The sequence below is a fragment of the Hibiscus syriacus genome, unplaced genomic scaffold (assembly GCF_006381635.1).
Source record: "Hibiscus syriacus cultivar Baekdansim isolate YM2019G1 unplaced genomic scaffold, ASM638163v2 tig00111783_pilon, whole genome shotgun sequence".
In the NCBI taxonomy this organism is placed as follows: domain Eukaryota; kingdom Viridiplantae; phylum Streptophyta; class Magnoliopsida; order Malvales; family Malvaceae; genus Hibiscus; species Hibiscus syriacus.
The window spans coordinates 375882-447970 of record NW_024063178.1 but is presented as its reverse complement, the minus strand read 5'-3'; the positions used below and the strand labels follow the sequence as shown (position 1 = coordinate 447970).

Genomic DNA, 72089 nt, shown 5'->3' with positions numbered 1-72089 from the left:
GTAGCACAAACTGCCAGAGTATGGGATTTCGATAAATTATGTAGTTGAAACAGTTGAAAGCAAAGGATTAAATCTGAACCCAGTGAGGCTTATATTTTGACTTATAAATAAAGTGTCAAAGTGAGTGCAGTTTTTTTATTTAGTTATTTTGATTGAGGACGACTTGTGATAAGCCAACCTTGTATTATTTAAAATATGTTTTTTTATTTTAAATACGAATTATTTCCATAGTGTTTATATAAAGTTCTATGAATAATTTAGGGTATAAACTGCCCAAGTTTATGATTTTATGATGATGAATTTTAAATGATTCCAAATAATGAAATGATGATTATTAAAGGAATAAGATATGATATGAAAGACCATTGTATGTTGCATTGAGAGTTATATGTACAATTGGCATGCCATCAGGTGGAGTGATTATGATTATGTTTTGGTACATTTGTGTAAATTATGTATAGCACCATGGGTGCAAATGATATGATTGCATTTGGAGTACATAGTCTGATTTTCATGAAAGCAGTGAAGTGCTTATTGAGCACAATCATCTGACTCACGTATCTTGCGTTCTCTTACATATACACTGGGCTATAAATGTAAATGTGAAAGTTATGACAAGTATATGAAAGAAAAGAATATGAAAATTAAATTAAAGTTCTGAAATATGTTTGAATGAAAAGAATATGAATTGTTTATGATATTTGATGTTACATGATTTTTTATAAAACAATGAGATGATGATTTTCAAGTTTTCAAGGGGAAAACTACTTTAATAACTCGGTTTGAAAGTTTTAATGTTTCAATTTAAATTACAATTTTATTTTATAATACTTTATGAAATTTATGTTATATATCACTTTAGCTATGTTATTGTCTCACTAAGTTTTACTTAGCACGTGATGATTTTCATGTGTAGGTTCAAATAAAGAAAGGAACGTGAAGTGAGGAGCCTCTTGAGCATCATTTTAGAAAATCATACCTAATATCAGTATCAGTAATATATCTTATTTTTGACTTATTAGTGGAATGTATATTATATATATACATTGCTTTATCGGATTTGTTTTCAAATGGTCGACAATAGTAAACTAGGACCATTTCATTTTGGTTAGTCTTGTTATGTCCGTGTGTATGAATTAATATTTTATATATAATTATGGGAGAACTAGTTTTCCTAATTAAGAAATGTTTATACAGTTTTATATAATTTATGAAACATCACGTGACTGCCTAATTGTTGCCTAAAATTTTATTCATTTCAAACGTTCAAATATTATTTTATGATTATACACAATTAATGAAATTTTTTTTAACATTGATAAATAAATGTTTTAAAATAAAACAAATTTTAAGCGTTTATGATCAATGAGTGTCTATAATGTTGATGTGACATATTTAACTCGTATTTCGAGACGTATACAGGTTATGGGTGTTACATCCTAATAATTTCTTGAAATTTTTGGAAACTTAATACTCCAAAGGATTAACAATACACTACCTTGCTGCTTGAATCTCGAAATTGAGCTCCTTTAGCTAGAGATCACTCATGTCCATTGTTTGGATGAAAACCCCAATTTATCTCTTACAAACATGGAACCCAAAGCTTAATATATTACTATGATGTTATTGAGGGAATTAAGAACGAATTTGAAGCATGAAAATGGGTTAGAAATATTACCTTTATGCTATAGAACCTGAGGAGGATGAGGAAGAAGATAGAATGAGAAAGGAGGAAGAAATTGAAAGGAATGAAAAGATGAAGAGAACAAAAGTCTTCATCTTTTAAAAATGGGTTAATTACTATGATGGTCTCTCCTCATCTTTTTACTCTATAAAAATTCCATATTCATGGCTAATTGGGCCCAATACCAACCCAATTAAGCTTAACGACTTGAATTATAAATTCTGTGTGGTCCACTTACCTCTCGAGTAGACCTGAAACTACTAGCCTGAAATTTGGGTTGTTACAAAATAAATACACTATTTGAAATAAATTGAGGCATGTTGCTACACAATTTCCTTAAGATAGATTTTTGGTCACTCATTGGTGCTCGATGTCGTTGGTCGTTACAACTGTAGAGATCACAAATTATACCTTTGTCGGCGCCTATCACCGAAAATAATATGAGAATAAAAGAATTTTGAGTTGTGTTTAACCTAGAAGGTTTGCACAATATTTATAGTAGTTTCAAATTGGAGATTTATTAGAAATTGTTATCCGATTAATATTCAAATTTAAAGAGATAATAAACAATATTCAAAAAGATATAATTATCTCGTTAATATTCAAATTTATAGAGGAATTAAATATTTCTTTTAATTCGAAATATTTAAAAGATGATATGAATTTAATTTAATTATTAAATTCATCATTGAATTCATGTAATTTTTTCCAATAGATTTCAGCCAAAAGGGACAAAATAAAGGAAAAACAACTAATAAATTGCTTTATAAGAAATGTAGTGTTTGGGTGAATTGATGTGAAATGATGAAAGGTAATTACAACTGATAAATTTCCAAGAATTAAAATGAAAGAAAAAAACAAATCAAATAAGAAGGGTTACAAACAAGGGAGTTCACGGAAAAATGGAGGGGGAAATGGAGGAAATCAAGCCTTCGTAAAATTGTTTTATAGATTTTCAGATTTTGATCCATTTACATTTCAGTCACTAAACTTGATAATTTGCAAAAATTACAATTTTCTAACTTCTATATTCAATTAAACCTTTTAAAAATATATATTTAACATTCAAAAAATATATTTTAGTATATAAAATATTTTCCATATTTAATTTTCAAAAGTTTTTTTTATCGAAAATCATGAAAATCACCCGATTATTGACTAGATTCTACTGACCTGAATTTTGGGATATTATTGAATAGCTATTTTAATGTTGATAATACCCTAAAAGAGTAGAACATATTATCATTCAAATTGAACTAAGTGACAATTGTGGGTTAGTTTAGTGTGGAGACAAAGGGATTTTTTGGAGAATACGGCGGTATTGGGCCTATCCATAATTTATTTTAGAGAATACGACATTCTTTGTAGTGTACCCTGAACTCATCACCTTGATGAGTTCCCTCGATATTTTTTTAATTAATCCCCACGTAGTGGGCCCAACGTCGACCATTATTTTATTAGCATTATAATGACTTGTCACGCTGAGGTGACGACTCCATTAAAATATATTTTTAAAAATAAATATAAAGGAAATTTATAAATTTTAATAAGAAAAGATTTAGTGCGAACTCGTCACGCCGACGTGACGAGTTCGTTCAAATTTAAAAATATTAGTTGTTGGTCAACGGGCAACAATGGTCACTTTGGAACTTGTCACCTTGGCCGGCCATTTTGAATTTCTAGTCGTTGAGGGTAAGGCTATAAATATGGGTTTGGAGTTTTGGTTTTTCACAAAACCAGGAATACAAAAAAAAATTGAAAAAAATCATATGTTGTGCAAAAATCCAAAAAATGGCAACCTGAGAATATATGTTGCGCCTGGATAACACACATGTATCATCGATCCAACGCGGGCTAGAGGATGATGAATAGAGTATTTGTAGTCGGGGATGACAACCAGGTGTTAGAATATGCCCAAAGACACATCATATGATGATCGTAATGATACATTTTATTTACCGATTTTATTCAATAAAGGCATTGCCACTATTATTTTTAGTTATTTATTTGTGTTTAATATAAATTAAAAGATAATAAAGACCATATAATAAAATTATTATTATTATTAAAAAATCTCTATTCAAGTATTATCATGGTCATGGACAAAAATAATACGCTTAATACTAGCCTATTATTGATTGATGACAACGAGTTGTCATTCACATAGAGATGTCAGAACTGATACATGATTATATTGTTAAAGAAAAATGTATTGGATTGACCCTCCATGAGCATATGTCTTGGATTATTATGTGACGGTCATAACACTACTCATGGTGATGACTATATGTATGATCCTCAGACTTGAGATCAATGATATCCTAAAATATATTGTTGTATGTTTTGATACAGTTAAACATGCTTCGTAACTTATTGCACTATAAATACTGTTATTGAATATATCTCGATATATGTAGTGGGATATGTATGATTAAGATAGGATTTGTCCTTCCTATATAATAGGAAATATATCACAAGCCACTTGATTGAATGAGACTAGAAATACATGGCCATGCTTGAATAAGTTGTTATGAGATATCACAAATTATTCGTTAATTATAGTCTACTCTATATATCAAGAAACAATAGATGGGCTATACAAGTGTCGCTATTCCAAGACTTGTGCCTATTCTAGATATAAAGGACAAAAGGATGTAATACATAAAAGAGTTAATCATGAAGATGATATGTCGAATCATAATTTCTTGTAACTTAGGTGACAATGATATATTGATAGATGTCACTCATTGTATGTAATATTAGAATTGTTCTAATAATTACTACAAAATTTACAAGAACCTACAGGGTCACACCCTAGGATTGAAATGAGAAGATGTATAATTTGTTGTACGATACTAAAATATATCTAGAGTTAATATATGTATATTTGATATACATATGATTTTAATCATCCCAAATATTGTAAGTAAAAATTAAAAGAATTTAATTCCGATTACAACTCTTTTAACGGATATTTAATTCGGAATAATTAAATAAGAGTTTAAATTAACGTTAAAGAGTGTAATTCAAATATAAGTCTTTAATGGATATTTAATTTGAATTAATTAAATAAGAATTTAATTAATTAGGAATAACCAAAAATTCCTAATATGTTAGGGTAACTCGGATATACGAAGTAGTGTAAGGTCTAGCATCCGTTTTTAATCTCCTCAGCCGTTTTATCAAAATTATTTTTGGGAAAATTAAATTTTGCTCTCAATCGAGTGAACTGATTAGAGGCTGAGACGTATTTTCGTGGAGGCTTATGATTCGAACCGTTCGTGATCACCATTAGTTGTTGTTGTCTTCGTTGTCTTTCAAAGAACCCATTGTAAGTATTCGCATCATTTCCTCCCGATTTGGGTTTTTCGTACTTGGTTCGCGGGTGAGACCGTCAAGATTTTTTTATGTTATGCCATGGGGTGCATCGACGGTCCCAACAGTGGTATAGATGGACTTGTACATCCAGATTCAGGTTAAAATTCTTGGTTGATGCAATATGTATGAGATGCATGTTTTGATTTTAATGTTTTCGATGATTATTTGATATTTTTCTGAAATCAGTGGTCGATTAATGTTACGATTAATATGTTAATTTGTTAATATTTTTTTACAATATATAAGTTGCTGCAAAGATTTTACGAAATCCATATGTCAATCGTTTACATGATTATCAGTGGGTATGCGATAGCAGATCGCGTTTGGTAGTGGAAAAATGGTTGTTCCGATGCAAAAAAACTTTCAGGATTAAAAATCCCAAAAACATGATATGTTGATAAGTGTTATCAAATCGTGAGGTTTTTCTATAGAAATGGATGTGTTGTTATCAAATCGTATGTAAAACGAGTTTCTTTTAAATTGCAATCCTATGAAAATTCAAAAGGAGCATAAGAACGGACTGAGTTAAAGGCAAGAAGATAGCTAGAGAGCATTCTTATGTTTTAGGGTTTTAGTTCTCCCATTGGCTTGGGATGGGCCAAATAAGTTATTGTTTTTGGGCTATAACAATTGCATATTATTTATTGCTTATATCTGTTATGATTGTAATGCAAAAAATGATAAAATAAGAATAAATATTGATGATATCAATAAGGGCCTAATATTAAAATGAACAATGATGAGATATTTACGCAAATCCCTCTTTATAATCTAAGTTAACTTAATCATTCAATATTTACCCTCGTTAGGGCCTCAATCGATATTGTGTGACCTTTGTCAAAGTATTGGCAGATAAATCTATCTTTTTTAAATGCGAAGAATAAGAAATTGATATTAATCAGTTGAGATATTGGTAATAACTTAGCTAGGTTATTCTAATAAGATTAAAAACCTAGAGGTTAAGTATTTGGATAAGTCATAAGATGATTTGAACAAGAGTTATTCACCAAAATGAGGAGTAACATGAGATGTAACTTGTAAAGTGTTACTTACCTAAATAATCATTATCCTAAAAGAAAATCCAAAGCAGATTTAGGAAATTAATGAATTATGGATCCTCACCCACTAGAAAAATTTGTGTTGAATTTTTCCAAAATTAAAATGAGATGGTTTTTAATTTTGAATAAAATAGTGGGAGTAATTTGTAAATAAAGACCTATTTATAAATTTTAATTCAGTAAATTTACTTACTTTAATATTTTTATTGTTATAGATTTAATAGGAAACAATACTTTTTCACTGCGATCATTCCTTGAGAAGGAGAAGCTTAATGGCATAAACTTTCTTGACTGGTTTTGTAATTTGAGAATTGTTCTCAAACAAGAAAGGAAGGAATATGTCATTGAAGAACTTGTTCCTCATGAAATGGCATCTAATGTTTCTAGAGCTGACAAATACAAATTTAAAAAACATATGGATGATATGTTAGACGTTGGATGTCTTATGCTCACCAAAATGTTTCCTGAGCTTCAGAAGAAACATAAAGACATGGTCGCATATGAGATGATTCAAAATATCAAGGAAATATATAAAGGGCAAGCACGTCAAGAGAGGTATGATACCTCTAAAGCTTTATTTCAATGAAACATGACAGAGGGATCTCTTGTAGGAGCTCATGTCATCAGGATGATAGGCTACATCCAAACGTTGGAAAAGTTGGGATTTCCTCTCAAAGATGAATTGGCTATCGATTTTATCTTGCAATCGTTTCCAGATAGCTTTAGCCAATTTGTCCTTAATTTCAACATGAATGAAATTAACAAGAATTTTCCATAATTACTTGGCATGATACAAACTATTGAAAGTAACATGAAAAAGGTTGGACCTAAGCCCATTATGATGGTCTAAAAGGACAAAGGAAATGGAAAGAAAAAGGTAACGGTAAAATCTAAGGGTAATGGTAAGGCTAAGCCAAAAGAAAAAGATGCATTGAAACCCAAATGGGAAGTTAGCAAGGAAGGAAAATGTTTTCATTGCAATAAGAACGAACAATGGAAGAGAAACTACCATGTTTACCTTGACAAGGTCAAGAAGGCAAAAGCAAATGGAACGTTTGTTTCAGGTATTTATGTTATTGATGTTAATTTTTCAACATCTACTTCTTGGGTATTAGATACCTATTATGGTTCTCATATTTGTACTTTTGTGCAGGGACTGCAAAAGAGAAGAAATATGGCTAAAGGAGACGTAGACCTATGAGAGGGAAATGGAGCAAGAGTTGTTACATTAGCTATAAGGAAATATGTTTCATATTTGCCTAGTAGACTTGATTTAAATTTTGAGGATTGTTATTTTGTGCCTAGTTTAACTAAGAATATTATTTCTATTTATTATTTGGACAAGATTGGTTTTAAGATTATTATTAAGAATAACTGTTGTTTTTTTATCTCGACAATGTTTTTTATGGTTTGACACAATTGGTTAATGGTCTTTTTATTTTGGATCAAGAAAACAACATTTATAACATAAATACTAAAAGATCAAAAACATATGACTCGAATCAAACTTATCTTTGGCATAGTCGTTTAGGCCATATAAGTGAGAAACACATATCAAAAATCCATAAAGATGGATTCTTAGATTCATTTGTTTTCAAATAACATGAAGTATGTGAATCTAGGTTATTACGAAAAATGACTAAAGCTCCTTTTAATAGTAAAGGTGAGAGAGCAAGTGATTTATTCGGGCTAATACATAGCGATGTATGTGAACCGATAAATACACAAGCCAGAGATGGATTCTATTACATCATTACTTTCACCGAAGACTTTAGTCGGTTTGGGTATATTTATCTTATGCTCTATAAATCTGAATCCCTTGAAAAGTTTAAGGAATTTAAAAATGAAGTACATAATCAACTAGGCAAGATTATTAAGGCACTTCGATCAGATCGAGGTGGAGAATGCTTAAGCATAGAGTTTGATGAACTCCTAAAAGAATATGGAATTGTCTCACAACTTACGTCACCTGGTACACCACAGTGGAATAGAGTTTTATAGAGGAGGAATCGAACATTGCTAGGCATGGTTCGATCAATGATGAGTCATAGTGAACTTCTAACTTTTTTTTGGGACATGCACTTGAAATAGCCTTTTTCACACTAAATCATGTTCCATCAAAATCGATTCAACGACACCATATGAGATATGGACTGGAAGCATCCTAGTATGACTTTTATGAAGATTTAGGGTTGTGAAGCTTATGTCAAACATCATATGTCTACCTTGAGCCTAAATCTCATAAGTTTATATTTGTTGGATATCCTAAAGAAAATAAGGGATATTACTTTCTCCAACTCTAACGAGAGCAAAGTTTTTGTTGCTTGAACAGGAGTGTTTCTCGAAAGTGAATTTCTCTCAAAGAAATGGAAGGGTAGAAATATTAAAGTTGGAGAAGTTCAAGAACAACAGATTAATGAACATGAAGTTGAGCATGTTTCACAAGTTGTTGAGGATAATTCAATAGATTTAGAAACATAACCATTGCGTAGATCCACAATAAACGTCGTGCACCTGAGAGATTTGGATTTCTCGTTACGACATATGGAGATGTTCTTCTTATAGATCAAGATGAGCCCAAGACTAATCAAGAGGCAGTGTCTAGCCCAGGCTCTGAGAAATGGCTTGAAGCCTTGAGATCTGAGATGGATTCCATGTCAATAAACCAAGTATGGACTTTGCTTGAACCACCTGAAGGGGTTAAACCTATAGGGTGTAAATGGGTTTTCAAGAAGAAAACCAACATAGATGGTAATGTACAAACATACAAGGGGCGATTAGTCGCTAAAGGTTTTCGACAAGTTCATGGTGTAAACTATGACGAAGCATTCTCCCCTATAGCTATCTTTACTTCTATCTGGATCTTACTCGCAATAGCTGCATTCCATGATTATGAAATTTGGAAAATGGACGTCAAAACGGCTTTCCTTAATGTAAAACTCAAAGACGATGTGTATATAACACAACCAGAAGGTTTTGTCGCTCCAGGAAATGCTGGAAAGGTCTGTAAGCTACAGAGGTCTATTTATGGACTAAAGTAAGCTTCTCGAAGCTGGAAACTTCGTTTCAATGATGCAATCAAAGAATTTGGTTTTATCATAAATGAAGATGAGCCTTGTGTTTATAAGAAGGCTAGTAGCAACATTGTTTCTTTCCTAATCTTGTATGTAGACGAGATATTTATCATAGGAAATGATATACCTACTTTACAGTCTGTTAAGACTTGATTATGTAGTTGTTTTCTATGAAATATTTGGGTGAGGCAACGTATATCTAAGGAGCTAAGATCTATAGAGATAGATCAAGATGACTTCTAGGTCTGAGTCAAAGAACATATATAGACAAAGTGTTGAAGAGGTTTAATATGGAAGAATCCAATAAAGAATTTTTGCCTATGAGACTGGTGTTTCTCTTTCAAAGGAAATGTGCACTTCAACTCCACAAGAAAGAGAACAGTTGAATAAGATTCCATATGCCTCGATCATTGGTTCTATCATGTATGCCATGATATGTACTCGACTAGATGTATCATATACTTTAAGCATGCCGAGTCGGTATCAGGCAAACCCTGGTGAAAATCACTGAGTTGCAGTTAAAAATATCCTTAAGTAGTTAAGAAGAACTAAGGATACATTTCTTGTCTATGGAGGTGAGGAAGAGCTTAGTTTAAAAGTTTATACTGATGCCAGCTTCCAAATTGACAAGGATGACTCACGATCGCATTCGGTTTTTGTGTTTTGTCTTAATGGAGGTGTTGTGAGCTAGAAAAGTTCAAAGCAAGACACAACAATTGATTCTACAATAGAGGCTGAATACATTGCAGCTAGTGAATCAACAAAAGAGATTGTTTGGATCAAGAAGTTCATATTCGATCTAGGGGTTGTTCCTAGCATGTCAGATGTTGTAGAACATCGTTGTGACAATAATGGAGCCATTTGACAAACAAAGGAGTCCAGATCTCAAACGGCCCAAACATATTCTTAAGCTCTTTCATCTCATTCGAGAGATCATAGATCGAGGATATGTTGAGATATGTAGAGTACACACAGATGACAACATTTATGATCCTTTGACGAAGCCTCTTACACAGCAGAGGCATGATCGTCACACTAAGTCACTCAGTATTATATATGTGAGTGATTGGTCTTAATTCTAGTGGAGATTGTTAGAGTATGCCCAAAGATCAATCAAATGATTGTTGTAATGATATTTTATTTACTGATTTTATTGAATAAAGGCATTGCCACTATTATTTTCAGTTATATATATGTGTTTAACATAAACTGAAATACAATAAAGTCAATATAATAACATTATTATTATTAAAATATCCCTAGTCAAGTTTTATTATGGCCATGGACAATAATAATACGCTTAAGACTAGCATGTTATTGATTGATGACAACGAGTTGTCATTGATATAGAGACGTCAGAATTGATACAAGATTATACTGTTAGAGAACAATGTATTAGATTGACCCACCATGAGCATATGTCTTGGGTTATTATGTGACAGTTATAACACTGCTCATGGTGATGACTATATGTATGATCCTCAGACTTGAGATCAATCTTATCTGATAGGGAAGCGGTGGCGGATTAATGAACGTTGTACTTATTGAAGAATCAAACCTATAAAGCTCTAGACTTGATGAAGAACAAAGGGGGATAAATAGTAGAAGCTGGCTCCCTTATGAAGGTGAACGGTAAAGATGATGATGGTGAGGATGAATTTATGGAAAATAGATGGATAAGTGTCCTATCGAACCATCCTAGTCGCAACAAAAAGGCAAACTCGATAATATGGTTCTAAGTGTCCTATCGAACCCTCCTAGTCACAATGAAAAGGCAAACTCCTCCTAGTCGTGATGAAAAGGCAAATTGGAGTGTGAATATTAATCTCCCTCACAAGAACTTGAAAAAACTCCAAGAGAACAAGCTTCGAAGGCACAAGGTAATTAGCACTTGCAAAAACGAACTCTCGTTGTATTATTAATAAAAGAAATTTATTTTTCAAAGTTGAATGAAGCCTCCTTTTTATAGGAGTTGAGTTCTATAGGTCCTAAATAACTAATGAATAAAATAATAACAAACTAAACATGTCTTAACTATAATTCCTAATAAAATAATAATAACTAAAAATAATGTTTTAATGCAACCTTAATTCCTAAAAAATAATAAATCTAATCCTAAAAGATAATGAATCATCCTATATTAAATTATATTACAAATAATCAATATAAATATTGAAAATTTGTAATATTTACAAAATCACATATTAATCTCGTATAGAACTTTATGTATTCGATGTCTGCACTAAAGTTAACATATCTAGAGTTCTCGATGTCGTATTGATGCGATTCAAGAACCTTTCGAAAGATAAGAGATAGAAGGTTGTATCTATAGAAGACATGTTAACGAAATAAGATCAGGATCCCATTAAAAAAGTTGTTGTAAGTCTATTGTTGTTCTGGTCTTCTTTTCCAAGGCTTGGACGAGTGGATCATTTGGAAGACTTATTACTTCTTCCTTTGATGTGAGACTTGTGATGCATGTATCATCCTCCCTTTTTTCAAAAAGATTCGACCTCAAATCGGAAACATTAAAGGTAGCAACATTAGAATCGTTTAATGATTCATTCACATTATGCTTGCCGAATAGATATGCTTTGAATCTTCGAGACTTTGTTCTTCTACTAGGATCGAGTAGAAATATTAGTCCAAATAAGCATCTATTATGGAATCTGGTGCATGTATCATTCCCCCACTCCTCTAAAGGATTCATCCTCGAATATGAAAATTCAAGAGAAAGATGTTAGAGTATGCCCAAAGACCAATCATCTGATGATTGTAATAATAATTGTATTTACCGATTTTATTGAATAAAGGCATTGCCACTATTACTTTCTGTTATATATGTCTGTGTTTAACATAAACTGAAAGATAATAAAGTCCATATAATAACATTATTAAAAGATCCATAGTCAAGTATTATTATGGGCATGGACAATAATAATACGCTTAAGACTAACGTGTTATTTATTGATGACAAGGAGTTGTCATTGACATAGAGATGTCAGAATTGATACATGATTATATTGTTAGAGAACAATGTATTATATTGACCCATCATGAGCATATGTCTTGAATTGTTATGTAACGGTCATAACATTCCTCATGGTGATGACTATATGTATGATCCTAATACTTGAGATCAATGTCATCCCAGCATATATTGTTGTATGTTTTGATACAGTTCAACATGCCCCATAACTGGTTGCACTATAAAGACTGTTATTGAATATATCTCGATATATGTAGTGGGGTGTATATGGTTAAGATAGGATTTGTCCTTTCTACATAATAGGAAATATATCACAGGCCACTTGATTAAGTGAGACTAGAAACGCATGGCCATGCTCGAATAAGTTCATATGTGATATCATAAATTATTCATTAATTATAGTCTACTCTAGATATAAAGAAACAATAGATGGGCTATACAAGTGTGACTATTCCAAGACTTGTGCCTATTCTAGATATAAAGGACAAAAGGATGTAATACATAAAAGAGTTAATCACGAAGATGATATGTTGAATCATAATTTCTTGTAACTTAGGTTACAATGATATATTGCTAGATGTCAATCATTGTATGTAATATTATAATTGTTTTAATAATTACTACTAACGTTACAAGAACCTACAGGGTCACACCCTAAGATTGAAATGAGCAAAATTGTATAATTTTTTGTATGTTACTAAAATATATCTAGAGTTAAGATATGTATATTTGATATACCTATGATTTTAATTATCCCGAATATAATAAGTAAGCATCAAAAGAATGTAATTTAGATTACAACTCTTTTAATTGGTATATATAATTCAGAATAATTAAATAAGTTTTTAAAATAAACATTAAAGATTATAATTCAGATTATAAGTCTTTAATGTATATTTAATTGAATTAATTAAATAATATTTTATTTATTAATTCGAAATAACTTTAAAAACCCTAAGATGTTAGGGTAATGGATATAAAAAGGTGTGGTAGGTCTAGCATCCATTTTTAACACACAAAAACTTTCAGCCGTTTTTTCTCAAAATAATTTTGGGGAAACAAATATTGCTCTCAATCGGGTGAACTGAGTAGAGGCCAAGACGTGATTTCGTGGAGGCTTTCGATTCGAATCGATCTATACCACCACTATTCACTATTGTTCTTGTTGTTTTTCAAGGAATCCGCTGTAAGTATTCGTATCCCTTTCTCCCGAGGTTTTACGTACTTGGATCGCTGGTGAGACCATCGAGTTTTTTTTTGTTGCGCCGTGGGGTGCGCCGATGTCCCAACAGTGGTATCAAAGCCACTTGTACAATCCGAATTCGGGTTAAATTCTTGGATGATGCAATATGTATGAGATGCATGTTCTAGTTTTATGGATTTCGATAAATATGTTGATATCATTGTTCAAATCGATAACCGCAACAATTAATATGTTAATTTGTTAATATGTTTTTCAATCGATTTGTTGCTGCAATGATTTTACGAAATCCATATGTCAATCGTTTACATGATAATCCGTGGGAGTGCGATAGCATATCGCGTTTGGCAGTGGAACAAAGGTTGTTCCGATGCAGAAAACCTTCGGAATTGAAAATATCAAAAGCATGATTATGTTGATAAATGTTATCAAATCATGAGGTTTTTCTATAGAAGTATAAGTACTATTTTTTTTAAAAAAAAAATCCACCAGTCGCCCCTTGACCCCTCATCAGTAGTACAAATTGAAGGACCATATTAAATTTTTTTAAACAGAGGCGTAAGAACGTGTATATATGTATGCGAGTCGTGCCTTTCTATATCTCTATTGTATTTCTCTTCTCATCTTACTCTCTCGTATGTAAAACGAGTTTCTTTTAAAATTGTAAACCTATGAAGATTCACAAGGAGCAGAAGAATGTCGAGAAGATATCTAGAGAGCAGTCTTAGGCTTTAGGGTTCTTGGTTCTTCCATTAGCTTGGGTGGGCCACCTTAGTCATTGTTTTGGGCTATAACCATTGCATCTTATTTATTATTATATTTGTTATGTATGCAATGCATCAAATGATAAAATAAGAATGAATATTGATGAGATCAATAAGGGCCTAATATTAAAATGATAATGATGAGATAATTACGCAAATCCCTATTTATAATCTAAGTTAACTTAATCGTCCAATATTTACCCTCATTAAGGCTTCGATCGATATTGTGTGAGCTTTGCCAAAGCATTGGCACATAAATCTATCTTGGCTAAACACGAAGAATAAGCAAGTGATATTCACCAGTTGAAATATTGGTAATAACTTAGCTAGGTTATTCTAATAGGATTAGAAACCTAGAGGTTAAATATTTGGATAAGTCATGAGATAACTTGAACAAAAGTTGTTCACCAAAATGAGGAGTTACATGAGATGTAACTAGTAAAGTGTTACTTACCTAAATAATCACTATCCTAAAAGAAAAGCCAAAGATGATTTAGGAAATTGATGTATTATATATCCTCGCCCACTAGAAAAATTTTCGTTGAATTTTTCTGAAATTAAAACAGAGAGGGTTTTTAATTTTAAATAAAGTGTGGGAGTAATTTATAAATAAAGTCCTATTTATAAATTTTAATTCGGTAAAACTACTTCTTGAGAAGGATAAACTTAATGGCATAAACTTCCTTAACTGTTTTTGTAATTTGAGAATTGTTCTTAAACAAGAAAGAAAGAAATATGTCATTGAGGAACATGTTCCTTATGAACCAGAAGCTAATGCTTCAAGAGCTTACTAAAACAAATTCAAGAAACATATGGATGATATGTTAGATATTGGATGTCTAATGCTTGCCACCATGACTCCTGAGCTTCAGAAGTAACATGAGGACATAGTTGCATATGAGATGATTCAAAATCTCAAAGAAATATATGAAGGGCAAGCACGTCAAGAGAGATATGAGACCTCTAAAGCTCTATTTCAATGCAAAATGGCAGAGGGAACTCCTTTAGGAGCTCATATCATCAATATGATGGGCTACATCAAAACGTTGGAAAAGATGGGATTTCCTCTCAAATATGAATTGGCTATAGATGTTATCCTGCAATCATTTCCATGTAGCTTCAGCCAATTTGTCCTTAATTTCAACATGAATGAAATTAACAAGACTTTACCACAGTTACTTGGCATATTACAAACTGTTAAAAGTAACATGAACAAGGATGGACCTAAGCCCATTATGATGGTCCACAAGGACAAAGGAAAGGGAAAGAAAAAGGTAGTGGAAAAGTCTAAGGGAAATGGTAAAACCAAACCAAAAGGGAAAAATGCATTGAAACCCAAAGGGGGAGTTAGTAAGGAAGGAAAATGTTTCCATTGCGATAAGACCGGACACTGGAAGAGAAACTGGCATGTTTACCTTGAAGAGGTCAAGAAGGCAAAAGAAAACGAAACGTTTGTTTCATGTATTTATGTTATTGATGTTAATTTATCAACATCTACTTTTTGGGTATTAGATACCGGTTGTGGTTCTCCTATTTGTATTTCTGTACAGGGACTGCAAAAGAGAAGGAATCTGGCTAAAGGAAAAGTGGACCTACGAGTGGGAAATGGAGCAAGAGTTTATGCATTAGCTATATGGACATATGTTTTATCTTTGCCTAGTGGACTTGATTTAAATTTAGAGGATTGTTATTATGTGCCTAGTTTGACTAAGAACATTATTTCTATTTCTTGTTTGGACAAGATTGGTTTAGAGATTATTATTAAGAATAATTGTTGTTCTTTTTATCTCGATAGTATTTTTTATGATTCGGCACAATTGGTTAATGGTCTCTATATTTTGGATCAAGAAAACACCATTTATAACATAAATACTAAGAGATCAAAAACAAATGACTCGAATCAAACTTATCTTTGGCATTGTTGTTTAGGCCATATAAGTGAGAAATGCATATCAAAACTCCAAAGATGGATTCTTAGATTCATTTATTTTCAAACAATATGATGTATGCGAATCTTGCTTGTTGGGAAAAAATGACTAAAGCTCCTTTTAATAGTAAAGGTGAGCGAGCAAGTGATTTATTGGGGTTAATACATGTTGATGTATGTGGACCAATGAATACACAAGCCAGAGGTGGATTCCACTACTTCATTACTTTCACCGATGACTTCAGTCGGTATGGGTATATTTATCTTATGCGCCATAAGCTAAAGCCCTTGAAAAGTTTAAGGAATTTAAAAATGAAGTACAAAATCAACTAGGCAAGAGTATTAAGGCACTTCGATCAGATCGAGGTAGAGAATACTTAAGAATAGAGTTTGATGACCTCCTAAAAGAATGTGGGGTTGTCTCGCAGCTTACACCACCTGGTATACTACAGTAGAATGGAGTTTCTGAAAGAAGTAATCGAACATTTTTAGACATGGTTCGATTGATGATGAGTCATAGTAATCTTTAGACTTCTTTTTGGGGACATACACTTGAAACAACCATTTTCAGAGTAAACTGTGTTCCATCTAAATTGGTTCAAAAGACACCATATGAGATATGTACTGGGAAATATCCCAGTATGCCTTTTATTAAGATTTAAGGTTGTGAAGCTTATGTAAAACATCAGATGTCTACAAATCTCAAACCTAAATCTCATAAGTGTATATTTTTTGAATATCCTAAAGAAACTAAGGGATACTACTTCTTCAAACCTAACGAGAACAAAGTGTTTGTTGCTCGAATAAGAGTTTTTCTCGAAAGAGAATTTCTCTCAAAGAAAGGGAAGGGTAGAAATATTGAACTTGGAGAAGTTCAAGAATAATAGATAAATGAACCTGAAGTTGAGCATGTTTAACAAGTTGTTGAGGATCATTCAATAGATTTAGAAACATAACCATTACGTAGATCCATAATAGAACGTCGTGCAGTGAGAGATTTGGATTTCTCGTTACGACATATGGAGATATTCTTCTTATAGATCAAGATGAGCCCAGACTCTGAGAAATGGCTTGAAGCCTTGAGATCTGAGATGGACTCCATGTCAGTAAACCAAGTATGGACTTTGGTTGAACCACCTGAAGGGGTCAAACCTATAGGGTGTAAATGGGTTTTCAAGAAGAAAACCGACATAGATGGTAATGTACAAACATACAAGGGGCGATTAGTCGCTAAAGGTTTTCGACAAGTTCATGGTGTAAACTATGACGAAACATTCTCCCCTATAGCTATCTTTAATTCCATCTGGATCTTGCTCGCAATAGCTGCATTCCATGATTATGAAATATGGTTAATGGACGTCAAAACCGCTTTCCTTAATGTAAAACTCAAAGACAATGTGTATATGACACAACCATAAGGTTTTGTCGCTCCAGGAAATGCTGGAAAGGTCTGTAAGCTACAAAGGTCTATTTATGGACTAAAGAAAGCTTCTCGAAGCTGAAATCTTCGTTTCAATGATGCAATCAAAGAATTTGGTTTTATCAGAAATGAAGATGAGCCTTGTGTTTATAACAAGGCTAGTGGCAACATTGTTTCTTTCCTAATCTTGTATGTAGATGAGATATTTATCATAGGAAATGATATACCTACTTTACAGTCTGTTAAGACTTGATTATGTAGTTGTTTTCTATGAAATATTTGGGTGAGGCAGCGTATATCTAAGGAGCTAAGATCTATAGACATAGATCAAGATGACTTCTAGGTCTGAGTCAAAGAACATATATAGACAAAGTGCTGAAGAGGTTTAATATGAAAGAATCCAATAAAGAATTTTTGCCTCTGAGACATGGCGTTTCTCTTTCAAAGGAAATGTGTACTTCAACTCCACAAGAAAGAGAACAGGTGAATAAGATTCCATATGCCTCGACTATTGGTTCTATCATATATGTCGTGATATTTACTCAACCAGGTGTATCATATACTTTAACCAAGACGAGTCGGTATCAGGCAAACCCTGGTGAAAATCACTAAGTTACAGTTAAAAATATCCTTAAGTACTTAAGAAGAACTAAGGATACATTTCATGTCTATGGAGGTGAGGAAGAGCATAGTTTAAAAGTTTATACTGATGCGAGTTTCCAAATTGACAAGGATAACTCACGATCACAATCGGGTTTTGTGTTTTGTCTTAATGGATGTGTTGTGAGCTAGAAAAGTTCAAAGCAAGACATAGCAACTGATTCTGCAATAGAGGTTGAATACATTGCAGCTAGGGAATCAACAAAAGAGATTGTTTGGCTTAAGAAGTTCATATTAAAACTAGGGGTTGTTCCCAGCATGTCAGATATGTAGAACATCGTTGTGACAATTATGGAGCCATTAGACAAACAAAAAAGCCCAGATCTCATCAACGGCCCAAACATATTCTTAGGCTCTTTAATCTCATTTGAGAGATCATAGATCGAGTATATGTTGAAATATGTAGAGTACACACGGATGACAACATTGATGATCCTTTGACGAAGCCTCTTACACAGTAGAGGCATGATCGTCACACTAAGTCACTTGGTATTAGATATGTGAGTGATTGGTCTTAATTCTAGTGGAGATTGTTGGAGTATGCCCAAAGATCAATCAAATGATAATTGTAATGATACATTTTAGTTATCGATTTTATTGAATAAAGGCATTGCCACTATTATTTTCAGTTATATATATGTGTTTAACATAAACTGAAAGACAATAAAGTCAATATAATAACATTATTATTATTAAAATATCCCTAGTCGAGTATTATTATGGCCATGGACAATAATAATACGCTTAAGATTAGTATGTTATTGATTGATGACAATGAGTTGTCATTGATATAGAGACCTCAGAATTGATACAAGATTATATTGTTAGAGAACAATGTATTAGATTGACCCACCATGAGCATATGTCTTGGGTTATTATGTGACAGTTATAACACTGCTCATGGTGATGACTATATGTATGATCCTCATACTTGAGATCAATCCTATCTAATAGGGAAACGGTGGTGGATTAATGAATGTTGTACTTGTTGAAGAATCAAACCTATAAAGCTCTAGACTTGATGAAGAACAAAGGGGGATAAATAGTAGAAGCTGGCTCCCTTATGAAGGTGAACGGTAAATATGATGATGGTGAGGATGAATTTATGGAAAATAGATGGATAAGTGTCCTATCAAACCATCCTAGTCGTAACAAAAAGGCAAACTCAATAATATGGTTCTAAGTGTCCTATCGAACCTGTTCCTGATGAACCTGCAGCTAATGCTTCAAGAGCTGAAAAAGAAAAATTCAAGAAACATATGGATGATATGTTAGATGTTGGATGTCTAATGCTTGTCACCATGACTCCTGAGCTTCATAAGTAACATGAGGACATGGTTGCATATGAGATGATTCAAAATCTCAAAGAAATATATTAAGGGCAAGCACATCAAGAGAGATATGAGACCTCTAAAGCTCTATTTCAATGCAAAATGGAAGAGGGAACTCTTGTAGGAGCTCATATCATCAAGATGATGGGCTACATCCAAACGTTGGAAAAGTTGGGATTTCCTCTCAAAGATGAATTGGCTATAGATGTTATCATGCAATTGTTGCCATGTAGCTTTAGCCAATTTGTCCTTAATTTCAACATGAATAAAATTAACAAGACTTTGCCACAGTTACTTGGCATATTACAAACTGTTGAAAGTAACATGAGCAAGGTTAGACCTAAGCCCATTCTGATGGTCCACAAGGACAAAGGAAAGGGAAAAAAAAGGTAGTGGAAAAGTCTAAGGGAAATGGTAAGACCAAACCTAAAGGGAAAAATGCATTGAAACCCAAAGGGGGAATTAGCAAGGAAGGAAAATATTTCCATTGCGATAAGACCAGACACTGGAAGAGAAATTGCCCCGTTTACCTTGAAGAGGTTAAGAAGGCAAAAGCAAACGGAACGTTTATTTTAGGTTTTTATGTTATTGATGTTAATTTATCAACATCTACTTTTTGGGTATTAGATACCGGTGGTGCTTCTCCTATTTGTACTTTTGTATAGGGACTGCAAAAGAGAAGGAATCTGGCTAAAGGAGAAGTGGACCTACGAGTGGGAAATGGAGCCAGAGTTTCTGCATTAGCTATAGGGACATATGTTTTATCTTTGCCTAGTGGACTTGATTTAAATTTAGAGGATTGTTATTATGGCCTAGTTTGACTAAGAACATTATTTATATTTCTTGTTTGGACAAGATTGGTTTAGAGATTATTATTAAGAATAATTGTTGTTCTTTTTATCTCGATAGTGTTTTTTATGGTTCGACACAATTGGTTAATGGTATCTATATTTTGGATCAAGAAAACCCATTTATAACATAAATACTAAGAGATCAAAAACAAATGACTCGAATCAAACTTAACTTTGGCATTGTTGTTTAGGCCATATAAGTGAGAAACGTATATCAAAACTCCATAAAGATGGATTCTTAGATTTATTTATTTTCGAACAATATGATGTATGTGAATCTTGCTTGTTGGGAAAATATGACTAAAGCTCCTTTTAAAAGTAAAGGTGAGCGAGCAAGTTATTTATTGGGGTTAATACATAGTGATGTATGTGGACCAATGAATACACAAGCCAGAGGTGGATTCCACTACTTCATTACTTTCACCGATGACTTCAGTCGGTATGGGTATATTTATCTTATGCGCCATAAATCTAAAGCCCTTGAAAAGTTTAAGGAATTTAAAAATGAAGTACAAAATCAACTAGGCAAGAGTATTAAGGCACTTTGATCAGATCAAGGTGGAGAATACTTAAGCATAGAGTTTGATGAACTCCTAAAAGAATGTGGGGTTATCTCACAGCTTACACCACCTGGTATACCACAGTGGAATGGAGTTTCTGAAAGAAGTAATCGAACACTGTTAGACATGGTTCGATCGATGATGATTCATAGTGATATTTAGACTTCTTTTTGGGGAAATGCACTTAAAATAACCGCTTTCACATTAAACCATGTTCCATCTAAATCTGTTCAAAAGACACCATACGAGATATGGACTGGGAAACATCCTAGTATGTCTTTTATGACGATTTGGGATTGTGAAGCTTATGTAAAACATCAGATGTCTACAAAGCTCGAACCTAAATCTCATAAGTGTATATTTGTTGGATATCCTAAAGAAACTAAAGGATACTATTTCATCAACCCTAACGAGAACAAAGTGTTTGTTGCTCGAACAGGAGTTTTTATCGAAAGAGAATTTCTCTCAAAGAAAGGGAAAGCTAGAAATATCGAACTTGGAGAAGTTCAAGAACAATAGATAAATGAACCTGAAGTTGAGCATGTTTCACAAGTTGTTGAGGATCATTCAATAGATTTAGAAACATAAACATTGCGTAGATCCACAATAGAACGTCTTGCACCTGAGAGATTTGAATTTCTCGTTACGACATATGGAGATATTCTTCTAATAGATCAAGATGAGCCCAGGACTTATCAAGAGGCAGTGTCTAGCCCAGACTCTGAGAAATGGCTTGAAGCCTTGAGATCTGAGATGGATTCCATGTCAGTAAACCAAGTATGGACTTTGGTTGAACCACCTGAAGGGGTCAAACCTATAGGGTGTAAATGGGTTTTCAAGAAGAAAACTGACATGATGGTAATGTACAAACATACAAGGGGCGATTAGTCGCTAAAGGTTTTCGACAAGTTTATGGTGTAAACTATGATGAAACATTCTCCCCTATAGCTATCTTTAATTCCATCTGGATCTTGCTCGCAATAGCTACATTCCATGATTGTGAAATCTGGAAAATGGACGTCAAAACCACTTTCCTTAGTGGAAAACCTGAAGGGGATGTGTATATGACATAACCAGAAGGTTTTGTTATTCTAGGAATTGATGGAAAGGTTTGTAAGCTACTGAGGTCTATTTATGGACTAAAGCAGCTTCTCGAGGCTGGAATCTTTATTTCAATGATGCAATCAAAGAGTTTGATTTTATCAGAAATGAAGATGAGCCTTATGTTTATAAGAAGGCTAGTGGTAGCATTGTTTCTTTCCTATCTTGTATATAGATGACATACTCATAGTAGGAAATGATATACCTACTTTACAGTCTGTTAAGACTTGGTTAAGTAGTTGTTTTTCTATGAAAGATTTGGGTGAGGTAGCGTATATCTTAGGAGTAAGATCTATAGAGATAGAGCAAGACGACTTCTAGGTCTAAGTCAAAGTACATATATAGATAAAGTGCTGAAAAGGTTCAGTATGGAAGAATCCAAGAAAGGATTTTTGCCTATGAGACATGGCATTTCTCTTTTGAAATAAATGTGTCCTTCAACTCCACAAGAAAGAGAATAGATGAATAAGATCCCATATACTTCGGCTATTGGTTCTATCATGTATGCCATGATATGTACTCGACCAGATGTATCGTATTCTTTAAGCATGACGAGTCGATATCAAGCAAACCCTGGTGAAAATCATTGGGTTGCGGTTAAAAATATCCTTAAGTACTTGAGAAGAACTAAGGATAAATTTCTTGTCTATAGAGGGGAGAAGAGCTTGTATAAATGGTTATACTGATGCCAGCTTCCAAACTGACAAGGATAACTCACGATCACAATCGAGTTTTGTGTTTTGTCTTAATGGTTGTGCTGTGAGCTGGAAAAGTTCAAAGCAAGACACAGTAGTTGATTCTACAACAGAGGCTGAACATATTGCAACCAGTGAAGCAGCAAAAGAGGTTGTTCGGATCAAGAAGTTCATAATGGAATTAGGGGTTATTCCCAGCATATCAGATGCTTTAGAACTCCATTATGACAATAATGGAGCCATTGCACAAGCAAAGGAACCTAGATCTCATCAATAATCCAAACATATTCTTAGGTGTTTTCATCTAATTCGAGAGATCATAGATCGAGGGGATGTGGAAATATGCAGAGTACACACGGGTGACAACATTATTGATCCCTTAACGAAGCCTCTTACACAGTAGAGGCATGATCGTCACACTGATTCACTCGGTATTAGATATGTAAGTGATTGGTCTTAGTGCTAGTGGGAGATTGTTAGAGTATGCCCAAAGACCAATCATATGATGATTGTAATAATACTTTTATTTACCGATTTTATTGAATAAAGGCATTGCCACTATTATTTTCAGTTATATAAGTATGTGTTTAACATAAACTGAAAGATAATAAAGTCAATATAATAAAATTATTAAAAGATCCATAGTCAAGTATTATTATGGGCATGGAAAATAATAATACGCTTAAGACTAACACGTTATTGATTGATTACAAGGAGTTGTCATTGACATGGAGATGTCAGAATTGATACATGATTATATTGGAAAAGAACAATGTATTGGATTGACCCATCATGAGCATATGTCTTGGATTATTATGTAATGGTCATAACATTGCTCATGGTGATGACTATATGTATGATCCTCATACTTGAGATCAATGTCATCCCAACATATATTATTGTATGTTTTGATACAGTTAAACATGCCTCGTAACCGGTTGCACTAAAAGTCTATTATTGAATATATCTCGATATATGTAGTGGGTGTATATGGTTAAGATAGGATTTGTCCTTCCTACATAATAGGAAATATATCACAGGCCACTTGATTGAGTGAGACTATAAATGCATGGCCATGCTCGAATAAGTTTATATGTGATATCATAAATTATTCGTTAATTATAGTCTACTCTAGATATCAAGAAACAGTAGATGGGCTATACAAGTGTGACTATTCTAAGAATTGTGCCTATTCTAGATATAAAGGACAAAAGGATGTAATACATAAAAGAGTTAATCACGAAGATGATATGTCGAATCATAATTTCTTGTAACTTAGGTTACAATGATATATTGCTAGATGTCAATCATTGTATGTAATATTAGAATTGTTCTAATATTAGACTCGTGTGTGGCGAGAATGAGTGTTGAAAAACCATGTCAACTGGTTTGTGAAAGTAATCCCTTAAGTCTCCTAAGTGTGGTTTATGAATTAAGAATTCTCTAGAGGAGATTTATGGACTGCAGAACCTTCATGGTAGTGCATCGTGTATTGTATTTTGCTTTCTTAGTCTTTTATGAACTTAAAGGAGTTGTGTTTAGTATGGATGACAACTTCAAGAGTCTTACCTTGTAAAAAGGAGAATAAGTATGTTACAATATCATTAAAATGAGTAATAAAATACTTACTTTTGGACTATCGTAAATCGTGACACTTCATTGATATGGCAAATTGATTAGGGCTTTCAAGTGGTAATCCGTCACGAGGGTCACCTAGCACTATTTGACAACTCTTGGTGATGGAATATGGTGTTGGCCAGTCCCGTGTTGCTTTCACTTTTTCATCATTTACTTGGATTCCCTGTGCATGAACTATAAAGCCTATGGAGTTGTTCAAATCATGTTTCGTCGTTAAGATGGCGTCACGACTAAGGCTTTCCTGAATGTAGCATTTTTGTAACAAATCTAACTCTTTGGTTTCTTCGAGATCGTATGTTTGACGAGGTATGATGAACCTTGAATTAGATTGGTTTGATGTTATTTTCCTCTTTTCGGTGGTAATCCGTCAGGTGGATCACCTAACATTTCTCAAAAAACCTGTAAAAGAAATGAAATCACACTAGGTAAATCCTTAATAATGTTAGAAATTGAAGTGATTCCCTAAAGCGAACAAGTATGCAAGATTGTTTGTAAAGAAGGTTCTCTCTCAATTCTTTTGTACTCACACATGGATTTTGAGTCACTCTTTTCTCCTCACAATTAGGTTTACTCACCTCCCATGGGTCATTATTCTTTTGGCTTTTGTAACTAGTGACCTCTTTTACTTTTGCCTCTTTCTCAGCTTTTTTTTTTTTTTTTTTGCTTTCCCTACCTTCTCACAAATTCTCATTTCATATTTAGGGGCTGGAGGTGTGTCATTCTTGTCAGGTTTGTCATCTCTCGTCATTTTTATAGAATATGGAGTACAATATGAGGAAGAATTTGAATGATTATTTTGGTAAGAGGACGAAATACCTTGGTAATGTTCTCTGAATCGGAATCTCCTTCGGATTTGTGCTTCGATTATTATTGCCTTCTTTAGTGTATCTTCAAGGTTTTCATAACAATGGAGGTCAAGAAGATCAATGGTGTTTGAGTTGAAGCCGATGACAAATCTTGACACGGTATCCTTTTCTTTTTCGGTTATATTAGCCCTATTGAGTAAGGACTGCATCTCCTTGTAGTAGTCTTCAACTGAACTTCTACATTGTCGAAGTCGGTGTAGTCGTAGTTTAATTTCTCGTGTATAATGTCTTGGTATGAATCACTTTTTCATGGTTTGTTTGAGGTCGGTCCAAGAAGTGATTGCTTGAATTTGGAAGTTCACGATCTTTTTTCTTGTTTGTATCCACCAAGTATGAGCATATCCTTTGAATTCCATGGAGATGAGGGGACCTTGATCAGCTTGAAGGCAGTCATGGTATGCGAACATGAGATCAATTTTTCCTTCCCAATCGATGTACTTGTCTAGATTATTGTCTCTTTTGAAAGACGAGATCGTGAACTTTGGTTTTGCAAAGAGTTTAGGTGCTTGGAAACGTGTTTGTGCTCGCCTGGGTACCAAAAGTTCAGCATTATTTGGTTTTAGATTCTGGTTTGGTAGATCCAGTTATGGTTCTTATCGTTCTCTCACGGTATTGTTAATTTCATCAAATCTTGTTTCAAATTAAGTAATGAGTCGTGCAAGTGCAACTAAGATAGTCGTAAGTGTCTTGTTGTTATTGTTTCCCATCTTGAAATCATAACACTCAGAAGAAAATTTTAAAGTAAAATAAAAATAAAAGAAAGAAAATTCAACAAAGCAAAAATAAAACCTCACAAGTAACTCCAAGAAGTAACACGGAGAGAGGCACATAAGCTGATCTTGTATTCTTTAAAACTCACTTTACCAAGTAGTCTTCCACAGTTCGTTTCGGAGTTTGATTACTAGCAAAGGCGATAAGAAAAACTTAAAAGCTCTAAGAGGCCAAACAAGGGTTAGACTCCAAGAGAACGAGAATGCAAATAAGGAAGAAGTTTGCAAACTCTTTAGTCCTACTAACACAAGGAAGATAATGTGTTAGATAATGTAAAAGAACAATAAAAAGGAAAAATAAAGAATCTAAAGCACTAAGAGTCAAGGAAAAAAAAGAAGCAAACCAGAAACCTAGACAACTCTAGGTCAACTTGAGCAACGTTTTTGAGGGGGTTAGCAGTGTCCAAAAATTTTGGAAAAATCTTGAATGTTGTTCGATGTGTTTAGAAACCACCTGTAAATGTTTAGAACAAAATACTTTTAGTAGTATCCAGTAGACTCTGTTGAACAGTGAGTCCTCAAATTGTCTGTTTTTCATTATCACTTTGTTTGAAAGTGTTATCGGTCTCCAAAATTTCTGATTTTTTTAATGATCTGAAATATATGTAGTTTCAATCTGGAAATTTTCACCACGAAATCCCCCTATATAATTTTCAAGAAATTCGACAAGATTCTAGACTGAATCTGCCGATAAAACTTGAACTATTTATTTGAAGGCTATAATGAACTCCAATTGGGGTAAATTTTGGACTGGATATTACTCTTAGGATGAATATGAGATATAGAGAAAATCAACCCTAAATTTCTTTATTCGCAATTTTTGAATTTTTGTATTTTTTGGTTTTTTTTATTTTTCCTTCTTTTTTTAATGAAAAACAGCAAACTAACAAGAAGAATTTAAATCTAAATTAAAATTAAATAAAAAGAACATGAAATGATGAATCTTTTGTGAACTAGCTCTGTTGAGGTACCTTGACAGTTTTGTGTGCAAGAACAAGCAAGATTGCTTGCTTCTTTCCAAGAATCGGCCCAAATCTGATACCGATTGATAGGGAAGCGGTGGCAGATTAATGAATGTTGCTCTTGTTGAAGAATCAAACCTATAAAGCTCTAGACTCGATGAAGAACAAAGGGGGATGAACAGTATAAGGTGGCTCCCTTATGAAGGTGAACGGTAAAGATGATGATGGTGAGGATGAATTTGTGGAAAATAGATGGATAAGTGTCCTATCAAACCCTCCTAGTCGCAATGGAAAGGAAAACTTAATAATATGGATCTAACCAACCCTCTTAGTCGCGATGAAAATGCAAATTGGGTGTGAAGATTAATCTTCCTCACAAGAACTTGAAAGTACTCCATGAGAAGAAGCTTCGAAGGCACAAGGCAATCAGCACTTGCAAAATCGAACTCTTGTTGTATTATTAATCAAAGAAATTTGTTTTTCAAAGTTGAATGAAGCCTCCTTTATATAGGGGCTGAGTTTTATAGGTCCTAAATAACTAATGAATAAAATAATAACAAACTAAACATGTCTTAACTCTAATTCCTAATAAAATAATAATAACTAAAAAAAATTAACACAACCTTAATTACTAATAAAATAATAAATCTAATCCTAAAAGATAATGCATCATCCTATATTAAATTATATTACAAATAATCAATATAAATATTGAAAATTCGTAATATTTACAAAATCACGTATTAGTCTTGTATAGAAATTTTTGCATGTGTTTTCTTCACTAAAATGAATGTATATTGAGTTCCCGATATTGGATTGATACAATTCAAGAACTGTTGGAAAGATAAGAGATAGAAGGTTGTATCTACAGAAGACATGTTGACCAAATAAGATCAGGATCCTATTCAAAAATTAATCGCAAGTCTATTGTTGCTCTAGTCTTCTTTTCCAAGGCTTGGAGGAGTGGATCATTTGGAAGAGTTATTACTTCTTCCTTTGATGTGAGCCTTGTGATGCATGTATCATCCTCCCTTTCTTCAAAAAGATTCGACCTCGAATCTAAAACATTAAAGGGAGCAACATTGGAATCGTTTAATGATTCATTCACATTGTGCTTACCGATTAGATATGCTTTGAATCTTCGAGACTTTGTTCTTCTAATAGGATCGAGTAGAAACATTAGTCCAAAGAAGCATGTATTATGGACTTTGGTGCATGTATCACTATCCCAACATATATTGTTGTAAGTTTTGATATAGTTAAACTTGCTCTGCAACTAATTGCACTATAAAGATTGTTATTGAATGATCTTGATATATGTAGTGGGATGTGTATGATTAAGATATATTTGTCCTTCTTACATAATAGGAAATATATCACAAACCAGTTGATTGAGTGAGACTAGAAATGCATGGCCATGCTCAAATAAGTTGATATGAGATATCAAAAAATATTTGTTAATTATGTTCTACTCTAGATATCAAGAAACAATAGATGGGCTATACAAGTGTGACTATTCCAAGATTTGTGCCTATTCTAGATATAAAGGACAAAAGGATGTAATACATAAAAGAGTTAATCATGAAGATGATATGTCGAATCATAATTTCTTGTAACTCAGGTGACAATAATATATTGCTATATGTCACTCATTGTATATAATATTAGAATTGTTCTAATAATTTCTACTAGCGTTACAAGAACCTACAGGGTCACACCCTATGATTAAAATGAGCAAAGATGTACAATTTGTTGTACATTACTAAAATATATCTAGAGTTAATATATGTATATTTGATATACATATGATTTTAATTATCCCGAATATAGTAAGTAAACATTAAAAGAATGTAATTATGATTACAACTTTTTTAATGGATATTTAATTCGAAATAATTAAATAAAAGTTTAAATAAACGTTAAAGAGTGTAATTTGAATATAAGTCTTTAATGGATATTTAATTTGAATTAATTAAATAAGAATTTAATTAATTTGAAATAACCAATAATCTCTAATATATTAGGGTAACTCGGATATTTAAAGTGGTGTAAGGTCTAGCAGCCTTTTTTAATCTTTTTATCCATTTTCTCAAAATTGTTTTGGGAAAAGTAAATTTTGCTCTCAATCGGGTGAACTCAGTAGAGGTCAAGATGTATTTTCCAAGAGGCTTACGGTTCGAACATTTCGTGATCACCATTAGCCGCTGCTGTCTTTGATGTTTTTCAAGGAACCCATTGTAAGTATTCGCATCATTTCCTCCTGATTTCATTTTTTTGCACTTGGATCGATGGTGAAACCGTTGAGTTATGTTTCTGCTGCGTCATAGGGTGCGCCGATGGTCCCAACACCAGAGAGCCACATCGGCGGATGATGACATATCTATATCAATTCGGTCTATTTCCATCCATATTTTTACGTGGATTCAAGTTGTACTCGGTGTTGATCAAGGCTCTAATTGAATGTTGCAGCCTGAGATGCACACGTTTCATTTCCCGAGTGAAGCGATGATTACTTTGGAAGACGTTGCTTACCAACTCCATGTTCTGGTGAACAGAGCCTCCGTGGAGAGCCAGAATATTTACGACCCCGCGACATTGGTTTACCAAGTTTTGGGAAAAATGGCCACTATCCAACGTCATCAGGGACTATTATGTAATGATAACATGTTGGAGTCTGAATTCCAAGTCACGAACGAGTCTATCGAGACAGAGGTTGTTTTCGCTTCATGAGAATTTCTTCTCCAAGTGATCGAAGGGATATTATTACCGGAAAAATTCGATAATTTGACGTACACACAGTATCTGCAATATTTGGAAAACTTCGACGTGTGTCGTAATACCAATTGGGTCGAAAAGTCAATGTAGCAGGCTGTCTGATAGTGTTATAGTCATGGGCTGAGTATCGCTTCCCATTTTTTACACCAATTACATCAGCCCCGGTCAAGTTTTCGTTGGCTGTAAAGTACTTGTTTAATGTCATTTATTTAAACTTTTTTCAATTCATAAATTTAATTTTTATTTGTTTATAATATTTTTATTTTTAAATATTTTAAATGGCATCATAAAATCTCTGAGACGAAGTTGGCGGTACCACTACACGAGATATATGGATGACGATCGACATTACCGGCTGTATGACATACAATACTTTTTATTATTTTTTTGAAATTTTTTAACTTTATATATGCTAACTTTGATACTTAATATTTATAGTTTTCTTGACTTCCGTATGTCGACGAGGGGATCAATCAGTTATTGTCGGGGGAATATTTTAGGGGTCCCACTTATAGTGTGTCGTGATTTCGTTATTACATTATGCGATAATTGAATGTCACGCAGCTGACAGAGTGATGCGACAGTTTGCATCGCACCAGCCAATTCCTCCGCTTATGGTTGTTGAAATGGACGCGCTTCATACAATCGACATGCGTGGGAAACATACCGAAAATTGGCCAATGAGGCATGCTTTCTACATCTAGCAATGGAATCGATCCCCTGCATCAGGACATCACACCGCGGGACCTCGATTTCGACTATTCTCCATATCTTCGAAATTACGAAGCAAATGGGAAACCATATTTGATCACAACGGAAGAGAGGGGATAATGGAAAAATCATCAGGCCACATGCGCCATGTCCAAGTCGAAGTCCAAGAAGAAAACATCGTCGTCTTTTACTTCTGCTTCAGCATCTGATGCTGAAGAGTACTATTAAACATCCCAGGCTAGTTTCGGTTTCTATCCTCCATTTCATGCTTCAGTCGAGACTCAACCGAATTGGATTAGAGGTTCATGTGATGCACTGCAATACACTCAAGGATCTTCCATAGTACATGCAGTTGTGGGTGAGTGAGACCATATCATATATGATCACCAAAGCCAAGTCGAAGCAGTTACGGCGATGATGGCATTAAATGTCATAAATCCATCACGGTATTTTGAAGGTGGGTCACAGAGTATGTTAAGTACACCTCCTCAGCAAGACGACGGCGACGATGACCAAGGCCTACGACCTTGACATACTCGACGAGCCTCGCGACATTATTATTTGACAACTCCTCAGCATCGCCAAGAACTTAGAAGACAGAGATAAATTTTCTTTATAATTTTTATGTAAAAATTTATTTATTGCAATTATTTATTTACTTTGTATTTTGTAAAATAATAAATTTATTTTTCTTTAATTTAATTTTTTTTTAAATTTTACCCGACCGAACTCGTCACCTCGAGGTGACGAGTTCCAAGTGACCGTTGTTGTCCATATGCCCGTTGACCAACGGCTAGAAAAATGGCTAGCATTTTTAATTTGAATGGGCTAGTCACGTTAACGTGACGAGTTCGCCTTAATTTCTTTTCTTTTTTAAATTTATAAATTTCATTTTTTTTTAATTTTTTTAAAAAAAGTTAATGGACTCGTCACCTCGACGTGATGAGTCATTATAATCCAAATAAAATAATAGTCACGTGGGGTCCACTACACAAGGACCAATTAAAAATAATATCCGAGCAAACTCGTCACCACAAGGTGACGAGTTCGAGGAGCACTGTAGAGAATGTCGTATTCTCCAAAATAAATTTTGAGTTGGCCCAGTACCTCAAATAATTTATCCGCTTGGGGTATTGGGCCAAAAATAAACCGAGACAGAGTTCTGGGCTTCAGGCCCAATGAGTGACCTTAGTGGCGTAAGGGTATCAGATATAGGCCTTAGTGTCATTGTCGTGATGACATACTTATTTGGACATCTGATATATTATACTTATACGGCCTTAGTTGTATGACCTTAAAGGATATTCTAAAGTCCTATATAAATTTATACTCGTTGCTAGATGATGTTGATAGCGAATATATTGGCATATACACCTACTGCATTTAGATGGCTTGATGTTGATCAATCATGGCTAGGCACGTTATATTATTATTCATATACTTGCATTTATTTTATAATATCTCGTAGGCTTATGTTCATTATACTAATGAAATGAATATCGCATTAGCGTTACGCTATTGAGCTTGTGAAGCTCAGCATTTGAATTTTTTTTTCACAAGTTAATTGATTTAGTGGTTCAAGGAGCACCGTCATAATAGGATTTTCAATAACTATTCCATGGTACAGTTCTAAGTCTTGTAGTGGGTATTAGTATCTATAAAACTTTTACTAAACTCAGTCTGTAAAATCTTAAATTATTTTGGGATGTATTTTGTAAATTATATTGTTCGATCTTTGGATTTGTAGCGTTGTTTTAAATGCCTTAAAACTTGATGAATTTCTAAATTATTATGAAGGATTTAATTTAATATATATATATATAATAATGATCATTCTAATGATCCAATATGGCATCTTGGGTACATACATATTTAAGGTTGTTACAAGATTATAAAAAAAACTTTCTAAAACTCTTCAAAACATCTTCCATTATCTAATTATTTTAAGCATTGATCTACAATTTACTATCATCACGTATTTAGATATAGGGGTGTAAACGAGCCGAGTCGAGCTCGAGTATTGTCGAGCTCGACTCGAACTCGAAAACTTTAAATGTAAACTCGACTCGACTCTAAAACTCGCAAGCTTAAATTTTTTTAAGCTCGATTCGAACTCGAAATAATATTGAAACTTAACTCGAACTCGAAAAAGCTCGAAAAAGCTTGAACTCAAAAAAATTCAAGAGCTCGATTGAAGCTAGTTTTTAAGCTCGATTCAAGCTCGTTTTTTAGCTCGATTCAAGATCGAAGGGTTTTATTTTAATTTGTTGAAACCCATCCCCTTTTATACACTCCACTTTACCCCTTATTCCCCAAGAACCACCAATGTGGGATATAACTCACATGACCAACTCAAGGATCCTGGACTTCTTCTCACACCATCCCGAAAGCTTGCACATGTTCACCTTCCTATTCGACGACATAGGCATTCCCCAGGATTACAGGCACATGGATGGATCTGGTGTTCATACCTATACACTCATCAACAAGGTTGGGAAGGCACACTGTGAAATTCCACTGGAAACCAACTTGTGGTGTCAAAAACCTGTTGGAGGATGAGGCCGTGAGAGTTGGAGGAGCTAATCACAGTCATGCCTCACAATATCTCTTTAACTCCATTGCAGGTGGGAGCTATCCAGAATGGAAGTTGTTCATTCAGATAATGGATCCTGTTGATGAGGATAGGTTCGATTTTGACCCACTTGATGTGACCAAGACCTGGCCAGAGGATATCTTCCCTTTGCAGCCGGTGGGGCGAATGGTTTTGAACAAAAACATTGATAACTTATTTGCTGAGAACGAGCAGTTAGCCTTCTATCCTTCTATCATTTTCCCTGGGATTTATTACTCGAATGATAAGTTGCTCCAAACTAGAATCTTCTCCTACTCCGACACTCAGAGGCACCGCCTTGGACCTAATTATCTGCAGCTTCATATTAATTTTTTGGTAAATTAAGTTATAGTCCCCCAAACTTGAGCACCCTTCTATAAATCCCTAATTTAATTATTGATTTGTATGTTGAATTTTACGTTTATTTAAATTTAGTCATTAGTATAATATGTATATGCATGTTTAATAAATTTATAGTTTGGTATGTTATATTTTAATTTTTGTATTTCAATCACATTTGTTTAAATTTTCTTATTTGTTTTAAATGTTCAGGTGTCATTTATGTTATTTTCCATATTATTTTAGCTTAAACCGAATATGATAAATTGCATATAAGACCCTATAGTTTATGCGCATTTTGTATTTAAGTCATTGGTTTAATTCTAATTTTGTATATTTATTTTAATCCCTGTTTAGTATTGTTTTCTTTAATTAGTTGTGTATATTTATTGGCATGTTGATATGTTTATATATAAGTATGTGAATGATTTATTTAGGAGTCACATAACATCATTTTGCATAATTTGTATGTTACCTTCATGTGCATAACCCTAAACCCTAAATCCTAAACTATAAACCTTAAATCATATCACATAAACTCTAAACCTTAAACCTTAAACTCTAAACTCTAACCCATAACACATAAACACTAAACCCTAATATCTAAACCTTAAATCCTATCACATAAACTCTAAACCCTAAATCTTAAATCTTAAATCATATCAAATAAACCCTAAACTCTAAACCTTAACACATAATTAGAAGGAATGAGATGACTTAGTGAAAGGAGATAGAGTATACTTGTTTTGATATTTTTTAAAATTATTAATATTTTTTAAAATTATTAATATTTAAATTGAATCATTTTTTTATTATATTATATTTATTATCAAATAAAAAATTAGTTATGAGGTAACTACAATATAGTATCTTTATATTAAATGCTCAAACCCTTGATATTTATAATATTTGAACTCGAAACTTCAAAATATAACAACAATTTAAAATTTTAGTTATTACAAATATTATCATTAGAAATATATTAAATATTTGTCATTAGATAAATAATTTTTTTATTAATTTAAAATAAATATAAAAAATTATTCAAAAATATGTTTTAACCATTTTCAATTCAAGAATATTTATTCATCAATAATGTATTTTAATATTTTTAATAATGTAATTTTAAAAAATCTAAAATTATAATATAATATTTTTTTCGAGCTGTTCACGAGTTTTTCGAGTCGAGTATCGAGTAGCTCGTTTCGGCTCGTTAAGAACTCGAGTCGAGTTCGAGCTCGAGTCGAGTCCATTCGATCCGAGTATTTATCAATCCGAGTATTTATCGAGCTAAGATCGAGACGATCTCGAGTAGCTCGCGATCTATCTCGTCTCATTTATAGCCCTATTTAGATATGCGCTTCTTTGTTGTCTCTTCTACCTTTTTGTCATTGGGATTGGCTATTAGAGGCTCATATCTCCAAAACTAAAAATGGATGGAATGGGTAAGCTTCCTCTTATTTCTATACTTTTCTGCTCATTGTTGTTATGGTGGTTTTGTTTTTCTTGTATATTTTAAGGGTTTAACTATGCTTGTTGTTTGGGATTTTCAAATTTGGTCATTGATGGAGCTGGGGTGAATATGGGTAAGGTTCATGAGCAATGGTGGATTTTGGGTAAAGAGGCATATAGAAAATAGGTGATTGATGATTTCTTTTGATAGTTGGTAATAATAGTTGGTGTTGGTTGTTGAGTTGAATTTTGGTTGGTCGAGTTAGTATTTATGGGTCAATGATGGTTTGGTGTGTTTGATGTTTGTGGAGGTTCGGTGATGAGGGGATGGTAGTCAATGTTTATGGATTGTGAGGACGATTAGTGTGTTGGTTGGTGGGTGTTTAGGTTTCTTGTCTGTTAAAGGATCTGATTGGGCATAAACAGATTGTAGTGGTGATCAAGCCATGTAGATAGCATGGCATGAGTTGGGTCAGCTCAAATTTTTTACCGCCTCGACTCCAACCTGATTAAATATTCTTCTACTTGAAACCCGACCTGGTTTTATAAAAAGAATTAAACTGATTCGAATCCGATTTGACTTTTTTTTATAAAAACTCGATTCAACTCGACCTGACCCGATATTCAAGAACTATCTCTAAACCAATCGATTCAACCCAGAAATTAGAGTTAATTGACTTCATTCAAAATGAAGAATAAACAAAAACCCAACATATTCAAGCCATTAAAAATCCATGTTTCAAAACTCATTCCTAAACATTTATCAATTCGGATTTGAACTCAAAAATAACAGAAAATTGGGTTTTCTTTTTAGGATTAAAAGATAAAATATTAGAAAAATATTAGAGATAACAAAGGAAGATTACAGTGGGTTCTTTTAATCCTAGAAAAAAAATTATCTTATTGAAACTTAAATCTATCAATGGGTTCTTTAGGATTAAAAGATTATAGATTTTGAATTTCAACTATAATCGTATTGTTAGAAGAAATAAAAGATTACAGATCTTATTGAAACTTAAATCTATCAGTGGGTTCTTTAGGATATTAGAAGAAATAAAAGAACAAAGGAAGATGAAAAATAAAAGATAAAACAGAGGAGGAAAAAAAAACACATAGCACAGAAAGTAAAAGACCTGAGAAAAATATTCGAGATAGAAAAGGAAAGTAAAAAAAGAGAGAAGATACTAGGGAGTATTGTTGGAACGGCAGAAGAGTAGAAATGAAAATGGAAAAAAAAATCCTAATATATATATATTGGTATTTTTTGTAAATATATTAAAAATATATAAATAAACTCCATATCGGATAAGGTAGGATATTTTTATTATATTTTTCTAAACACAAGTATTAATATACTAATATATATACAATGGCCCAAAATTAACATAGAACCCAAACTTAAAGGCTCAAATTCCAAATTCAAATTCATATATACAAAAAAAAATGCAATTTTAGTTGGAGATTTACTAAAGAAAAAAGTTATTATCGTAGTAGATGATTCTTATTTGCTCAACTTATAAATATACGTGGATTAAATTATTCTTGTTTTAGAAAGACAACATAACTTAATTTATAATTGATGGATGCCTAAATTGATATTCAAATAAATTTTACAAATAATTTATATTAATTTTATTTCTTTTCATGCCAAATTTTTACATAAAATTTATTTTAAATTTTATATATTTTTATGGTACGTAAAATTATTAGAAAGATGTTTTTAATAAAAAAAATATTTTTATCATAATTTAAGTTGATAAATTGTATATATTATAACATTAAAGAATTTAAAATTCATTTAAATGTGTATTTTTTTAACTTACAACATATCTAAAATTGTCATTTATCTTTTTAAAAGCACTTTTTGACAACAATGGGACGTTTGGGAATGTTTATGAAAGTGTTTTTGGCCAAAAAAATCCGTTTGAAGCGTAAAAGCAATCCTAAACACATCATTTTCACCCAAAAATTCACGTTTAAAACATAATTATTGACTCAAACTAAGAAGCTGGAAAAACGATGTTTTGCATTAGAAAAACTCATTAAAAAGCTCATTTGAAGTAACATTTTCAAACGAATAATATCAAATAATAAAAATGCACTTTTTCACTTTTTTTTCTTTCAAAACTATACTTTTCCTAGCTTTTGTCCAACTTCAAGCCTAAATATAAACCGTATTCATGCTATGATCATTCAATGTTAACAAATTTTAATTTGATTACTTAATTTTGAAATAAAATTAAAAAAAAAAGTTTAAAAAGTGTAAAAGAATTCAAAAGGATTATATGAAAATTATATATTAGAAAAGTATCGAGCATTTAACAATATTTTGTACTTTTACAATTTATCGGATTTTCAGTTTAAAAAAATATAAAAATAAAAAGAATTTAAAATGTATGAAAATTCAAAAATATTTTTTCCAATTTTGAACAAATTTAAAAATTATTTAGACTTACATTTTTCATTTTTATGTTTGAACGTAAGACAATATCAAAATATGCCACATAATTTCTCTAAATGTCATATCATCACCCTAGACAAGTAAAATGGCGAGATGGAAGTCAAACAATGAAAAATGTTTGGGGTACAAGTTAACAAAAAATAGTTTAGGTGGTGAAAGTATACAACAGACATACATGGGTGCTTTTACAATTAAGTCCTTTTTTTATTTAAATATGATAAACAATTATGAATCAATAGTTGAAAAATAAGAAATGCTAACAAAAAGCCTTCAATGTTTGTTTGTTTGTTTTTAACTATACGCTTAATGTTGTCATACCAGGTCAATAAAAATATTATTTGTTTGTTGATGGATTTAATCTTTAAAAAAATTATTTGAAAATACTGAAACTTACGGGCTTTAAATTATCAAAGAAAAAACTTTAAGACAATTTCTGAAAAAAGTGACGAACATTAACAATTTTTTTATCATACACAATTGAAGTTCAAAATAAAAAAATAGCCAATGTTTTCATATATTGAATTATTCAAGGCTTAGGACCTTACAAATATGTTAAAAGCTCTCCAAAAACTGAGCCATTCAATTAAATATTGTGAATCAAATGGATGGCGGCTGTTAATACTAACAACATATGCTGTAGTGGGTCTCCTTCAGCACCTGCCTACTGTTTCATCCAAATTATTCCCCCATTCTAGCCAAAGCTAACACAGCAAACACCATGGAGTTATTAAACGATTGTCATTACGATCGAGGAGCAATGCGCGAGCACTTCCTTCGGCCGTTTTTGCCAAGCCGGCAAACACAGTTCTCGAGAAGATCATAGTCCTCCTCCCAGAACAACAGGGAGGCCTTCTCCGGATTCTGCAATAGCATCTTTGAGGTAAGGAAACCAGCAACCGTCCATGTCTGGTACAGCCGGGATTGCTTGCCCACGAACCTTCCACTTCTTGTATCGTAGTATTCGGGCCACCGATCCACTGCTAGCCTTTCCTCTGCCAAAGATACTGCTCTTTGAGCCAATTCCGGCTTCCCCATTTTTATACAGGCCAATGTAAACTGAAATGACGAGATGCAATTCACTATTACACAACCAAGGGATAACGGTTATGCAATTGACATCACATTATAAAATATTTACCTGCCACAGTAATGTTGGCCAAGATCCACCGTTGTGATACGACCACGGGCTACAACGAAGAAACAAGTTGATTTTCAGTATAACTGTTTTCACATATAACTTAGAGAAACACGTAATGCAATGAAAAGAGCCTCACGTATTCTTTGGGTCGCTTCCGGTGATGATCCGCCATTCGTCAGACTCGAGAGCAGGGTAAATAATCTTAAGAGGCATGTTAGCCACAAGATCGTCCCATTTTTCCTCGATCAAATTCAAAACATCCTTGTTTTGTTTAGAGGTTCCCAGAGAAGAGATGATGGCCCAAAGATTTCCAAGAGTGAAAAACCTAAAATCCATGTGAGCGGGCTGTAAATTGCCGATGAAGTAGCCGCCTTCATCGGGAATCCAATCTACTAGCCATGAAGGAATCTGATCTGGATAGATATTGAACTTATTGATGGCATCTGTTGAATATTCCTCTGTTTTGTAGCGGTATATCTCATTGATTTTCTTCATATCGACCCAGTAATACTCTCTGATATGAAACGAGAGTGCACTGAGTCGGTTGTTTATGGCAGCTACCAGATTCTTGGTTGTATCGTTCACAGTGAGCATCTCTCGAGAGCAACGCAGTCCAGAATAGAATAAAGCCTATAAGAAAAGGGTTCTAAGAGTTGAAACAAACTGACGAGTGAAGCGTTTAACAATTATGTGTAATAAAAAGTATTCAGCTTACTTGTATTTCAAGAGGGTGACCATGAATACCCATTCGTCTATCAATCATACAGGAGCCATCAGTTACCAACAGTGACGGAAACATGTCGAATCCGTCTGTTAAACACAGATTAAGGATCAGTCTTATGCCTGTTTGTACATCCACTCTCTCTTGCAAAGAGTAGTCGCCAGTGATCTTCCCATAAGCTCTCAGCAAGATTATCCACCACAACCCTGTGAATTAACACCAAGGTCAGACATCCAAAACCTAAAGTAAAATACATTGACGGTATTCAATGGTAAAGAAATAATTCAAGAAATGTTTTGGCGATTAAAAGTCACACAATCCTACCAGAATCAACGGGGGCAACACGACCAATGGCTGATTCACCAAAATCAGGATCTAAAACCTCTTCAAGTTCTTCAGGGCTTCCATCAAGAGGGACTGTTCTAACTTTGAAACTTGCTGGCATCAATCCTTGGCCGGGATTATAACAATCCACAGTCTTCTCCCAACTCTAAAACCAACAAAAAATCGTCAACGAACAGAAAGGAAAATACCAATTTATGTTCTTCTAAGGACTAAATGCAGCATATGTTGATGATACTATCTTACTGGTTTCTACAAATCTGAATCGGTTGTACTATTTTCGTGTTACATTAGGCATCATCAAAACCAATCAATTCACATAAGGCGTTTAAGTTTCCAGTAATGATTAAAAGGAGCGCTAATTTTATAATTAGAATGCTAAAGCAAAGGTTAGTTATAAGGATCATAAGTACCTGTAACTGCAATGTGTGAAGAAGAAAATTCTTCACAATCTCTGCCTCCCCATTCAGAAAGGCAAGAGCCGAAGGTACAAAGTCGCGGATAAATATCTGATCATAGTTCAATGGCTGTTTGTCCGCAGGATCAGTAGAAGCTACTGTCCCCACTGGATTTCCACAATAGTTCACCACAGCACCTCGTAGTATGCTCCATGCCTCTTCTCAGTCTCAGACACCTCTCTCTCAATTCTAGGCTCAGTCAAATTCGAGCCATCTATTATTTGTATTTACACCCAACTCGTTGACATTTGTTCTGTTCCAGTATCATTCTCTTTAACTAATTCACTACCTGTCTCAATCCTCTCAATTACGAGAGGCTTCACATGCAACCCACCTGAATGTAAATCCTCTCGAAACTCTTGTCATTAACATGAGGTTCAACAGATGTTGAATGGTTCCTAAAATCCGACGCTACTTTGGGAATTACTAAAACACCCCTGGATCTACCTTTGTCGACATGAAAACTACCGCTAAATGCCCTAGGCTGACCCCAACTCGAATCGGATACATTAAAAGCCCTCCGATTCGGATCAGCAACACACTTATAACCTACAATCTGAGACTTACTATGCTTACAAGAATGGAACTTACGGCGATCTACCGCCCTAGAAAGTGATTTCGACAAATTACGGGTAAGGTTCATTCTCGGGGGAGAAACCCCGAAAATGGAAGAGCTTTTATAACTTATCAGGAACCTACAGCATGGTTTCATGCTGGATATTCCAATACATGTGCTAGACTTCATAATTAATCTCTTTCCCTCCCTTTTCTCTAAATTCAATACTAAATTTGTGTGTATATACACACACACAGCTCTGTTGATCTTGAAACTTAAACAGAGAAACAAAGAAGCCTAAAGCTATATTGCAAATATAATTTAATAATATACTTAAAAAAACTTAAAAATGAAAAATAAAATTTGTAATTGAATACTTACAGTTGAATGTTTGATTGTAGAACAGAGAGAGAACGCGTCTTAAATATTCATAAATATGAAGAGTTTATTCCAAGGCATTCCTTGGTATTTATAGAGGGAAAAAGGGTTGGTTGGTGAAACTACTATTTGGTCCCTGCACGTGATTGGAATTCGCGGGGTGAGTTTACACGAAAGCCCTTTGAACGATGAGATTTGTTGTTAATTTTATGAGTATTATCGTCAATTTCTTTTTCTGTTTTATTCTTTTACGCGAGAAAGTTAGGAAATTTATGAGACTACGCGGATCGGACAAGAAAAGAAGAATCTTTCGTGCAATTCCTATATTATAAAAGTTTATATTTCTTCTCTAACAAAAAAAAACGTTTATATTTCTTCCGGATATTTTTAAATAGAGAAAATCGCCTCAGTGACCAAAAAAAAGTTATAATATACGATTTTAACCAACTTTTTTTGGATTTGCCAAAATGACCAACAAAATCGCAACGCGAAATAAAAATCGCAACGCGATCCCCAGAATCGCAAATCAGTTTCCAAAATCGCAACGCGATTCTTGAAAATCGCGATGCGATAGTACAAATTCGCTTGCGATTTTCCATAATCGCAACGCGAATATGAAAATCGCAACGCGAACACATAAATCGCAACGCGTATCCGTAAATCGCAACGTGTATCCGTAAATCGCAACGCGTATGGGTAAATCGCAATGCGTATCCGTATATCGCAACGCGTATCCGTAAATCGCAACGATAATACATAAAATCGCAACGCGTATCCGTAAATCGCAACGTGTATCCGTAAATCGCAACGCGTATCCGTAAATCGCAATGCGTATCCGTAAATCGCAACGCGTATCCGTAAATCGCAACGATAATCCGTAAATCGCAACGCGTATCCGTAAATCGCAACGATAATCCGTAAATCGCAACGAGAATCTGTAAATCGCAACGATAATCCGTAAATCGCAACGAGAATCTGTAAATCACAACACTGAAATTTTGGGTATATAACACTGAAATCATAAACTAAATCCCTAAATCGCAACTCATTCCATCTCCATCTATCACTCTCTCCGGCGACATCCGTTCCTATATGAAATGACCAGTAAACTTATCATCAGTTTCAATATGAAAAACCTACAATAATGCAAACATTTCAAAATAAAAATAATTAAAAAAACTAACCCTCGGAGGTTGATTTTCCATTTCTGAATATTGTGAGGGATTTCTGACCGTGAATGGTTGTGAGGGATTTCGCCGGAGATGGGGACGGAAATCTTCGGAGATGGGGACGGATTTCTTCGCCGTAGAGAGTGAGAGATGGAGATGGGACTGAGTTGTGATTTTAGGTTTTAGGTTATGAGTTGCGATTACGGGATTTTGTCTTAATATTCTTTTTGTAATTTGAAAATAAAATACGCGTAGCGATTATAATGGCGCTTTAAATATCGCGTTGCGATTTACGGATACGCGTTGCGATTTTATGTATTATCGTTGCGATTTACGGATACGCGTTGCGATATACGGATACGCATTGCGATTTACCCATACGCGTTGCGATTTACGGATACACGTTGCGATTTACGGATACGCGTTGCGATTTATGTGTTCGCGTTGCGATTTTCATATTCGCGTTGCGATTATGGAAAATCGCAATGCGAATTTGTACTATCGCATCGCGATTTTCAAGAATCGCGTTGCGATTTTGGAAACTGATTTGCGATTATGGGGATCGCGTTGCGATTTTTATTTCGCGTTGCGATTTTGTTGGTCATTTTGGCAAATCCAAAAAAAGTTGGTTAAAATCGTATATTATAACTTTTTTTTGGTCACTGAGGCGATTTTCTCTTTTAAATATATTGGATATTTGTTTAAATCTTTAAAATATTAAAATACAGCTTAAATTAAAAAAAACTAAAATTTAAAATACACTCTTTTAAAAAAAGTGAGAATATGATATCAAATTAATTATTTTCATTAATTTATCATTTAAAAATATTTTTTCTTTTAACCTTGTGACTTGAGTTTTTTATTTCATATTACCTACTAATATAATTTTTTTATGGTGTTAGTATTTAAATTAATACACATTACTAACGGTTAAAAGATTAAATTAGTTCAAATTAAAATATAAACATTACTGATATGAAATCCTAACTCTATTACTAATTTGAGTTAATTTAATCTCAAGATTTTCACGGTCATATTCATTATGCTTTCCTCAAACTTCAATTAAAAAAATCATAAACAATTTCCACATTAATAGTTCATATAAGTTGACATAAATATATGGGTCTATTTTGTAACACCCTAAACCGATACGGGTAACCTGATTTGATTCAAGGTGTCACATTAAGGCCACCGAAACGACCCACAATAAAAATTTAGAAAAAAATAATTTTTTTTATTAAACCTTTTAAAATATACAATAATTTTATAAATAAAATACGAGTTCATAAAATCATTCATTTATTAAACAAAATTGAAAATGTCACATGTCAAATAAATTACATACTCAATATAAAAAATGATGTGACCTACATGCCCCTAATTATACGGATACCGTACTCACGAGCGACACTGAGGGAACTTATAACACCCTAATCCAGTTCGACCCGAAGATTCATAGATTACAATGTTACACAGGACTACCAAAATAGTGACTCAAAAAATTTCTTTAAAAAGTGGTTGTAAAACAACTGAATATAAATCATCTATAGCAATAGAGATAAAACATGATAATAATAATTTGGGTTTACATAATAATGGGAAGCTCCCAAAACATTTCCAATAATACAAATATTGAGTACAAAATAAAGCTCCAACGGAATACATATAAGGGTCCATAATAGTGCATACCCTCTAAGAATGACTCAAGATGTACTCTAAAGATCTCTAAGAATCTGGTATGTTGCAATGGAATGTTTGGCAATGATAACTCCCCGCGATCTGACTCTAAGAACCTGTGCATATAAACACATTCCGAACGATGAGCTTAAGAGCTCAATGCCTCACTAATAATTATATTATACTATATGCATTCATTTAATGAAAATGCTAGTGCAACAGGTCTGAAACATGCTAAATATAATTTACTAAGTTGTGATTGGCATCATGGTGCGACTAACGTGTAATGTCCTAAGTCGGGTTTGGTAATTAGGGTTGGTTTTGGGTTGATTCCCGAATTTATGATAAAAGGAAGAAAAATTTATAAAAATATTTTGGTTTTAAAATTATTTTGGAAAGGTTTTAATTGATTTTAGATGATTAATTTTAATTATGAAAGTTTAATTAAATGATTTGGTGATTGAATTAAAGGAATTGGAAATTATATTTCAGTGAGCATTTTGTAAATTTTCACAATGTTCAAAGTCTATGAAGCAATTATACCAAGGCTTATGTTTAGAGTTTTCCCTCCTAAATTAAAATGTTTTTAATTTTCCCTTTTTACCATTTTTCCATCTAGAATCATTTTAATCTAAATTATATTTCCTTATTTACTTGTTTTCATTCACGTGCTTTTCATTTTCTTCTCATTTTACGTTTTAGTGACTTTCCGTAACTTCCTCTATTTCTCTCGTTTTCTCTCAAACAAGCTAATCAATTCTTTTTCTTCTTGATTTCTAAATTCACTCATCTCAATCTTGATTTTAATTCTCAAGTTACTCTTCTATTCTTTTCTCTTCTTGTTTTAAAGCTTGACCATAATGGAGTTCCATTGATGATCTCAATTTCAATCTATTTTTCCAGAAAGGTAAGGATATTTCCTTGGTTTTCTTTCAAGCTTCGAGGGCAAGTGACTAAGTGTTAATGATTATATGAATTGTTGATTTAATTGAAAGGATTTCTAAGATTTCAATTATTTTCGCAGCTAATTAATGTGTTGATTTCTTAAATTAATTTTGAGGTTTTCTTAATGAAATTGAGTTGTTTTGGAGTATTTATAATCATATTAAATCAGTTTTTCGATGGCAAATGATTTGGATGTTGATTTCTTGAAAACAATGTCGATTTTTAGTATTTGGGAATCCAGGAATTTAGGTTTGTTGATGTTGATTTGTGCGGTTCTAGCTGAGTTAAATATTGATTCTAGTTGTTGTTTATCATTTTTAGTGTTGACATTTGTGCGTTTCAGTTTGGAGCTTCCGGAGTGACTTTTCAATAAGGTTTTTGGTGTTTTTCGATGCTTGCGCTATGTTTTAGAAACAGAGGATTCTACTTGTTTTAGATTAGATTTTAATGTGTTAATTTTCTTTGCAAGGTTCTTATTGTGTTGTTGGTTAAGGAAACTTGGTGCTTTGAGTTTGGTGAACATTGAGGTATTGTTTGAAAATATTTTTGGTTTCTAGACAGTAAGGTTTTCTGGCTCTCATTCTTAGGAAATGAACATGATTCAAGGTTGATATTTATGTAGTGTTGTATTTGTTAATTTCTGATATATTGTGTTATTTGGTTAATTATGATGATGGAATATGAATTATGTTGATTTACATATGACGTCACTTATGTTGGAATGAGAATATGAATTGTGAATGTGATGTGTTGCAAATGATGCATAGGATTTTAGAAATGGTTTGTGAAATCTATATAGTTTGAATGTAAATTGGATGATCCGAATTTTCTCACTGTCTAAATATGTGGGTTGATCATGACAATCAAATTTGTAAGTGTGTTTGGAAATCATGTTTTTAAAAGTTTTAAAATAGATAATTTTATAGTGCATCTACCATATTTCAATAACCATGTGTTGTGATTTTACTTGTGGCATTTATAATATTCTTTGTTTTAAAAGTTTACTCTTGATTTTTAAAATTTTACATAAAATTTGTATTTTCGAAAGTTGGAAAGTGGGCAAATGAGGCGTGCATCCAAGCCTAAATGTTCAAATTAATAATATTTTTACGAACTCCTTTAAATAAGATAACGTGGCTTATTTTGAGATTAGATTTTACATTTTTTTTTTGGATATTATTTTGTATTTTGTTTTAGTTAGTTTTCATTTTAACACTTTATTTCCATAGATTCGAGTGTCACACGAAATCATCAAAATGTCTAATTATTTTTTTAAAACATGCTCATCCTTTAAAACATTTACACCGAGTATAAAACATAATAATTCACAAAGATGAACCCTAATTTAAAAAATTCAATAAATAAATAAAATATTACAAGTTGACTCATTTTCAAATCATGATCTATGCATGTCCATCAAGTTGTCATATTGTACTCCGATACTCCACTGAAACTCCTCCAATGATATCGTGGTCCCGTCACGCTCAACGAAATATGTAACCTTGTGAATGAAAACAAATTCTGAATGCTGAGCTCACAAGCTATGCAACACATAAACATCTATTATACTACATGCATTCATAACATAAGCACGCGAACGAATATAGTTGTAGAAACAATACAAGCATGTCATCAATTCTATCTAGTTGTCTATCCAAAGTACATCCACAATTACAATGAAATGAGTTTCATGCTTCCCTTAGTTCGTACCTAAGGTTGTCAAAGGACATAAATATTTGTCTCTAACCACAATATCATACAACTATGCATCATCATATTCAATACAGATGATCTCCCAGCTCAACATAGTTACTGGGTAGAGATCATGGATAACATAAATACATTAACAGACAAGCACAAACAAGCATTATGGTGCAATGCGGGATCACACAACATATGAGACTCACCCCCTATTCCCAAAAACCTCTCTAGCTTACCCAAGAAACAATATTTCATTACCTTGCTCCTTTAAGGGTTCTTGCACCACTATTCCCCAAACAAAAACCACAAACAATTCAAACATGAAAGGGAGAATGTTATTTGTTAAACAACAACCAAACAACAAGAAAGTCATATGTAAACCATGGGGAAGCCTTTAGAGCTCAGACCCTCTCAAAACCTCATGAGAGCTCAAAAACAACATTTATGGAGACTGTGAGCTTTTCATGAAGTTCAAAAACTCTATATTATGAATCTTACCTCTAGATTTTCAAATTGAAGAAAGAGATGGAGAAAGGTGAAGCATTTTTCTTTTGTTTTGCTCAAGAAGAGATGATGAGAAGAAGAAAAAAAGGAGAAAGAAGAAAAGAAGAGGATGAAGGAAATAGTCTTTTTGGCACTCCCAAAAATCCTACATGAAAGTCATCTACAAATCCTCCCAAATCAGTCATGTTTTTCTCAAATGGAAAAATTATACTCTAGTTCCCTCTCTTTCATCTAAAACTTAAAATTCTCATTTATCACCAATAAAGCCAAATTCTTACTCGATAAAACTCAAATTCGAAACGATGTGCCTTAATACTATAGTAATTCTATTAAATAATTCTCGGGTCAACACTCGAATGTTGAATAAGAAATTTGGGTCGTTATAACTCTTTTCTCCTTAAAAAAAAAAATTATCCTCAAAATTTCTAGACGAAACCATCGATGTAGACGCTGAACCTGCACAACTTTTGCTAAAATGCTTACGATATATTAGGAAAACAAACCCTACATGAAATATAAAAATGGCCCAATTTTTTTAAAATTACGTTTGAATTGATAAGTACTTTTATTATTTTTTTACAAGACAAAACAGCTAATGGGATTTGAGCTTCCAATCATGACATCGAAAAAGGAAAAGCGCAAAAGACTTGGACAAAGTTATTATTTACTTTTAGAAAATATGAATAAATACAAGAAGGGTAAACGAGTCATAAGTGAATTTGCAACTACGAGTGGGATGAGGTTGGTCGGCGGTGGTCCCCAAGTTCTTGGAGAATACCTCATGAACGGCGGGTTAATATACGGGCGTTACCGGATATATTAAAAGATATTTAATAAATTTGGTTTAGCGTTATCGGAAATGTTGACTAATAATAATGTAGTAGGTCTAAGTCATGAAGAAATATTAAAAAATTGTGCAACCGGCAAACTTAACTTGTCGGTTCGTGTCGATCCAAATTAAAAATGTATCGATCCACAACGATATAACAGGTAAAACTATGACAAAACCAGTATTGAAATGATAAAACCGGTAAAGCGGTACCGAATATATTTAAAGTGTCGGTACTTTAATATAAGGATCGATACTTCGTTAATTTAAAAGAGAACCAGTTTTAGCGCCTATAAAATGTCGATACTTTCAAAAAATATATCGATCAACAACGATATAACAGGTAAAAATATAAAACTGGTATCAAAATGATGAAACCGGTAAAACGCTACCGGATATATTGAAAGTGTCGAAACTTTATATAAGGATCACACTTTGTGAATTTAAAAGAGAAGCAGTTTTAGCGTCTATAAAATGTCGATACTTTAAAAAATGTATCGATCAAACACGATATAATAGGTAAAAATATGATAAACCGGTATCAAAATGATAAAACCGGTAAAATGATATCGGATATATTAAAAGTTTCGATACTTTCGTAGTACGTGTAATAATTATCGATACTTCAAAGAAATACGTAATTATCCTTTCGAAAGTATCGACACTGACATAAAAGATCGACACTTTTGTATTTGTATCGATTAAATATAAATACCCGATGAAATATAAAGGTCATAGCTAAATCCCTGAAATCGATAGAACGGACGAGTTTTTGAAATCGAAGCGTAATTGTTGTACATTTCAGAAGGCGTTTTAAAGAGAAGTTTGTTTGTTGTTGCTGCAGTCGAATCGAAAAGTATGTTGTCGAAACCCTAATTTTTTATTATTACAGTAATCGCGATAGGGTTTTTAGTGTTTGGGGTTTGGAGTAAAGATGCATTGTGACCGATTGCAAGTAGAAAGTGATATTCAAGGAAAAATATGTCGATACTTTATTAAATATTATAGGTAGAAAATGATATTATAGGTTGTATAAATGTGTCGACAACTTTTGTAGTGGCCATTCAATTCTTTTGAAGAAAACCGTTTTACCACAGAGTATTTTATCTATTTTGTATATTGAATAAGTGTATGTAACAAAATAATTTGATTTGCGTAAACTGATATAAAGGCCAGGAAAAATGGAGTCAATGGGTTGGAAATTGTTGGTGGCGCATATGACTTTGAAATTGAGGCCGAGACTCGAAAGCAACCAAAGGGTAATCCGAATGTTGTGTCGAACGCAATTACATCACCGAAGCATGTGTAATCCGATCTCGATGTAGAATCCGACCAAATAAGATTATACAATGCCCCCGATTCGTCTATCGAGTATGTCATAAAAAACCCGGGATCATCATGTTTCTTATAATCAAAGTAGGCAATAAGCGCATTCACATCCCCATCGACGATTTCCTTTACTTTACCTCTTTGAAGTGCATTGTAGAGGTCTTTATGTGTAAATCCAACATTATGATAGCCCACTGCTGCTGCGTTAAATAGTTCATTACTTGTGACGTGCCAACCACCGACCTCTTTCAAGGTTGTTGCCTCATCGATATCAGCCTTACTTAAAGCTCTATTAGAACGCATAAATGGTGTCATAGCAGGTGTGCACAATGCTGATTATTTTCTGATCGACTTACTTATACCCACTGATCGTTGTATTATTGCTGTAACTAAGACTCTAGCCTTACATCCTGTTCTTGTGACTGGCGTATAGCACGTTGACGATCAACAGTATTGACTTTTGATCTCGAAAACCCTTCTTTGGAACAACAAAAATTCTTATGTCTTCACATTCCCTTCCACGTCAAGCCGTGTTGTTCCTTACGTGCACTAACCCATGTTCCCGTGCGAATCCCTTGTAAAAGTACCAAGCTTGATCACGTGAACAGAAGAGCTGACCAACCAATCTGTCAGATTCATCAATATTATGTACTTCATGGCATCGGTTGGCTTATTGTCTACATCAGTATGATCCATGGCAAAAATTTGTTGTGCAAGTTCAGTGGTCCCGGAGTTGATGGAGATGTAAGCAAAGGTTTATTTGAACATGTTCAGTCGTGCTGCTTTCAATAGATGTGATATTGGTAATGGTAGTTAAAGGGTGGGTACAAAATTAAATTCGCAGTACATATTAGGTATGTACAATAACTACCTAAATATGTGTCAATACATTTTCTACCTAAACATATTGTTAAATTTAAATTCTAATAATATTTTATAAAATCTCAAAACAATCAAATAATTTTTTGTGTAAATGAAATTATAATTAATATTGTTGGTGGAAAACATGAAACACTATTAAAAAATTGAAACATAAATTACATACTTTAAAAAAAAGTATGGATCCTTTTTATAAAAAGTATGGACACTTTAACATATCAGGTAAATTTTACCTTTTTAAAAGAGAAGAAGTTATATCATCAATAAAGTGCGATACTTTATAAAAATGTATCGATCCATAACAATATAACAGGTAAAAATATGACAAAACCGGTCTCGAAATGACAAAACAGGTAAAGCGCTACCGGTTATGTTGAAAGTGTCGATATTTATTATACGTATCGACACTTTTGGAATTTAAAAGAGAAGAGCTATATCGTCAATAAAGTGTCGATACTTTATAAAATGTATCGATCCATAACAATATAATAGGTAAAAATATGACAAAACAGGTAAAGCGCTACCGGATATGTTGAAAGTGTTGATAATTTATTATAAGTATCGACACTTTTGGAATTTAAAAGAGAAGAAGTATAGCGCCAATAAAGTGTCGATACTTTATAAAAATGTATCGATCCATAACCAATATAACAGGTAAAAAATACGACAAAACCGGTCTCGAAATGACAAAACAGGTAAAGCACTACCAGTTATGTTGAAAGTGTCGATAATTTATTATACGTATCAACACTTTTGGAATTTAAAAGAGAAGAGTTATAGCGCCAATAAAGTGTCGATACTTTATAAAAATGTATCGATCCATAACAATATAACATATAAAATATGACAAAAACGGTCTCAAAATGACAAAACAGGTAAAGCGCTACTGGTTATATTGAAAGTGTCGATAATTTATTATAAGTATCGACTTTTGGAATTAATAAGAGAAGAAGTTATAGCGCCAATAACTTGTCGATACTTTATAAAAATGTATCGATCCATAACAATATAACATGTAAAATATGACAAAACCGGTCTCGAAATGACAAAACAGGTAAAGCGCTACCGGTTATGTTGAAAGTGTCGATAATTTATTATACGTATCGACACTTTTGGAATTTAAAAGAGAAGAAGTTATAGCGCCAATAAAGTGTCGATACTTGATAAAATGTATCGATCCATAACAATATAACAGGTAATAATATGACAAAACCGGTCTCGAAATGACAAAACAGGTAAAGCGCTACCGGTTATGTTGAAAGTGTCGATAATTTATATAAGTGTCGACACTTTTGGAATTTAAATGAAAGAAGTTATAGCGCCAATAAAATGTCGATACTTATAAAAATGTATCGATCCATAACAATAACAGTAAAAATATGACAAACAGGTAAAGCGCTACCGGATATGTGAAAGTGTCGATAATTTATATAAGTATCGACACTTTTGGAATTAATAAGAGAAGATGTTATAGCGACAATAAGTGTCGATACTTTATAAAAATGTATCGATCCATAATAATATAACATGTAAAATATGATAAAATCGGTCTATAAATGACAAAAGGTGAACGCATATAGTGTCGTACATTTATAAAAAGTATCGATCCAAAAAATATCGAAACCGATAATTATATGTAATAGGTAAATTTGTAATGTTACCGGTATAAATATACCGATTTACTTATAAAAGGTCAATATAAGCGCTACCTATTACATTATATAAGCGCTACCTAATATGTTATTGTATTTGATAATATTTTCGGTTAAATACCTATTTTATTATATAAGTACTATCTATTACATTATATAAGCGTTACCTAATATGTTATGTTTAATAATATTTTCGGTTAAATAATATAACATAACCGATCTAAATTTTAACCGATCACTTATTTAACCGATCACGCCGTATATAAATCGTTTTTTTAAGCACCGCACAGCAGAACTACCCAGTTCTTGCCTTTAAAATAAAATAGACGAAGAAACGAAGAAAGTGCAATGTTTCTGGTCTCCCACCAAGTGGAAAAAATCCTATACAAAACAAGTACCGTATACTCAGAAAACAATACGTACATACGTATAAAAAATTATCACTATTTTATAACGCACAATGATCGTTTCATAATTATTCAATAAATTTAATAACTATTTTATAACTTTCAAAACTTCATTAGTTAAAAGAGTAGTTCAACGTAATTTAATGATCATTAGTATACTTTACTCACTTTTTTTGATACAGTACTAAAACATTTGAATCTTTCATCACTCATAAATGAGAGTATAATTTGCATTTAAACAGGGTCAATTTTGCATCATTTTGTGTACAAGGGTGAAGTTAATCTATATTTTTTATAGAAAGAACCAAGATTAAATTGTAAATTTATAGAAGACAAATATACATAATTATTTAGGAATTGTTCATTAGGACTAAACTGAAATTTATTAATTTTTAGTCAAAAAGATATTTTATCATTTTTTAGCTTTAAAATTTTCGTATTACTTTTGGAAAATGTGGTTTAAAAGTGTTGTAAAAACACTTTTAAAAGTATTTTTGAAAGGTGAAATTTAAAATATAATTGTTTGGTATTATTATTAAAAGTGATTTTGAAAAAAATATAATGTCCATTTTAAACATTAAATTATAAATTGAAAATATAATATTTGAATTATATTAATATTATCTAATTTAAATATATCAAATTAATTATAATAAAAATATTAAAATATTTTATGATAATTCATTAATATTTTATATATGAATTATTTTATTAAAAATATAATATCAATATAATTAACTAATTCAGGATAAAAATATAATTTTACCCTAAAAAGTGATTTTCTACAATAAAAGTAAAAATTTTAACTTTTAAGGTTGAGTTGAAAAATCACTTTCAAACCAAGATTTTAAATCAATTTTTAGGTGCTTTAACATTGTTTATGAAGTGAAAAATCACTTTTTTATTTTCAAAAACATTCCCAAACTAACTAATTATGTTAATCAAATAAAAATTTAATCAATAATTAATAATTACTTTCAGGTATTTAATAAAAAACAAAATAATAGGAAAAGTTCTTGGATGTAGGGTAAAGAAAATAAATAAAGGATTTGTTTGTTTTATTTAAAATATTTTTCGTAAAATGAATTACATATTTTGAAAAATATTTTCTGGAAAATATTTTAAGTTGTTTGGAATATGTGTAAAACATTTTTCATTATTTGGTAAAATTTTCTAGAACTTATTTATTATAAATATAAATTTAATAAATAATATTATTTATTATAATAACTTAATATAATTATTTTAAATATTAAAATAATTTATTTAATATTATTTATTTCAATATTATTATTAAAATTATTTCTACAACTTTATCTATAAAATTAGAGTTAATTGCATCATATGTCTTCAAACTAGACGTCCTAAATTTTTAAACATTCTAATTTCATCCCAAAACTAAGACTCTCATTCTAAATTAGTCCTTAAACTTTTCAACATTCCAATTTCACCCCCAAACTATGAATAGCATTCTAAATTAGTTCCTAAACTTTTCCATATTCAATTTTATCCTCAAATTCATCCAAATATCTAATCCATTCAACCAATGTTTTCCTTAATTTTTTTCAAACATATAATAATATGACTTGTTGTAACGTTTTTATTAACAAGGGATATGATTTGTATACACGTATAATTTAGGATTAAAATGAAATGTTAAAAAATTTTGGGGACTAATTTAGAATGAAGATTATAGTTGGGATGAAAATGAATTGTGAAAAGATTGAAGACTAATTTAGAATGATAGTCATAGTTTAGAGATGAAATTAAAATGTTTAAAAGTTTAAGGATCAATTTAAAATGAGGGTCATAGATTGGGGGCGTATTATGCAATTAACTCATAAAACTACTAAGACTAGTATAGTCGACTAAAATAAAAATATTTATATTAACTATTTATTAAAATAAAAATATTATATTATATTTTAAAATTTATTAATAAATATATTTTATGTATTTTTTTAAAATATTTATTAGACTATTATATTAATATTAAATACATGAATAATATTATTCAATATCAATAATTCAATAATATTATTTTTAGGAAATTAGTAAATAATATAATTTTTTTAATATTTTATTATATATTTTAAAAGTAAGATTATAATAACATATATTATTTTAATATAATTGAATATATCATTATAATATTAAAGTATAATATTATATTATAAAAAAAATAATAAATATATTTTATATATTTTAATAATTAATATTTTTGTCAAAACAGTAATCTTTTTTTTAGAAAATACAAAGAAAATATAAGAGAATCATTCTGACTGGTTACACTGTTTCGATTTTCCACCTGTTGAAATTGCTGATTTGAGGGGTGCTCACTCGCTATAGATCTTGATCGTCCTTAGCATTCCTTAGCATTCAAAAAGAAATAAATAAAATATATTTTACGTAAAACAAATGTACCCACTTAATATTTTGATGTTTTAAAAGAAAGAATTTTGTTTGGCCTTTTACTTTTTAGGCACATGGGGTTCAATACCATCAGATATCTCCGCGTCCGCGGCTTTTTGTGTTGATCGGGTCTTGCACGCAGGAAACGTTTCAGATGGAGAAGTTTCACTTTTTAATTCTTAAAATTTGTTTTAAGTCGCTGTAATTTTGTATATCTAGAATTTACCCTCTTTTCTTTTATTTTCAGAAATTTAACCCTTCAATAATTTTTATTTAAATATTAAATTAAATTGTTAGAAACAATGAAATTGATTTTACTTCGACGTTTTTAGTCACGTGAGTCCCGAATGTTTATATTTCAGAATTTTAATATTATTAATAATTAACTCAAACTTTTAAATCTGAAAAAGACTATATTCCTAGAAATAGAAGTAGAGAGATTAAATTCTAAATTTATTAAAAGTAAGGACTAAGGACATATTTAAACCGTATACGTTTTATCGTAATGTCAATATGATTTGAAATGGCGTACGACGCGTTTCGGACATCAAATGTTGAAAGTGATTCACGCGCTCTGGTGAAAAGTCATTTGTCAAGATATTTCTATTTTTATTTTCCTTGTAAATTCTATTTTTGTGTTACAAACCGTTTTTCTAAAAAAAAAAAGTTATTTCAGTTCGCCCAAAATCATTTTGATGTTTGTGCCACGTAACGCCGTTAAATAGTTAATGATAAATTGAGAAAAATAATTTAATATGTAAGTTCAGTGAGCAAAATAAAAAAATTGAAAGTTGGGTGAGAAAAATAGGAGAAATAATATAGTTCGGTGAGGAAATATATAATTTAACTTATTTATATTTTTATTTTTTAAGAACAAAATATATGGGGTTATGATTGTTTTACACTCTTTTAAGATCATTGGATGATAAAAAATCAAAGGTTAAAATTAACTCTTTTCCCCAATAAATATCTTATTATTTCTTACAATTAGTCACAACTTTTTATTTTCTCTCATCCAACGATCATAAAAATGTGCAAAGCTTTTCAGTTTTACGTTATGTAATTGAATCAAAGTCCAAGTATATCCTTAAATTTTTAGATTTTTTCTTATGACATATAAATATATTTTTGAATTTTGAAATATTATAAATATATTTACAAATTTTAAATTATAATATTCTAGAGACTCATTTTCGTCCGAAGCTTTTTTTATATATATAATAATAGTGTATAGTTTTTGAAAGATTTTTTTTTCGTTTTTTGAAACATATAGTTTTTTTTTAAAAAAAATTGGTTTTTGAAATATAATATATAATCTATAGTTTTTAAAAACATTTTAAAAAACTTATATAATATATAGTTTTGAAAACATTTTGAAAACCTATATAATATATAATTTTTGAAAACATTTTAAAAACTTATATAATATATAGTTTTGAAAACATATATAATATATAATTTTGAAAACATTTTGAAAACATATATAATATATAATTTTGAAAATATTTTGAAAACATATATAATATATAGTTTTTAAAAAATTAAAAATATATATAATATATAGTTTGAAAATAATTTTGAAAAAAATATATATTATATAGTTTTGAAAATATTTTTGAAATATATTATATAGTTTTAAAAACAATTTTTAAAAATATATTATATGGTTTTGAAAATAATTTTTGAAAATATATATTATATAATTTTAAAAAACATTTTTGAAAACGTTTTGAACAATATATAACATAATTTAAAAACTATTTTCGAAAATATATGATTTTGAAAACACTTTTTTTAAAAAATATATATATATGAAGTATGTAATTTTCATTACATTTTATTTTATTTTTTCATTTACTCTTTTTATTTTTCTCTTTTTTTAGGATCCAAAACAGTCGAAAAGAAGTCAAACCAGGCCTGACCCAGCCTAGTCAAATTAGGGTATCGTATTTTAGCAAGGGCGCTGCATAGGAGGGACTCGAGGGACGTGTAAGAACCACACGCCGGTGGCCATGCACAACAACCAATCGAGATTTCGGTAAAGAAAATAGGGCAGCCCGGGACTGAACCATCCCGGTATTTTAGCCAGCGACATTCACACCCCGAGTAAATCAGGAACGGGGAGAGTGACTCCTGTAGCCATCGGAAACAACCCCCAAATAGGGGGTTATATAAGAATCGGAGCTGAACAACGAAAGACACGAAGGAAAATCAAAGCAACCGGAACCACAAGCTCAACACAAAATCAATCAAGACAGAAAAATACAGAGATTAAGCAAAAAAAATCATTCGAATATAGCCCAAAATAAAAACATCGAAGCCTTAGCCGAAAGCCACCGGGAGAGCGCAAGGACCACGTCGGGAAACCGAAGGTCACCGGAGAGCCAAAGAGACACCATTAGTAAAGGTAAAAAATCGAAACTTTGGGCGTAAATCTACGCTTTTGGGGATTTTTTTTGTGAGATTTTGGTTTCGGATTTGGGTTTAGAGTGTTAAGGGGAACATTTTGGTAAGTTTGGTTTTTTTCCAGCCACAAGAGGTGGTGGCCGAAGCGACGGCGAAGCGGTGGCCGACCATCGGCAGAAGAAGGATTGGTTGAGAGCTTTTCTCGGGTTAAGGAAGATGGCAATTTGTGGGAAATGGTTAAAATGAGATGGGAATTGGTTTTTTGGGTATTTATATACCAGGGACCTCTGTGTAATTAGAGGATTTTTAAATCCTTTCCGCCGTCCCTGCTACTTTGATATGTAATTCATTTTGGTCACCTATTTCAATTTTGTCTTCGAATTTTCAATTTATTCAATTTAATCCTTGTTTATATTTTTATATTTTGCAAATTAACCCCCTAATTTTCCCCCTCTTACAATTCATTTTTAACATTAATTTCAGTTAATAAATTCCAATTTAATTCAATTTGATCCTTTGGTTTTTATCTATTTATGTGTTTGTTTATTTTTCGGGTTTTTTTGTATTTTATTAACATTTATTTTCTTAACATTTTTAATTTTTTTATTATTTTATTTTCAAATTTTAACTTTTTTTTATTTCTATTTTTTTATTTCATTTTTTTATTTTAATATTCTTCTCAATTTTATTTATTTATTTTATTTATTTTGTTATTATTTTATTTTATTTTATTTTTTCTTTTTGTATATATTTCACCATTTAATATTTATCTTGACTTTTTAGGGACAACTTTAACCAATCAAAGGTGAGAAATTTGATCGAAACTTTAAATTTCAATTTAAATTTAAATTTTTTACAATTAAGACAACCGATAAATTAAATGGTACGAAATAGCAGTTCAAGGGTGCTAATCATTCCTTGACTGTAACCGACTCCCGAATCTGACATATTCTAGGAAAATGTAGCTTAGGTAAGACGGTGTCTGATCAACCTAAAATTTGTTTTTAAAATGACTCTAACCAACTTATTTAAGTTGAAGCCCAATTCCTAGCACATCCGAAAGACGACTGCGACAACTTGGCTACTCTGCTGGGGACAGGTAATTGAGTCAAGCCATAATTAATTTTCTGTTGTCTTTTTTTAAGCGAAAATTGTAAGTTTAAATTTTAATTTAACTTTTTGATTCTTATTATTTATCTTTGATTAATTTTTCAAATAAATAGTTGTACTGACGTTTTTTCCAATGATTTCATATTTTGAAAAAGTTTTCATCTTTGGCTCTATACCCAAGCTTTGAACCCTTTTTTAAGTGGGGGCGAAAGCGATGCCTTCATGAGAATTTATTCTCCTTGCGGGCTTAGCAAGTAACATTCGGGATTCATATACCTTATGTCTTCGTGTGAATTTCTTCTCCGTATGGGCATAAGGGAATGTATCCTCTCGAGTTTAACTTGGTCCACATAAGCTTGTAATGGGCTTATAACTGAGGGTCTGGCAAGCCCAAAGGGGCACCAGCAAGGAGAACCCGAGTACCTTCTTTAGAACCTAAACCGGGAAACTATAGGGAATTAGAGCCCACCCAAAGCTCCATTTCAAAACCTAGGATGCTTGAATTATCTCCTATTTTACTTTCTATTCAAAGCATGTGAACTAGGCAAATATGTGGTTAGAATTTGCTTAAAATTAGCATGCGAGGTAGAAAGCATGTATGGGTAGGAATTAAAGCATGTTGGTTAGATATCATGTGGGGTAAGACTTTTTATTTTCATTATTATTTTATTATCCTTATCTCACTAACTTTTTCCTTTCATTTTTGTTTTCTTTCATTTTATTTTTTCATTTACATCATTCAAAAGAGGTGTTGATCCACAAAAATGTGTTCGTTAAATGTAAATAGTTTGCATTAATGGACAAAGGGGCTGTAATACAACAGATGAAAACATAGAGGTATGGCTATGGCCAGAAAAAACTCAGAAAGAAAGTGAGGACAATCTGCAAGGCAATTATATGTCACATTCAATTAAGAAGATGTGGTTCTCACCATCAAGTACATCAAAAGTCAACTTTTCAAAATGGGCTGGCAAAGGTTGCAGGGGCAATATAAGAAAAAATGCTACTGACCTGGAGAGTCCCTTAAAAGACAACAAGAGCAAGATAGCAAAACGGTAGCTGAAATTGGAGGCCATTGTTGACGAATTCAAGAAGCAAGCAAGTGAGGTTCAGATAGTTCCCTTCGATGGAGGTTTTCAATGGTGTTTTTGTTAGGAGCAGGCTCAGCATAGAGTGAAAGAAGGAGATGCAGTCATTCTAGACTTCTTGGGACAAGTACAAAAAGCAGCTTGTCACTTGCACGATTTAACCAGAGAAGTCGGAGTGGGTCGACAGGGTATTCAACGGGTGAAAAATGAAGACAGAAGACTAGTCAACCTGTTAGAAGTTGTTCAGGGTCTAGAAGACTTAGTCAGAATACACCTTTAAAGGGTTTTTTGTCTCTTAAGAAATAACACTTTTATCCCAATAAGGATTATTTATAATAACCAACGTATTTTTGGATCAATACCTCGAACATTTCATGCATCATATATTTAAACATATTTTTCATTTTGTTATTTTCATTTCTTTACATTCTCATTAACTAACAGAAGAATGTATCATAAAAAATAAACAAACTCTGGATATACGACCCTAAGCATTGGACACACCTCATCCTCATAACACCTTCTCAAAGAAGAAGAAGAAGATGAAAGCCAAAATTGCTCAACTCGAAGAGAACATGTTGAGATTACAAAGAGAAATAGAAGAAAAGATAAGCCAAAACAATCAAAGTACTCTGGATATGATCACTAAGAGCCAAGAGTCCTTGGTCGATCGGATTGTTGCCAAGTTATCTGGCTTACATCAAAGTGCGCCTAGGGGAGGTTCGTCTGATAAGGTAGACATGCCACCTACCCCGCAAATGTTTATTTGACCTGGAATCTTTCCAGGACTACAAGGGGACTCATCCACTACAAAAGAGAAGGCCTCGTATACTGTAAGAATACAAATTTCTGCATCTAACCCTGAAAATAATTCAGGTGATTACTATATACCGGATTTGAACGAAGAGGACAATGCAAAGAAGATGGAGAAGAAAATCAAACAATTAGAGGACCAAATAAAGGTGGCTAAAGGAGACCATGACTACTATGGAGTTGATGCTGCAGAGCTCAGTTTAGTCACATACTTGGTTCTTCCTCCAAAATTCAAGTCCCCATAATTCAAGAAGTTTGATGGGAACAATTGCCTGTCAGCCCACATTACCATGTTCTGTCAAAAGATGACAGAATATATAGGAAACAACCAACTCTTGATCCATTGCTTCCAAGAGAGTCTATCGAGCTCAGTCATCCGGTGGTACAATCAGCTAAGTCGATCCCATATCAAGACTTTAAAGGATTTAGCCAAGTCATTTTTGGAAAAATACCAACATGTCAATAACATGAGGCCAGATCAAGTTATGCTACAAAGCATGGAGAAGAAACATAACGAGAGTTTCAGAAAATATGCACAGAAATAGAGGGATTTAACTGTGCAAGTTCATCCACCATTGGATAAGAAGGACACCAAGAAGCTCTTCATGCAAACACTGAAGGCTCCTTACTTTGGGCACCTGGTTGCAATCACATCTAAAAACTTTTCTAACTTAGTCATGGCGGGGGAGATAGTAAAAATGGCCATAAAGTAAGGCAATATTAAGGAAGGGGAGGCCAATAAGAAATCTTATATTAAGGAGAGGGATAGAGAGATTAACGACATCAACACCTACCACGCCAATAAAGGTGTTACAATCTCCAACCTAAAATCAACTGCAACTATACCATCAGGTACTTTTAGACAAGATTCAAGAGAGCCTAAGAAGGAAAAGGAACATTTCAACCCTATTTTCATGACCTACAAGAACTTTACCAACAATTGTTTGACACTCATGTAGTGTCACCATACCTGGTGAAACCCATGAAGCCCCTATACCCCAGGTGGTATGATGAGAACACTCATTGCGAATATCATGGCGGTGTCCTAGGGTACACTATCGAGAACTGCTTTGCATTCAAGAGAATTGTGCAGAAGATACGTAATAAGAATTGGATTGACTTCAATAACTCGGGGCCATCTAAATAAGGAAGAAGATCGTTTCATTCCATCATGAAGCTTTACTCCATTTGTAGCATTTTGTTTGAATTTATTTTTCATCTTTTCTTAGTTTTTATAAGGATATTTAAATGAATTTACGCTACTTTAAAGATGGTGAGCAATGAAACAAATTTGCAGACTTGAAATTATTTGAATATTGACTGAATAAAAACTCTGTAATTGGTTGGAGTTATAGATCTTTGACAAAGTAACATGATTAAAAATTAATAAAACAAGGACTTTTGACCTTACCCTAGAAGATACGCTTGAACACCATACCCTTCCCTTGTAAGAACCAATATAGCCTTTTCCTCTTATAAGGGAATGAACAAGAGGCTTGGTATTAAGGTATATATAGGAGCGGACAACATGGGGCATCTTTCGCGTATGACAATGCAAAACTGACTAGACCATACTTTTTTGACGACGTTCAATGATGATGACGATCTTCACAAATAGAATAGTCGAGTAGGTGAATCTAGTTTAGGCCAATTGCTTGGAAATTGAACCCTAAAGATGGATTTTTTTACTTTTAACAACACCTAAACTATAACAGGTTCTTCTTGAAAAGATTAAGAAATTGGATCCGTATACCTAGATTATAATTATACATGTATACAATAAAGTTGAGCTATTCCACTAAAGCAATTGGTTATAGAGGAAACTCAAAGCCCTGGCTTTATGAATAGATTATATTCAAACCATGATATTGCTCGGATACTTGGCGATTCAGTGTTTGCAGCACTGCAATTGTCAGGTCAAAGACATTGTGATGAGATGAACCCTTCAGTTAGCCTGATAAAGGTGATTATAATATTGAGCTGTCCCTTTAGAGCAATTGGTTAAACGCCCCGGCTTTATGGATAAAATTCATCTAACCAGACAATGGTAAATTAAATCAAATAAGGAGTTTTTGGTAATGATGGACTAAGGGAGTTAAGGAACACCTGTTATAGTCAATTTCACATGAACACTTAGGAATTTCATTTTTGATCGATATTTCAGCACTGCCTTTGTTAGAGGAGCCTACAAAGCTTGAAAATGGAAGATTTCATAGAACTGAAATAGAAGGTCTAGTAATTGATTATGCTAGTTGTGTCATTTTGTCCACATCCGATTAAAATGCCAAGCCAAGAAAAATGACATGTTGCAATGTTCAAAAGACCAAGAAAGAAATGACATTTTGGTGGTCGAACCCTAGAAATTAGGAAACCAACTCATCAATTTGGATATTTTTCAAAGAGCTACAACTCTGAAAGCACTAAAGAGTTATTGATTCTTTTGATATTATGTGAACTCATGTTTATGATTTAATTCGATTGTGAGCATGAATTAAGGGGTAAGGTTTTACAAAATTCTTATATTCTTTTTTTCCTAAAATAAAAGAAAAAAGAAAAACATTTTCTAACAGGACAATCTCAAATGTGAAAGGTCCTTGAAGCTAGTGAGGCTCATTTTGCCTCTATTGAATAAAGAATAAACAATGCCAGAATAATGAGGCATTTCACATTCTTGAAAGCAAATAGTCCAAGTGATCAGATAAAACTTGTGACATTGTCAGCAACTCGAGAAGAAAAATGGGGCATGATCAATTCCAAGGACAAGACCAGTAAAAAGAACGAGACTCTATCCAGAAGATAAAATAAAACTAATTCATATTGCATGCATCTTAGACGTACTTAAGAGCATCACATTTATCATTTTTCATATAAATAATTTTTTGTAGCTTTAGAATCAAGTTTCAACTTCAAGACGAAAGATATTCGATTCAAGAGCACCTTAAAATAAGATCGATGATGGATGCTTAACTCAGCGGTAGGGAGCTACACCTAAACCAACTTTACATATTGAAAGATTGACAGATCATATAATAAACTTCAGACGGGTTCGAGAGCCAATTTAGAAAGGATCCAGTTCAGCTTAACTCAACGACGAGTGGCCAATTTCCAGTTAAAGTTTTCATGCCAGATTTCAACTCCAGACGGATGATATCCGACTGAAAAAATTTACCACTTGGCTTTCCGGTGAAAGAGAATCATCTAAAGAATTATGATCAGTTTAGACCCGCAAAGGGGGGACATCTTTTATTTAAAGGAAATTTACAGCACAACTTAAGCCGAGAAAAGTTATCTGTCAATAAATAACTTTTCAGTTTCATTTAGAGTCAATTTCAACTCCACAAGGAAAGATATTGAACTCGAAAGCAATACAATTTTGGATTTCAACTTCACAACGAAGTACATCCAATTCAAAGCTCAACTTTACATCAAAAGATCCATCCACGATTTCAACTTCACGATGAAGGATATCGTGCCCAAGTGGATTGACTTAATTTCACAGCAAATGAGTCATCTGCAATAATACGGGTTATATCCCAACCTATTACAGTATAGCTCAAGGCGAGAAGGATTATCTATCAACAAAACCTTCGAGTTCGATTCCATTCAGCTCAAGGGCAGCCAAATTTAGATTATAGTTCAAGGCGAGAAGGGTTATCTATCAACAAAAATCTTCGAGTTCGATTCCATTAAGCTCAAGTGCAGCCAAATTTACAGCATAACTCAAGGCGAGAATGGCTATCTATCAACAAAAATCTTAGAGTTTATTCCATTCAGCTCAAGTGCATCCAAATTTACAGCATAGCTCAAGGCGAGAAGGGCTATCTATCAACAAAAACCTCCGAGTTCGATTCCATTCAGCTCAAGGGCATATCAAATTTAAAGCATAGCTCAAAGGCGAGAAGGGATATCTGCCAACAAAAACCTTCGAGTTTGATTCCATTCTGCTCAAAGGCATATCAAATTTATAGCATAGCTCAAGGCGAGAAGGGCTATCTTTCAACAAAAAACTATCGAGTTCAATTCCATTCAGCTCGATGACATATCAACTGCATGGTAGTAGTGAGGAACTGCTTTTCGGTTGAAGTTTAAACCAAAGTCTTTAAGTCAAGAGGAAGATCTGGGGCAATCTCTCAGCTTAGTACAACATAACTCAAGGCGAGAAGGGTTATCTGTCAACAAAAAAATTTAAGTTTGATTTCATTCAGCTCGAGGGCCTATCAACCACATGGTAGTGTCGAGGAACTACTTTCCAATCAAATTTTCAAACAAGTTCTTTAAATCGAGAAGAATACCAAGGTTGACTATGATTTGTCAATAAAAAGCCACCGTCTGATTCAAATAATGAACTACGGTTTCAATTTCATAAAGAATGATATCATTTCAAGACTAACTCAACTTCGCGACGGATGAGTCATTCACAACTCAATTTAAGGAGTTATTGCTAATTGCAATACCAGAGTCAATCTTCAACTCCACAAGGGAGGATATTAGACTCTGGGATCCCCTCATACCTAACGAAAATTTGTGTCATTTTATCTTTTTCCTGTTTTTCATTACACGAAAAAGGACAAAGAAGGCGCAGCTGTAGACACTCATTTTCGTCAGGAGCCTTTTTTATATATAATAATATCGTATAGTTTTTGAAAGATTTTGCTTTTCATTTTTTTGAAACATATAGTTTTTAAAAAAAAAAATCAGTTTTTGAAATATAATATATAGTTTTTGAAAACATTTTGAAAACTTATATAATATATAGTTTTTAAAAACATTTTAAAAAACTTATATAATATTGAAAACATATATAATATATAGTTTTAAAAACATTTTAAAAAACTATATAATATATAGTTTTAAAATATTTTTGAAAAAAATATATATATATAGTTTTGAAAATATTTTTTATATATATTATATAGTTTTAAAAACAATTTTTGAAAATATATTACATGGTTTTGAAAATATTTTTAAAAAAATATATATTATATAGTTTTTTTTTAAAAATGGAAAATATTTTGAAAACGTTTTGAAAAATATATAATATACAATTTAAAAAATATTTTCGAAAATATATAATTTTGAAAATATTTTTTTTAAAAAACATATGTAGTATGTAATTTTCATTACATTTTATTTTTTTTCATTTATTCATTTATTTATTTTTCTCTTTTTTAGGGTTTAAAACAGTCCAAAAGAACTCAAACCAGGCCTGACCCAGCCCAGTCAAACTAGGGTTTCGTATTTTGGAAAATGCGTCGCATAGGAGGGACTTGAAGCCCGGGACTGAACCATCCCGGGATTTTAGCCAGCAACGTTCACACTCCTAGTAAATCGAGAACGAGGAGAGTAACTCCCTTCGCCATCGGAAACAACCCCCCAACGGGGGCCTATATAAGAACCGGAGCCGAACAACGAAAGACACGAAGGAAAATCCAAGCAACTGGAACCACAAGCCCAACACAAAAATCAACCAAGACAAAAAATATAGAGATTAAGCAAAAAAAATCATTCGAATATAGCACAAAATAAAAACATCAAAGCCTTAGCCGAAAGCCACCGGGGAGAGCGCAAGGACCACGTCGAGAAACTGAAGGTCACCAGAGAGCCGAAGAGACACCATCAGTAAAGGTAAAAAATCGAAACTTTGGGCGTATATCTACGCTTTTTGGGCCTTTTTTGTGAGATTTTGGTTTAGGGTGTTAAGGGGAACGTTTTGATAAGTTTGGTTTTTTTTGTCATTGGAGGTGGTGGCCGGAGCAATGGCGAAGCGGCGGTCAGTGACCGACCATTGGCTGAAAAATGATTGGTTGAGAGCTTTTCTCGAGTCGGAGAAGATGGCAATATGTGGGAAATGGTTAAAATGAAATGGGAATTGGTTTTTTGGGTATTTATATACCATAGACCTCTGTGTAATTAGAGGATTTTAAATCCTTTCTTTCGTCCCTGCTACTTTGATATTTAATTCATTTTGGTCACCTATTTCAATTTGACTTTGAATTTTTAATTTATTCAATATAATCTTTGTTTATATTTTCATATTTTGCGAATTAACCCCCTAATTTTGTGTTTTTCCTCTTGCAGTTCATTTTAACATTAATTTCAGTCCATAAATTCCAATTTAATTCAATTTGATCCTTTGGTTTTTATCTATTTATATGTTTATTTATTTTTCGGGTTTTGTATTTTATTAACATTTATTTTCTTAACATTTTTTAATTTTTAATTTTCAAAATTAAATTTTTTTCTTTCTATTTTTTCTTTCATTTTTTATTTTAACATTCTTCTCAATTTTATTTATCTTCATTTATTATTTTATTTTTTTGTATATATTTCACTGTTTAATATTTATCTTGACTTTTTAGAGACAACTTAAACCAATTAAAGATGAATAATTTGAATTGAAACTTTAAATTTCAATTTAAATTTCAAATTTTCGCAATGAAGATAACCGATAAATTAATGTTACCGAAAGGACAGTTCAAGGGTGCTAATCATTCCTTGACTGTAACCGACTCCCGAATCCGACATATTTTTAGGAAAATGCATATCAAGTAAGATGGTGTTCGATCAATCTAAATTTTGTTTTTAAAATAACCAGTGACGACTCTAACTAACTTATTTAAGTTGAAGCCCAATTCCGAGCTCATTCGAAAGACGGCTGCGACATATATCATGATAACATCATCAGTATCAAATGATGTTGTCTTAATGTTTCACATGTTCATGACTTGACAACATAAGTGGAATGCACTAAATTAGTTGAAAAAATTGAAAGTTTAAGTATTAAATTAAAAAAAATGCTAAGTACATAGGTTATATGTGTGTTTAATATTAAAATTTAATATTGGATCCTCATAAATAGGATGCGTTATTATAATACAGGAAAACAGATAAAATTTAAAATTAAAATAATTTTAAACAGGTTCTATACAGGATAATAGAATTTAAGGCAAAATAAATTAAAATAAAAATCATACGCAACTTACGTAGAATAGAATTTGAACCAGAAACATAAAATCCTCAGACTCCACCCTTATTATTTCTTTTCTATTAGATTAAGATAATAATAAAATAATATTTATTTAAAAAATTCTCAATTATTTCGTAATGAACGTCCTAACATCACTACAGACAATATTCTAAAACCCACCATATCTAAAATTAACAATAATTTATTTAACCATTTCAATCACATGATTCACACACACCTTAAAATTTCAAATAAAGACAACCCACTTTTAAAATTAGTTGTATGTGGCTATAAGTAAAGTGGTTTTGAGCCATACAATTCCAAACGGAAATGAAATCCGAGTCAGATTGATAGCTAGGCTTGGGATAAGGCTGCTGCCCCTTATCATTTTAAAACATAAATAACTAAGAGATAAAACAATTTTTAGTATCTAAATTTGGCTGCTTTTGTAATTTGATTATTAAATTTGGCTTCTTTTTATTTCTAATCATTTAATGACATAATATTTCGAAATTGTAACATACGGGTATAATCATAGAATTATATACCATCAAAAAAATAAAGTTTAAGAAAAAAATGTGGATTTTTTGAAGGATCAAATTAAAAATTATCAAGTTCAAGACTAAGAAAACTTTATCCCACTAATCAATTGAATAGTTGTCACACCCCAATTTAGGTGCTACCTTTTTCTTAATATCGGTTAAATTTGAAGACCAAAATGAATTTCTAATTAAATTCGGACCAAATTTGAAAGATAAGATATGTTGGAGGACCCCATGCATAATTATAACATTTTCTAAATGTGTTGGTTTAAAACCCAAAATATGAAAGTTTCCACTTCTGGAAACCCGAAACCTCTCTCACTTTCAACTTTCCTGTTTAGAAACTTTTAGCCAAGAAACTTTAAATTTGTTTCACTTCCGATTGAAGCTCCGTTTTCTATACCTCTCATACCATCGTGCCCTTCTGTCGTCCTAAGTCTATCGTTATTGGTTTTGTCGTCATTGTCGCCATTGTATGGAGGAGTGAGATAGTGCAAGTGTTCTACGATTCGTAATCGAGCTCTTCGTTGTTCAACATTGTGAACCAAGCTTGATAAGTGTCTCAAAACCCCTTAAAATACAATATTTTAGAAAATTTTCGCAATTTTTTGGCCACTCGAAAGGTCGCATGTCCACCACCTGGTGGGGTTCTAGAAGCGCCGCTGTGCATGGGGCTTGTCCACCACCTGGTGGACTTCTAGAAGCGAGTCAACCCGACCCGCTGACCCATCCCAAAACCCATTCTGTAACATCCTAATCCATTACAGTTTGAAGATCGAAAAATTAGTACGCTACATCGGATCACCGAAGTAGTTAACCTAAAATTTTTCTTTTTAAAACAACTAAATTATCCATAATAATAATAAAATAAAACCATAGTATTTGATTTACAAAATATGAGATCCCAAATATAACTCAATTAAGTTTAATCAATATTTTTCAAAACACAGTTATGACTCAAATACAACAAGGTCCATATATGATACATGCCCTCATAAATATAATCAAGACGTACTCAAAAAGCTGAAGTTGGCCTGAAAAACAGACTATGGGATGGCTCCTTGAACGCTCCTCCTAAGAACCTGCGCATGGAAACAAATTTCGAACGTTGAGCCCACAAGCTCAGTGCCACACTAACAACCAAACTATACTACATGCGTCCTCTACGTGCACATGCTAGTAAACATAACTATTAACATACAAATATGCTAAGCTACCATATATACAGAGGTAGGCATCATGTGTTGGATTAAAATTCATAATTATGGGAACATATTTATTATGTATATTGTTATCGTAACATATGACATAAATTAAGTGACCAATTATGTTATAAAGTTATAAGGTATTAGAAGTGTCATGGAAGTAAAAGTGTAGATACTATTAAAGTTGTACTTATAATTTGATGAGAGGCAGAGTTATGAGCACACACAATAATTGATTCTTAAATCAGCTATATAAAGGGGTTATGGTCCCCAAGAAATAGACAATCTCGTACTTACTCTTATCTCTGTCAGAGAGTTTATACTTAAAGGGACTCTATCTTCTTGGAAGATCACAACCAAGGAAAGATTTAAGGATTTCAACATATCAATTAATTTAGGCACGCTTTCGCATCTAGTATTTTTATTCTTGATGATTTGACATGATTAGATCCTGACTTTTTTTCCATATTTATTATGATTTTGGTTCTAACAAGTGGTATCATCACCTCGTTATGTTGAATTATTGAGTACTAATTAATTTATTTTATGGATTGATTTATTCTTATAATTCTATGGTTTTAATATGTTTCTTTGGTGATTGGATTACGTTTGGATGTTGAAATTTTAAGTTTAGTGATTTACTTGATTCAATCCTACTTTAATTATTGTAATTGTGTTTTATTGATTTTCTTGCCTTGGTTATCGTTAGTTTATTACTATGCGATTAAAAATTTCCTAATCGATGATGTTTTTTTGGGCTTTTTATAATGAATTGATTTGTTTATTTATGGAATATATATATATATTTTGTGCGATTAATATTCCCGAAACTTTGGTTTCAATTTTTTTGTACGATTAATACTCCCAGCGTTATCTTTACTTTAATACCAGGAGTATGTCTCCTTACCAATCTTTGTTTTTGTCGTTATATATTGGGGATGAAAATGGTTATAAATTATTTTTGATTTTACAACCCATTTATCGTTATTTGAGGAGAATGCTTGGATCACTTTCAGTTGAATATGCATATGGATTACACTGTTGTTTTCTAAAAACTTATTTTCAATGCCGTTATATTATTATAATTTTTTGATTTTATAAATAATATAATGTCATTATGGAATATATATAAATTAAAATATATATCCAATTTGATTTTGACTTTTGTATCACGTTTTGGTTTAATTTGGTGAATCAATGATTAAGAAATTTTTGTGAAATAGTAAAAAAAAATAGGCTTTCGGTTTCTAATAACGTTTTTTAGACTATCTTATTATGAGTTACTTTAGAAATCATAATGTGATTAGAAAATTCAATTTTAGTTTTTTACTGTTATGGATTATAAATATATATTTGGTATTAATATGTTCGATTCAGTTTGATTAAAGGTTTAATTCACTAGTATGTACTTTGACTTTTGGTTAAATATTGATTATTTTGAATTTCAATTTGTTTTTTTTTTCCGGGTTTTCGGTTTTGATATATATATATATATATATAATTAATTCATATTATGACTATATTTGATATTTGATAGATTAGTTGAAACATAATGTAACACCTCTTTCCCGTATACGTCTACGAACACGAGTCAGAGATGTCACATGCTTTTAAAATAATTCTTGTATTCTAAAAATAGTAAAATTTTATTTCTTTAACTAATATTGTTTAATAATATATATATAAAATGTCATTTAACTATTAATGTATAAAATAGCATTTATAACTATCATGTAGTAGTTTAAGTTCGATGATAAATATAATAAGACAAACCATAGTTCAAATACTCCTACTAGAGCATCATAACACAACTAAGTATTCCAACTAGTAATATCAAAAGAATATCTAGACATGTCATATTGTTACTGATGAGGCAACCCTTGACAGATGATATGAGTTACACTCCCCACTTCGATCGTACTATATCACCTACGCGTGAAACAGTCACACGCTAAGTATTCACTTAGTGAGACAGTAAAATAAATAGGTATTTTAGAAACATAAGTAAGTCATAAAAGATCAAAACATAATTTAAATCGTAAAAAATATTTAAACGCATAAAACTGACTTATTAAGCCAAGTCTTTAGTCTTACAACCTGCAAAATATTATTTCATACCCCTAGCATATTTTGTAAATCAGAGTAATAAAAATTCATTTATAGCCTAATGTATGAAAGATGAGAATGCATGACACATAAAACGTTTCTAAGTGCTAAACGAAAGTACAAGTACTGCAGTACACAACAACACTATGCTGGTAGATCAAAATGGTGATTCACCACATAAATCATTATGAACACCATCATTGCACACATATAACCTGTAATACTCTAATTTTTTCCGGACCATTTGAATTCATTTGAAGACGATCGGGAATTAATTTGGAGACAATCGTGCTCAATGAGGATTTAGTTCAAAGGATGAATGGAAGCTTGCATTTGGGGTTAACATGAAAATCAAGAAACTTTGGTGCTTAATTGGATTGAAATCATATTTATTTCATTTTGGAATTCAAGAAATAAATTGAAGCCAAAATTCAATCCCAAACTCAAATTAAAGTGTTTAAGGTCACTTTACAAACCCAAATTAATTACAAGAGTAGGCCCAAGTTTGCCCGATTGGAGCCCGATTCGACCCGGTTTGATCACCCACAATAGTAGCACATGCTGCCCACGTGAAGACCATTCTTTGTTGCCCATTCTGGTGCCATTTCCAACCTTGGCGTGGAGCATCACGCCCAACAACACTCACTCAACAGCACGGCCACCCATGCTGTCTATGCACCTCGTGAAGATCCCATGTTCCTGCAAAAATACAAAACATTAGCATATTCAATACATGATGTGGGGGCAGCATATTATGAGGTAATAAAAAAATATTAACAGATTCATTATCAGGTCCCAACACCACCTACCAGTGCCTGTCGGTCACTCACCGAAGCCACCACCATCGTCCATAATCACTTTGCTCGAGCCCATAACCGGAAGAATTGGTTTTTGATTTCAAAAGAGACTATGGGGGTATAATACGATCAGTCACGAACAGCAGAGGGGGGAATCACACAAGAAAAAAAACGATTAGCACAGGGAGGGTTTTCACGATCATCAGGGGGAGAGGATTACATTGTGAGCAGATTCATTGTAACAGAAAAAGGATGTAAGCGTTCTCATTTTTTTCACAGAAAATAAAAGCTAGAGTTTGATTTTCGAAGCTATCTTTACGATTCTTTCGTGAGTTCCTTCTTTTTATTTTAACATCGATTCCAAATAAACAAAAGGATCATTATTGAGGGGATTCAACCAAAAAAACACAAAATAACCTAAAGCAAAATAATCGAAACCCATCATCGTTAGCCACCGTCAAGCAAAACCAAACCAAAGGAAAGGGATAGGTGCGTACCTGGTCTGTTCGAGTGTCGCTGAAGGTGAACCACTGTATCCGGAGTTGGGCGAGTTTGTGGTGAGTTGTTTGCACCCTTGCATGTCATTTTTTCGGTTTAGTTACCATTTATCGGGATTTCTAAAATAAAAATAGAAAAAAATAATAATAGAAGAGGGGTGGTCGTTTTACCTTGCCGTTGGT

At 32.4% G+C, this 72089-nt stretch overlaps 1 long non-coding RNA gene and 2 pseudogenes across 1 annotated transcript in view; 1 reads left to right on the top strand and 2 right to left on the bottom strand.

The window, feature by feature from the left end:
- Nucleotides 1-32740: 32740 nt before the first annotated feature.
- On the top strand, nucleotides 32741-33371 carry LOC120170665 (annotated as a pseudogene).
- Nucleotides 33372-37768: 4397 nt separating this feature from the next.
- Nucleotides 37769-40929, bottom strand: LOC120170627 (annotated as a pseudogene).
- A 30124-nt stretch (nucleotides 40930-71053) lies between these two features.
- The window catches only part of LOC120170609, a 1278-nt gene continuing 242 nt past the window's right edge, over nucleotides 71054-72089 (bottom strand). The window contains exons 1-4 of the long non-coding RNA XR_005520799.1: nucleotides 72078-72089; nucleotides 71907-71982; nucleotides 71422-71519; nucleotides 71054-71311 (exon numbers count right to left, since the gene is read on the bottom strand). The exon at nucleotides 72078-72089 is cut by the window's right edge and continues 242 nt beyond it. This is a non-coding gene — a long non-coding RNA (uncharacterized LOC120170609). The remainder of the gene's footprint in view (nucleotides 71312-71421; nucleotides 71520-71906; nucleotides 71983-72077) is intronic.